Genomic DNA, 55,310 nt, shown 5'->3' on the forward strand with positions numbered 1-55,310 from the left:
AGAAGTTGCCGTTCTCTGCACTAATAAAGGGCGTTATCATTATCCTGCTAAGGCGGCTCTCCATCGCTACATTCTGAATTCAGCAAAAAAATTAAAAATCCATTATAATTGTTTTACATGTTCCTAGTTGCATAAGGAAATCGTTGACTCGCTTTTTGCTTTTACACACACAACATACTCTCCAAAGCAATTGCACAATCAGAAAAGGCTACCTATCCTTTCATACAGACTACACTCTAGATGCAATGTATATTCTTGCTTTTTCTTTTTCAGATTTCTCAGATGTTCTGAATTTACAGTAACACCAAATTTCACATACAGCTCTCTCGCCCGTAGGAGTGCCAAGAGCTTCGACTCTCGCAAGAGTCAGTAAAAATTGTCCCTCCAAGGCCCTACACTCTTAAAAGAAACGGTTCTATATAGAACCAAAAATGGTTCTATCAAGCGCTTCATATATGGAACCCCAAAAAGGTTCTAAATAGAACCATTTTAAGGGTTCATTAAATAGAACCCCAAATGGTTCTTTCACTCTTAAAATAAACGGTTCTATATAGAACCAAAAATGGTTCTTTCAAGCGCTTCATATATGGAACCCCAAAAAGGTTCTAAATAGAACCATTTTAAGGGTTCATTAAATAGAACCCCAAATGGTTCTTTGAATTCAAGTTAATTGGTTCTATTTAGAACCATTTGAAGGTTCTTTATTTATTATTGAATTAATGTTATTTATTATTGAATACAAAATAAAACCAATGAAGAAATTTCAAATTGTTTAAATTTATTCAATTTACTTCACAAAATAAGTTTTAAATAATATTTAAAATTGCACCTCTGCGTACTTTGTATAAGATCTACCTCTAAACATTATACATTTTTACTATTTAATTAGTAAACATAATTAACAGCTTAATGGCATTCAACAATCTAAATCTAATGATTTCACTTATTAATAAACATTTGTAAGCTTGCTTACTGATTGAACAAATACAAAACTTAACTTTAAAACATCTCTAAAATGACGAAAAATGTATTACAATGCAGATAGAAACAATACAAAAACATCTATTAAATAACAATACAATTTTAACAAGTTGACGGTACATGTATGTATTGGTCATGGCAACATCCATTTTTATACATAATTTTCAATAAAGGTTATTGAACAAAGTATTTAATCGCACACAAAACTTTGCAAAATGATTAGACAAAACACTGAGAACAGCCATTCCACAACCTGTAGCATGTCCATGTTTGCCGGCCTCTCTTATAACGTAAATAGTTTTGTCCATGGGTGGCACAGTGGCTCACTTGTTAGAACTGTAACATCACAGCAAGAAGGTCACTGGTTCGAGTCCTGACTGGGTCAGTTGGTGTTTCTGTGTGAAGTTTGCAAGTTCTCCCAGTGTTTGTGTGGGTTTCCTCTGGGTGCTCCAGTTGCCCCCACAGTCCAAAGGCATGCGTACGGTATTGGTGAATTGGCCACAGTGAGTGAATGTGTGCAGGTGTATGAGAGAGTGTATGGGTGTTTCCCAGTGCTGGGTTGCGGCTATAAAGTGAAGAGTAATTGCTAATTCAGTCTACTGTGGTGCCTCTGATAAATGAGGGAGCAGAAGGATAGTGAGTGAGAGTTGGTCATCGTAATGCTGACACTTCAAGCCTTGACGGAATCAGGAGAGCTGTTAGGACCTTTGGATTTCTGTAAAACAATATTTCAACGCTGAGTACTTCCTTCTTTCCTTCCCTTCTTTTGGGCCATTTCTTTTAAAGATGTTTCTGTGTTCTTCACGGAGTCCTTATATGCAGCATCCTAAATTAAAACATTTTGTTTACTTTGTGTAAGTTTCCAAGTGACACATTTTCAGCAATACAAGTACTTTAAAGTCATCAAAAATACAGAAATACAGTGTAGACAGCTGTAATATATTTTCTATTTAATCTGCACTTCATTTGTTACAGAATTTAATGAAATTGACATTTCTGAGTGACCTCAATTCAGTATGTACATTAAATAAAACAATAAAATTAGAATAAGAACAAAACAAAATAACTGTATATCATATTTGGCAGATACTTTTATCCAAAGAGACTTAGATTGTGTTTAATCTATACATTTATTAACATGTGAGACCTGGAACACATTTGGCATTGCTAATGCATTGCTTTACCAAATGAGCTTTAAAATGTCATATACACAGATTTTTCATATCTATTTGGCACACAATGTAACAGTGTTTAGTTACTCACAAGCTGTGGCATTCCAATAAGAAGAAACTGCTCTATTAGTTTTGCAGACCCCTCCATAATCTGTACTCTGGAAAATAGTGCGTTTCATTTGGTTCTTGACTTATTCGTAAACGGTGTCACATTCCATGTCCATCACAATTTGAGGTAGAAAGACAGCATTTGTAGAGTGTGTAAATATGAATTTAAATCACAGAATTAATCTTGACATAAAATGTATTGAAATGAACTTACCTTCTGTTAAGTCCCTCAGAGTCCAGTTCACTTCCTTTTGATCCCATCATTATGAGCTCACCACTGAAATCCTTTCATTTTTACATTTGTTTTGAAGACATTGCAACAAGGAATCCTGTAGGCAAATTTACACCTTTCAATACATATTTCTTCTCTGCAGGACTTTTTATTAAGCAACGACCTTAATATTCTCATTGTATTAAAACAGCAGTAGTAAGTACTAGAATATTTTTTGTGATAAATATATTTTTTCAGTGCACAACAACCAAAAAGTGTGAATTATGCATGTTATAAAATACAATACTTTACCAGGTGTGCTTGAAGATGATGTCAAACATTTATGGATGTGACACATGTTTTTCTTTAAGCTGGGATCCTTCTTCTTCAAAGCTACTTGTGTCCAGCAGATCAAATTTGGAAACTTAATATGGGTCCCATGAAACTTTTCTGTAATGAAAAATACAATCTTGAAGTCTTTTATAATATTTATTTCATTTTACTGACCACAATACATTTTGTTTGGATTTTAAAACAATGATACATACCAAGCACAAGTTTTATGGTGCAGTTCAGTTTCCAGGCTGTTTGAAGAAAAATAAAATATACATTAAAATATTTATTTTAAACTTATTTTGCACTATATATATATATATATATATATATATATATATATATATATATATATATATATATATATATATATATATTTTATATATATATATATATATATATTATTTTATTTCACAATACATTTATTCTGCATTTTTGTGTCTTTTATAAATAAGACATGATCTTTCGTCTATGGATTGTTAAAATATGTTTGGCTTTTTAAAGGTTTCAATAATATTCAGGGGCGGACTGGCCATAGGGAGAACTTGCCACCATGACTGGCCTCCCGCGTGTGCACAGACTCGGGGGCAAGAATCTGCCTGTGCGGGCACGAGCGGTGCACTGCTATCTTGCGGTTTTATGCAGACTAGCCGGAACGTCTCAAAAGCGGGCAGTAATGTCCACTACTTTGCAGAGTTTAGCTCAATCACTGATAAAACACTTACGAACCAAGCTAAATGTGAGCGTTTGTTCAAGGTTGGAGGTAAAAACAACACAAAAAACACAATGAAATCAGCTCATATCAAGTTACTTTTAAAATAACGTGCACATGCTTCATTCAAGCTCTCTCGAAGCTCGCCTTCAAATAACACAGCTGTATTGTTATCGGTAATTTATTTAGTAGTACTGACAAACAAGTATAGCGATATTTTAACTTATTTAGAATAAAAAGCAGAAAAAAATTCAACTTAACAGATTTCTGAACCGAAGGGTGACGACCTAGGTCATCACAAGCACAGTGTTTATCCATATTAACGCTAAAGTTACCCCCATTCAATCTGTATCACCATATAACACGAGGGATTTTCTATCAAATAGAAACCTTACTTCATAATACAAAATATTTCACTATATATATTAAATGTACTAACATACCTGAATTATGAAGCTGAAATAGTGGACTTCTCTTTTCAAAAAATTTACCTTCACTCTCGAGGCTCTTCACCACCGGTCCATGACGATGTCCTTGTCAATGACTGACGTCACCAGAGGGCTTTTTCATGATTATTAGTTTCAAATAAATTAATAAACCATAACAACATGTTACTGCACAGTCTAAATAAATTGGTCATTTTATTTATTTCACAAAATAATTTGTCAAAAATGTTAAACATAAACTAGGCCTATAAGTTATATGCTATTGTACAAACCTGCAAAAAAAAATCCCATCATAATGTACACTGATTAAGTTTTTGACCACAGCATTCATTTTATTAGGTTTTGACTCAAAAAGCTTTGTCTCTCTGTGTTATAGCTTATAATTATTTTATAATCTTTACTACATAATTATGTTATGATTCAAAAATTATAGAACCGTTTTAATCAAAAAGGTTCTTTGCAGTCAAAGGGTTCTAAATGGAACCATTTTTGGGGTAAAAGGTTCTACTGGCCAAGTATAGAACCCCAAGGTTCTATATAGAACCTCAAGGAACCTTTTTTTAAGAGTGTAGATTATCCCATTATATATTTATATATCTATATGTTTCATATAAATATATAATTATATATAGTGCTGCCACCTCCCAGCTCTATCTCCGCAAGGAGTGTTCCTCGAGCAAATTACTCCTTCAGAGTCCCCGCCCCCCCTGCCCCCCTTCACCCCCCTCTCCAGCCGGAGTCCTTCCTTCCCCTTCCCTTATAATGACTCCAGCAGGATTCCCGTCCACCCCATGGCTCTGACCACCGCAGGGGTCTCCCCGAGTCTCTACCCCCGCAGGAGTATTCACAGCCCACGCCAACTCTGCTCGGGTTCCTGCAGAAACCTGTTTCACCCTTTGCTCCATAGGAGCCCCTTTACCTTTTGTTTTTCAAATAACTATATCCAGCAGCCGGATATAGCATTTCAAGCCTTTTGGGGAGTTTCTTCGAATACACGGCTGCTGTTCCGAGCTTCATGCATTTGGGGAGCTCTCGAGAACCACCTGATCTCGTACTCCCCTCACATGCTCTATGGACCTGGCGGGAGCCCTGGGCTCAACTGTCTCCGAGCTCAGGGTTCTCTCCCGGGACAGCATGCCAAACCTGCTTACAGTTGTCAAGCAATATCTAAGTGTGAACTCTTGAAGTGAAGTTTTTCAAACTAATTTCGAATTTAAAACTAATTTAAGCACGTGATATAGCTTAGCCAATCAGATCTATCCAAACTCACTATAAGAAGCCATCTCCATTCTGAGTTCTCTATTCCAAGGGCACCAGTTGGATTTTATTCAAAGATACGAACATATATAGCACCACCCAGCCCCATCATCCCTTATTCTTATTTCAATCTCAAAAAACACTGATGCTTGCTGTCAAAGGCTACATTTATTCATTGTCATGAGAGACACAGAGAAAATAAAAGCACATCATTGTATTTTAATCATTTGATGATTAATTACAATGATTTATCTTTAATATAATAATATAATATAGTAATAATAATTAGGCTAATTTTAATATATTTTTTGTTGGTCAGATATCTACAAAATGAACAAGAATAACATCTGAGGTGCTTCAAAACCAGTCTGCTATATGCTTCAGCGCCAAAACACAAATTTTTGTTGTTAAATAAAAAATAATCTAGCCTAAATAAAATTAAGTGAAATATTCACAGTTTCAGAGAAGCCTATATTAAACTGTTTGTCACTGTTAGTGACAAAACCATCTGTTGCGCCGGTCAATTACAATTTAATTTGTTTAATCAAGTAAATATATATATATATATATATATATATATATATATATATAATTTTTTTTCTTTACATCTCCCACCATGCAAGTACATACACACTTTAAATCCCACCTTTATTTATTCTCATTCTTTCTTGCTTTGTCAGTATATTGTAGTGTATACTGTTTAAAATTTACATTATTTAATAAATAAATAAATAAATAAATATGCGGCATTAATTCTCACCCTCTCATGGTACATGGTACGCACAATGTACAGCCCTACGGCTGCAGGCGCCACTACTCTCATCTTTCCAACAAAGTTTGTTCTATTTAAAGCCTGAAACTGTGAATATTTGACTTAAATTTTATTGAGGTGAGATTATTTTTTTACCAAACCAACACAATCTCACAGCAACTCGTGCTTTGTCGCTGAAACATAGGCCTATAGTGGACTTGTTTTGAAGAACTTCACTTCAAAGGTTGTTCGTTATTCTTTTTATTTAGTAGTTAACTGGCCAACGAAAAATACATAACAATTAAGATACAAATTATAGCTGACGAAATTCCTTTCCAAAAGATTTTTTTTTTTTCCCAAGAAACATATATGAATTATATTTTTATTTGTGCCCGTCCAACAGTGCGGTGATGACTTGTTCCGCTCCGTGGAAAATAAGGATTTAATTAATTCTTCACTGCTTCACAGCTGCTGATGTTCTTTCATTTCATGTTCAGGCAAGGGAGTGTTTAATAGCAACATTGGCAGAGAAATATACAATTTTAAAGAATATATATTAATATTAAAAAGAAAACATAAAAAAATCAATCCTATCAGTGTCATAACAAATGCCTTTAAATAGTTATTAGGCCTAGTTGTCAGCCAACATCAGTGTTTATTGAGAATAAAGTTAATTAAATTGAGATTAGAAATATGACCTGAAACTTGCCTATAGCACTTATTCATTGTTGCTCTTAGTTGTGTAAATTGCTTCCTTGTCCTCATTTGTAAGTCGCTTTGGATAAAAGCGTCTGCTAAATGACTAAATGTAAATGTAAAATATTGCCATAGCAACACTCCAATACAAAACTCATTTTATCTCATTTTTAATTGCGACTTGTAAAAAGCATTTACGTTCTCGTCCTTTTTTATGAACCATTTTCCAAAGCTTTAAAGACACCTGACTCTTTGTTTATTAAACACTTTATTCGCGACACACACTCTGCCAATTTTAAGTTTTTAAGTCATTTAATTCAAGTCATTTTAAGTCATAAGTTTACATACAGCTTGCAGAGAAAAGAGAAAAAATATATTTCACATTGCATGTTGCATTTAGTTGGCCTACTGGCCTAAACAAGCTTTTGCTTCAACAAATTTATAATAATTTTTGTTGCCAGTGCAAGTTTTATGCACGCGCTTGAGTGCGGAATAGGCAATAAGAATAGATATATAATTCTGCATCATATCGAAGGAATTACAAGTTTGATCCTATCCTAAGGAATGCCCTTAAATAAAGTAATTAGTTGTCTGCAAGCATCAGTGTTTATTGAAATTTAAATAAGATAAAAAAATATTTAAATTGAAATTGAGATTAAAAAACTATTGTTATAATAACATCTGTGACTGCTCTGAAATAACGCTCGTCGTAGACGTCACGGGATGACTGATCGTAAAGGAACGTGTAGTCTGGCACATTTGCTACCCACGACAATTCAAGATTTTCTCAAGAAAAAAAAAAAAAAAAACGCATGATCTGACATAGTGACTTTCGTAACCGACAATCAAAATCGTGTGATCTGACCTGACTTTAGAGATAGCTGGAATACTCTCCTCTCAGAGGCATCCTTGGTTGCCAATCAGATGGGGGTGCCACCTAAATTTAAAGAGGAGGAAGAGAGAAAGATTCTCTGATGAGAACCCTGACCCTGAATTCAGAAGCACAGAAGCACAGAAGTCAGAAGCACAGTGCTGACAAAGTGTTTTACATCACTGTTTTTTTTTTAACTGCCATGGACCACATTATCTGTGATCTGGACACTGCACCAGGTCTGAATGCAGACCTGGTGCAGTGAAATCTGAGCTGCATCCAATGCTTTTTAATATGCACAATTAAGCCCACTATTAACCCTCAGTAGCCAGTTTCCACTATCGCGCCTAAAGCGAGCGAGCCAGGGCGAGCCAAGGTCAGGATTACTTCCAGGGCCTAATCGGGCCAAAGTGGGGCTTTCTTGGGGCCAGCGGCCGGCCTTTTTCGGCACGCCGAATACCTTGGGCCAAGGAGGGCCAGCTGGGGCTTCGGGGCGGAGTGAAAGAAGAGGCGGGCAGTTTTCTAATCGCACATGAGTACATGCGCCAAACAAATAAATAAATAAGGGAAAGAAAACATCTAGCCCTAAAGTCTGGGGTCTTTTTGAGTATGATCACCCTTATGTTTCTCTTTTAAATGTAAGACTGCTGCATAAAATAATAAAGTAGTTTTAATTTATAGTGATGTTCTTTGCTGCGTCCTCCTTTATGTTTCAATAACGCCTAATAATCTTTACACCATAAAAACACAGCAGTCAATAAAGGTTTTCGAGAGTTTTTGTTCAATTTAAAAAATGTGTTTGTGCGCGTTTAGATGCCTGTATGTTTGTGTGAGACCGTGCAAGAGCGCTCCCTTCACAGCTCTGTTGATTCCGCGAGCGGCTTTTTTCTTTATTTATTTTGGAGATAATACACAATATAAATACAACAGAAAGACATAAAACTTAACAAATTACGTGCCCACTTTCGTAGACTTTAAACAATATAGTGTCATATCTTGATATAATAGCCTAACGATATTGAAATATAATTTAAAGAATTACGAATTACAAATATCGGATATATATATATATATATATATATATATATATATATATATATATATATATATATATATATATATATATATATATAAAATCGCATTAAATTAACCAATATAAAATTTAAAAAAGCTGGCTATAACAATGTAGGTAGCCTATATACAATACATAAATCAAACCGTTTTAAGCCACATATAGCCTAACTTTCATTTTACAAAGACCTATCTGAAAAAAAAAGATTTTAGATAATTTCTAAAAACAATAAACACCGGAGAAGGTTTGAAATATTATTTATAAAGTATTTGGATGCGATGATATTAATCAAATCACGCAAACAGAGCATTATTTGGGTGAGTGAAAGCAGAATCTAGCTTACCTTTTTTTCTGTCACCCAGTTCTGTGTAGCACAGCTTTAAACGCATTGGGGGAAAGTCCAAACACAAAATGTGTTCTACACACTCAAACAAGTTTGTTTTTATATGATGTGGTTAAATTTATAAATGAAACTTTAAATGAAGAGCTTTAGTGAATAGCTGCTGAGCGCAACAAATATGGCTATATTTTATTAGGCTACTCGCTCTTGTGCTGAAACACTAATCACGACGTCTATCAAAACGAGGATGTAATAAAATACATGCCATATCGAGTTATAAAGGAGAATTTCAGTGGCTTTATATTATGGATGTGTGCGCTCACTCTGATGGGTCCCTGCGTTAGTGGCGAGAGCACTCGATGCACAATGCCAACAGTCGGTCGGCCAGTAAACAAATGTAATGAATGGAAATACACAGGTCTGTGAGTATAAACATTTCTTGTACTGCTGTACAGTAACGTGTCATTTGTTTGTTTCGGTTGTCTTCATTTTAATGGTTTCGTTTCGTGATGATTCTATGGTGTGCTTCATCTGCCTAAATCTCGCTGAAGTGGGCGGGTTGTGTGACGTTTGATTCGAGGGATGTTCTGTGGGCGGTGTTTGCGTGACGTGCTGTGAGCTACTAGCTGTCATAGAGATTGTATGATTGATATTAGAATTAACCAATAGGATAAGAGGGGGGCGGGAAGGGGAATGTTCACGAACCATAGGATATAGAAAAAGATCAGAACTTGTGAATGTTAATAAATAAGTGCTTAACCATAGAATTGGACTGAGAAGACTTATTTGACATGGTGTCAGAAGTTGTGGAAAGATAGGAGATGGCGAAATTTATTGCACTCCAGAACTTCACCTTCGACAGGCCTCAAGAGTGGGCCGCATGGCGACAACGCTTCACAAGGTACAGGATAGCCACGAAGCTAACGGAGGAATCTGGTGAGGTGCAAGTGAGTACCCTCATCTATGCCATGGGACCAGAGGCAGAAAATGTCTTTAACTCGTTCACGTTTGTAAGAGACGAACAGAAAAATTACTTTGACATAGTTCTGGATAAGTACAACGAATACTTCATCCCGAAAAAGAATATAATCCACGAAAGGGCATGTTTTTACAAAGGCCGGGGGAAAAGGCGGAAATGTTCATACGTGCACTCTATGAGTTAGCAGAGAGTTGTGACTTTGGCACACAGAAAACGGAAAACATCAGAGATAAGCTCGTTGTTGGCATCAGAGATAAGGAGCTGTCAAGGAGGTTACAGTTAATGATCGACCTTACCTTAGATACAGCTGTACTGACGGTGAGACAGGCGGAAGACATAGCTCAGCAGGTGAGCCAGCAGGAGGAAGGTGCATCGAGCAGTGTTCAAGAGGTTTTACATAGACGACCTGAAAAACAGAGGTACTGGGATGAAAAGAGACCCGTAAGAGGAAGGAACAACAAAAAAGTTCAGCAGCAATAAATGCGGAAAGTGTGGGAAAATAAAACACAGAGACAGAGTGAAATGTCCCGCAGCAGAATCGGAGTGTAGAAAGTGTAAAAAGAAGGGACACTGGGAACGCATGTGTTATGCAAGAGCTGTAAACTAGATTAGAAATGAGACACATGTACAGCCGAATGATGAGGATGATACATATTTCCTGGGTACATTAAATAAAACTGGGATGGAGGATATGGAGAACTGGATAGTGAAGTTGAACATGAAAGGCTCAGGAAATAAATTTAAGATCGATACAGGAGCCGACGTAACAGTCATTAATGAAGAGACCTTCAACTCACTTGAGGAGAAAGTGAGATTAAGAAAAACGCTGGCGAGATATGACAATCCAGGAGGAAGGATTACGTGCTTGGGGCAATTTGAAACAACAACAGAATACAAAGATAGAAAGTTTAACCTCGTAATCCATGTCATGAAAGGCGAAACAGTAAATAACTTTCTGAGCAGAAAACAAGCTGTAGAAATGGGTCTGGTGAAGAGGATAGAAAATATCAGCGCCGTATTTGGGGAACAAGGAACAATGAAAACGGAGCCAGTCAAAATAAACCTAAAAGAACATGCAGAGCCTTATGCAGTTTACACTGCAAGAAGGGTGCCTCTACCATTGCTTCCGAAAGTTAAAGCAGAACTTCAACGAATGGAGGAGAATGGAGTGATTGAGAAAATAACATATCTAGCGGACTTGTGTGCTCCGATGGTGCCAGTAATGAAACCTAACGGAAAAGTGTGCATCTGCGTAGATTTGAAAAAACTAAATGAAAACATTAAAAGGGAAAGATATATATTACCCACGACAGATGAAGTCCTGGCCAAGCTCGCGGGGTCCAAAGTGTTCTCATCACTGGATGCCGAAAGTGGGTTTTGGCAGATACCCCTGCATACTGAAAGCAGCCTCCTCACAACTTTTATAACACCATTCGCGAGATACGTTTGAGTTTCAAACGTCTCCCGTTTGGCATAAGTATAGCACCAGAAATATTCCAGCGGAAGATAAACGAGCTCTTAGGAGATGCAGAAGGAGTAGCGGTGTATATGGACGATCTAATCACAGGAAAAATTCAAGAAGTCAAGAAGAGTACGATGAACGTCTGTCGCTAATTCTGGAGCTGATACAATGAGCAGGACTCAAACTCAACAAGGAGAATTGTGTCTTCCGACAAAAAGAGATGCATTTCTTGGGACACATAATAGACGACAGAGGAGTCAGGCCTGACCCTGGGAAACTAAGGGCTATAGCAGTGCTATCAGCACCACGGAACGTGAACGAGTTAAAACGCATCCTCAGAATGATAAACTATATGGGACGCTTTATCCCTGATTTGGCAACAGTAGGTAATCCGTTGTTTGAATTATTAAAAGGGAATGCAGTCTGGACATGGGACCACCCTCAGCAAAAAGCGTTTCAAAAACTGAAAGAAAGTCTGATGACGTCACCGGTTCTAGCATACTATGATCCGAGGAAAGCCACAGCAGTATCAGCGGATGCCAGTAGCTACGGACTGGGAGGAGTGCTGTTACAGTTGCATGAGGACAACTGGAAGCCTGTGGCATACTGTTCGAGAAGGTTAAACGATGCTGAAACCAGGAACGCACAAATTGAAAAAGAGTGCCTGGCTGGGGTCGGGGCTTGTGAGAGATTCGAGAAATATCTCATAGGCCTGTTAGAATTTCGTATTATAACGGATCACAAACCCCTCGTGCCTTTGATTAATAAGAAGGATCTGGACACGGTGCCTATACGTTGTCAAAGACTTTTAATGAGACTGAAGAGGTTCACAATAACTGCTGAATACGCACCTGGGAAGACGTTGGTAGTGGCAGACGCGCTGTCATGAAGCCCCATAAACAGTGATGTGCGGAGCAGCACAGCGGAGGAGGTGACCTGTAACGTAGAAGCGATTTTAGCCAGCCTCCCTGCATCCCAGTCAAAGTTAAGTTGCATCGAAGCTGCGACTAAAAGAGATGAACAATTACTGTTAGTAAGTAAGTTCATAAAGCAGGGATGGCCAGAACACGTGAGAAATGTGCCAGAATGTGTCAGAGACTTTTATGCAGTAAAAGATGCGCTATCTATAAGCCAAGGGCTAATAACACTGGGCAAATGGATCTGCATTCCACGAGAACTGACAAGGGACATGCTGGAACGTATTCACGAAGGACATCAAGGGCTAACCAAGTCCAGGGAAAGTGCAAATGTGGCCAGGCATATCGGCGGAAATAAAGAACAGGGTTGAAATGTGCACATTCTGCAGAGAAAACAGAAAAACGCAAAAGAAAGAGCCGTTAAAGTCGACCCCGTTACCTGACAGACCGTGGCAGCGGATAGCTACAGACATTTGTGAGAAGAAAGGCCAAATGTATCTGATTGTTTCAGATTATTATTCACGCATTATTGAGATTCTCCATTTGCCAATGACGACCACGGCTCAGGTGATAAACAGACTGAAAGCAACTTTCGCTAGATTTGGCATTCCCGAACAGATCGTTAGCGATAATGGTCCACAATTTACTAGTGAGTTATGGACAGAGTTTAGGGATAGGTATGACTTTGAACACGTCACATCCAGCCCGTATAACCCACAATCAAACGGGCATCCTTGCTTAAGATGACCCGCTCCTCGCTTTGATGAGTTACCGCTCAACCCCTCATTCGAGTACGGGAGTAAGCCCTGCAGAATTGTTAATGGGTAGAAAAATCCGCACCACATTGCCTACTCTTAACAAAAATCTGCTGCCAAGATGGCCTAACAGGATGCAGGTAAGAGAGAAAGACGCGTCTGCTAAAGCGCAACAAACCTTTTACTTCAATCGGAGAAATGGCGTGCGTGAATTGCCACCCTTAAAACCGGGTGACCCGGTTCTGATGAGGTTGAATAGTGAAAAGCTTTGGAAAGGAACCGTACAAATCAAATCAAAAGAAATCACTCCACGATCTTACCTGGTAAAAACTCCAAAAGGAGAGGGCGTGAAAAGGCGGAAGCGTAAACACCTATCCAAGTGCTGAAATAACGGTGCAGACACAACAACTAAATGAGGAAGAGCGCACACAGGAGGCTGGCCAACAAGAGCCGCAAAAGACAATTCAAAAACAGGGAGAAACTGTGACTAGATCAGGAAGAGTTATAAAACCAGTTGTTAAACTAGACTTATAGTATAAGAAGAAAACTAGGGTCTTGATGTTAATGTTGTGTTGTTGAATGTTTGATTTTTAGTTAAGAGAAATAGTTAAAAGAGGTACAAATGTTTTATGCTAAATGGTAGTTAATTCTTTGAAAAAAAAAGTGTTTCATTAATAGAAAGTAAAAGGGGGAGGTGTCATAGAGATTATATGATTGATATTAGAATAAACCAATAGGATAAGAGGGGGCGGTGAGGAGAATGTTCACGAACCATAGGATATAGAAAAAGACCAGAACTTGTGAATGTTAATAAATAAGTGCTTAACCATAGAATTAGACTGAGAAGACTTATTTGACACTAGCCCGGCAGTGGAAACGCGACATGATTTCGGCCTCATTTCTCAACCTCCCGGGCAGAGGTGGGTAGTAACGAGTTACATTTACTTCATTACATTTACTTGAGTAAAATTATTGGGTAACGTGTACTTTTTGAGTACATTTAAATATGTGTACTTTTACTCTTACTCAAGTAAATTATTAGAGAAAAATCAGTACTCTTACTTCGCTACATTTCGCAGCATTCCTCTGTTACTATCAAATGATAATAATAAAAAAGATCCATATGTTTTGTTAGCAAATATCGCGAGACGCCGCATTGGAGCGGTTTTTGTCGCGAGAGGTTGCTATAGACGCGTTTCCCGCTTTCCCGCTTTCCTGTGTGTTGACGAGGGAGACGTGCGAGTTATACTGCGCTCATGCCATAGCCATTTGCGGTTCCGAAAAGGGCGATCATGCTGTCTGTGTAGTGTTTTTATCGGACCAGGTCACCCGTCTTCAAGTTCAGTCTGTTTTCACTCCAAGGTGTCAACAATAATAGTCTGACAATGCAATGCACGCTGTACAATGAACTGACATCACAGCAGCATATACATAAATTCCAGCTCCAACCTGAAAAAAAGTGGTGGTAAGTGTCAAAATTATCCCAATTTGAACCTTATTCATGGTAACTATGCAGGCCCATAGCCAGAGGGGTTCGGGTGGTTGGAAAAACTCACCCCTCAATGACAAAGATCCAGAATTTTTCCCATACATGAGCTCATTTGCCTTATTTTGACTGCTATGTCATCATAAATAGTGAAATTAATACTCTGAAAAAGGCTTTAAGACCAAGCAAAATGCTATATTAAAATTAATTTGAAAACTAATTTGACTATTTTTGTTATTTATGAATTTTCAATCAAATCAAATGTACTTTTTTACAATTGAGGCTAGAAAAAATTGTGAAGCTCTTTTATTATTGTTATGTTTTATTTTTTATTATTTAAATAGCCAAATTCTGACTGAGGACAGTTAAATGTTCTGGCCAGTTTGTAAGCTAAAGCTACAATAGGCTACAGTTTTAATTTAAAACTTCAACAGATTCCTATTTTGGTAACACTTTATAATAACTACACACTATAAATCATTTATTAAGCATTATCAAATGGTGAAATCATTATCTGTTAAGCATTAACTCTACATTAGTAAGCCTTAGTAAGCAGTTTATAACTTCAGCTACATATGTTCTATTCTTGACTTACAAACATATTTATAATGTGCTTAATAATTGTACTTTCATGCTTTGCTAATGATTTATTTTTCATTACTAAATTAAGTATTGCATTATTTACAAACCATTTGTATTTAAGAGTAGTTGAGGGTTTTTAGAATAATTCAGAATAAGTTTAATAAACTATTGAAATCAACGTTTATATTTCTTTTTTATTCAGGCATATATTAATGGTTACTATGTATGTTAATAAATGTTTTATTAACTCAACTTCATCTAGTTTTGTGACCTAATCTAAAGTGAGGACTATGTATGCTATATAAATCCCTTATAAATGACAAATAAAGGCTCAGTTAAATTCTAAACAGGAAAAATGGCATTTTTCATTCCTATTCATTTAAAGATATACAAATGAAACTGTACTTTAAAAGAAAAATAAATCTTTGCAACCTAATCTAAAATAAAATAACTGTAGAGTTTAAACCTTGCATCTTATTATATTATTAAATTATTATATTGTTGTTGTTTTATCCAGTTTTATGTCATATTTTGACACTCCTGTAATTTGGCAATGTTTAAACTTTACAGTAATTTTACTTTTTAAAAAAGATTGCAAAGATTATTGTTCATTTGATTCTGAGCCTTTAATTGTCATTTATAAGGGATTTATAAAGCATAAATAGTCCTCACTTTAGATTAGGTCACAAAACTGCACTAAAAAACTGCACTAAAAAACTGCACTATTCACACTCCCTGTAAAATTTGATCTAATCATGTCCTGAAACACAGCTCCTCTCCTGCTTTCACTTCTCATACTGACGGAGGAAGCGATTCGTTTGTGAATGAATCCCCCAAACGACTCTTTCACTAGCCGACAATAATACAAGTTTCTGGCAGCGCAGCATCTCGTTTTCATATTTCTTTTGCATTGTTTGCTGATTTTATTCAACAAAACTAGCATAAGATGAGTGTTTAGTGCGAGTTAATGCTGCTTTGCCATAAGGTGAATGCAGTAAGTGACTGTTATCATCAATAACGTTACCCGATTAGCACAAAAGTTCAGAACATACAAAAACAGAAAAAAACTTAATATTACCTATGAAATGTTCTGGCTTTGTGCTTTGTTTTCTTTGTTTACTCGTTACTACACCTGTAGACAGCGCTAAATTCCCGCATCTTCACGTAATAACACTGTCTTTACTAGAGCAGTTGAATGACATTTGTCCTGGGAGCACTGTACCAATGTGGCGGCGCTATTGACGCATGCTCAGGGTCCCTATGCGATATCTAGTGTATATATCTATGAGTCTGAACCAAGTGTGCTGCAAGCCTGCTATTGAATAAAGGTCTCGGCCGTTAGATCGCTCCCTGGGGGCTGGCTGCAGTACAAGTCATAAAGCCCGCCTCCTCCGAGTAATGAATGAGACTTTAGCCCAAATTAAAAAAATAATTACAATTGCAATAAAATGTCCCGAAAGATGGTTCTGCTCAATTAAGGCACTGGTTATCATGCTGAAATAGGTGCAGATCTTCCTTTTTGTAAACATTTTGTTTTTAGCAGTAATTTAATGCTGGGCGTGTCATCGTGATTGACAGTTTCTCAAAGCAGACCGTCTGAGATTCGGCAGGAGACTGAAGTGTTATTATTCGATTTTTGTATTATTTTACCATGACTAAATGAGTTCAGCAGAAAACTATACCTTTTGACATACAGGATCTGGTGGAACACAGTTTATTTGATAAGGTCAGGGCTTTTTTCGGGCTTTATTAGTTTGCTGATACACGCCTAGCCACCCAAATAGCAATATACACTAGGGCCAGTTCCGGTTGGATTCTCGCCTGCCAGAGACTTACCTCTTGGCCCGGCTTCGTCTGCTAGACCTACTCGGGCCGGATTGCTATGGACACACTGCCCGATTCCGCCCCAAACAAACGGGCCAAATGCGGCGGCCGATAACCGAAACAGCCGCAGCATCTGAGCCGCAGTCGGCCCGCGAGTATATGCGCTGCGGCCGGGGAGCTGGCGCGATTGAATCTTCATTATGTAAAACCTCACCTTTGTTTACGGTATTACAACCATTTGTGTTGATATAACAGCAAACGCAGGCTACTATGCAAACGCAAAGTGTAAGCACTAAGTTTACCCTTTAAATAAAACGCAAACATAACCAAAAAATTATAAACAATACAAGCGATGTTGCAGCAGCTGACATCAGTTATGCATTAATACTGCCAAGGTTTTTTTTGTACAAATTGATGAATTGGAGGGTTGTGATGTGTAAATATCCTGTTGATATTTAGAAATCTTGCTGTATTTATCTTAAGAGCTAGCCGGCAGCTATCTCTCTGCAACTCTCACATGGTCGCCCACTGAAGCTAAGCAGGGCTGTGCCCGGTCAGTACCTGGATGGGAGACCACATGGGAAAGCTAGGTTGCTGCCGGAAGAGGTGTTAGTGAGGCCAGCAGGGGGCGCCCAACCTGCGGTCTGTGTGGGTCCTAATGCCCCAGTATAGTAACGGGGACGCTACACTGCTCAGTGAGCGCCGTCTTTCGGATGCGACATTAAACTGTGGTCTTTAAAAATCCCAGGATGTCCTTCGAAAAGAGTAGGGGTTTAACCCAGGCATCCTGGCCAAATCTTCCCACTGGCCTCTGTCCATCATGGCCTCCTAACCATCCCCATATTCAATTGGCTTCATCACTGTCTCCTCTCCACCAAGTCAAGTGCTTATTACATCTTTTGCTTATGTGTCCAAAAGAAAGACGGCCAAAACAAACACCTTTTTCCTTTAGAAAGTTCAATTTGTCTTTATGCAGCTTGTTTTGCATTTGTGTACACTGCTCCTATAAGTGATCACGTTTGCAGCACAAACATACAACTTGAGCCTTTGATCTTAATTCAGTCTCACAGCATTGAATTGATTTATTGTTGGTGACAACCGTTGTTGCAAAACTGTTTCTAATTTTAGTCTTAGGTTGGGATTTCTGTTGCACAGGCTGGGTACTCTGGATATCACCAAACAAGGGATCGGATGACATTTTGACTTGACGTTCAACAAATATCACAATATCTTTAAACCGTGCTCTCTGCTTGCGTCTTTCCATTAACTCACATGCAACAGTTCTCCAATTTTCCCTTAATTTGTAAGGCAACTTCATGATGATGGTTTTCAAATTGCTTGGCATCTCTAGCTGCTCCCTATAGTCAATTTCTTCCATTACATTACAGCATCCACGCAAAAAAAGAGCATAACTCTGCAATGAATTTACATCCTCAGATTTTATTGAAGGCCATGCCAAAACCTTTTCTACATATGCAGAAGCTATTTTGAATTCATTGCCGTAATGTTCCTTTAACAATGCTTTAGCTTTCACATACCCTCTTTGTGCATCCATATGCTGACAACTTCACACAATCTCCCTTGGCTGACCTTGTGTATATTGTTCCAGAAAGTATAAACAATCTCTAAAATTTTTGGTTTTGTCTTCTATTCCATGCTCAAATGCTCTCATAAAAGTTTTATATTGCAGAGGATTGCCATCAAACACAGGTATAATATCTCTTTGAGGCAGTGTATTGGATTGTTGTTGTTGTACAAGCAGAGTGGTAATCTCATTTTGTTTTTGCAAGATACTACAAAGGTTCGAAGTTATTATTCCATCACTGTTCTGCATTACACTTGAGGATTGCATTTGTGACGTGAAATGAGGATCAATTTGTGGCACACTGTGAATTTGCTGAATCACGTTCCTTGAGCTTTCTTGCAGGGAGACTTCTATTGGCACATATGCCTCTGCATGAGGGTTGAGAGTAACAGTTCCTTTATCACAATATGCATTCATATCATCAGTGCAGGTTTTGGGAGACTGATTATTTAAAACAGCAATTTTTGCAGTAGCGGCTGCAATCTCTGCATCAATATCCAGCTGTTCTTGTCTATGTCCTAGCTTTTCTTGTTGTACCTCCAAAGCATGCTTTTCCTTTAAAGCAGCTGCACGAGCCATTAATGCAGCTTTCTCTGCCTCTGCCATGATTCATGCTGAAGCAGCAGCAGATCTCCCACTACGTACACTGCTTGAACTTTTCTTGCTGAACGATTTACTGGATTTACATGAGAAGATGTTGGAAATGCTATCATCTGGATTAACATCCTCTTGACATACCCTTTCATCAACACCAGAACATGAAACTTGACTTTCAGTGCTCAACCATTTCTCAACATCATCTACAAACTCACCGCAAATCAACATCTTTCCGTTGAACCATGTTTGTTGTTTTTCCTTTTCTTCACTGGGCAAAAGAACCATCACGGAATTGTGCATTTCCTTTGTTTCGTCTCTCAATTTGATGAATTTCTCAAAGGAACACTGCACCTCCTTTTCATATTCTCGGTTGGACATAAAATCCTTAATAATAGCCATTAAGTTCTTTGCCTTGCTTAGTTTACACTTTCTTGTCTTTTGCAGAGTTTCCAATTTTTCCAATAAAACCTTAGGAGTAAGCTTAATGAGCCGCTTTTCCCTCAAATGCTCTGTTTCAACCTTCTCAAATGGCACAATAGTCTCTGTCTGTTCACAGGTAGCCGCACCATCATCATCACAATTCATTAAACTCATATTCACAGTTGAAATCGTTTGCCTCCTTAGCAACTTTAAAACTTAAGCAACCAATGCATTGGATTTACGCTATTGTGTGCACACAAAGTCATTCATTAAGTAGCGCTACACATACTGTACCTTTGTTTCATTCATTCAGTTCATCACGGCTGCTCCTCAAGAAAGTCCAAAAATGATGCATGATGATCCACCCAGTGGTCAAAAACAGCATTATAACAAATATAATGGCTCTTACAATAGTATTATTAAACTAAAATACAATAGTAATTTTTAGTAAAAAGGTTTTGAACCATACTAAAGTGTAATAGCGTATTTTTTTACAACTATCTTTAAAGAAAACAACTGCATATCGTAGTATTGTGTTTAACATAGATGATCTGGGGCCTCATGTATCAACGCTGCGTACTCACAAAAACTTTGCGTACGCCAGGTTTCACGCTCAGAATCGCTCACGTTTGGATTTACTAACAATGAACTGAACGTGGGAATGTGCGCAGCTTCACGGCAGCTTTCTGGCAGGCGTACGCACATTTTTTGTGCGTGTCTGTTTTATTTCCATTGGCGACTCCTAGATGCAGTTGTGTTAAATTCCTCTCTACAAAGTGTCTGAGCTTTGCAATGGCAGCTGTATGAGACGGGTTCATCTAGTAGGTATGTAAAGTTTCCATACCATACAGTTGACCAGCTAAACATTAAAGCACAATTTGCAGCAGTCGCCTGTTTTCCCAATGTAATCTGAGCTATCTACTGCACACACATTGCTATAAAGACACTATCTGAAGATGAATTTGCATACGTGAATCAGAAACATTTCCATTCAATAAATGTGCAAATAAAATATGATGCACAAACTTATTGATGATTCCTACTTGTCTTTCTCGTGATAAATAGTGGGCAAAATCTGATATGTAGCGGGGAAAAAAAAGAAGAAAGAGTTCATCAGATGCTGGATTCAAGCCGAGTTTATGCTCGAACGTGTCAATCATGATCACATGCGTCTTACGAGGTGCGCCACAGAGACTGTTAAGGATACTGCAACATTTTACAGATATAAACCACATTATTTATTTTTTTAATGCACTCAGTGCGATGTTCAGACCCAACTGTGTTAACCGCATCAGCTAAACTCTCCCACTCTATTTTTTTCTTTTGTTGTTAATTCCGGAGAACAAACAAGCAAATAACACCGCTTTTCTCCGGTCTACCTCCGAAAGCAGCACCTCCAATTCACATTCTGTTCAAAGTTTCTCTTTTTGCTTGCTTTTGCCATTGCTTTTTCGTTGGGTTTTGCCATTAGCATAGTCATTAGCATATTCATACGGGGGAGGAGGCAGGGAGGGGTTTTGTGCTCGTGCATGTTGCGCTCAGTTTCACGTTCATTCGGATGTACAAAAGAATATGCGTGAGATTCGGCGTACGCAGTGTTTCATACATCTGAATTTTTTTCTGCGTACGCACATTTACAGCTTTGTGCGTACGCAATGTTTTAGTAAGATTTTCACGCAAGTCTTCATACATGAGGCCCCTGGTGAGTACATCTCTGGAGCATCATTCACATAGCCTCCTCCTAGAGCACTCGCTTCCAATGCAGGAATCGCTGGTTTGATCCCTGCTTGTAGCTGGACAAATTGTATTATGATAAACTTTTGAATACCTTGGATTTTACCACAGTCATCAGTTGTGTAATGTAATATCTTGTGTAAAAACTACAGTAATTGAGTAATTTGTTTATATTGCTGTTGTTGTATTACTACATGAATGAGTTGGTCAGTTGTGAACATTTGACATTATGGCAACACAGTGCTTTACCACACTTTAACCAGAAGAGGTCCTCATCGAGCTCTGATTTAGAAAGCTTCGAGTAACGAACCTTTTTCTGATACAATTGAGTCGAGCGCTTCACTGGTTCAGAAAGCTTCATTTCAGTGTTTCACGAAGACTTTTGCCCACCACTACAGAATTTCACACGCACAAACGCTATTGTGACCGTAGCTTTAAACTGTTTAAAAACCTGTATCCGCTGGTCACTCCTCCTCCTGTTGTCCTCTGTGGGACTGCAGACCGGTGTGGCGCACAGGTGTCGCTCATTACCATTCACACCAGTGGCCTATAAGTATGCATCAGTAAAATCTGCATGCATAGTGGAAGACAACAGCAGAACCATGGGCTTTCTCAGTTTTTGTCTTACCAGTGAGTTTCTTGTTGGGTTTAACAAGCAGTTTGCTTAGTATAACTTTTGTGCTGCTAATAATGCGATTAGCAGTGCTGGGTGTCTTGATCAGTTCTTCTTTGTTTGTTTTTCAGTGATTCTTCTGAACTCCAGCCTGCTGATCTCAGCAAATGGTGGTCACGGTCATGATCACGATGATTATGAGCACTGCCGGAGGTCTACTAGTAAGTGTTTCAGTATTTGTTTATCACTTTTTTTTTTTTTTTTTTTTTTCATTGAAAAATGTTTAAATCTTTGTTTATTTTGCTCCAGTTATAAGCCAGTATAATCTACCAGTTTAAGTGACTATTTATTTCTCAGACTCTGTAACTGCATGTGAGGGCTCTGTTCTGCGTCTGTCCTGTCCTGGTAAGATGAAGTGTCAACATCCATGAAATCAGTGTCTGTAAAATATGGATTTTAAGGTTTGTGGGTGGGTTTATTTTTTTTTTTTTTTAATTTTTCTCCCTCTGTCACCTCCGTGTAGGACATACTAAGATCAAGATCCTTGCTGCAAACTATGGACGTACAGATAAAAAAACCTGCAATATAAATCTTTCACCTCGTCAAGTCCGAAACACCAACTGCCGTTCATCAAACTCTCTGCCCCGTGTGTCAGCAAGGTATAGATTTAACAGTTATTTGTGATGTGCATTAACTAAGATCTGGTTGTCAAGGAGTCATTTTGAGCATGATTTGGCCACAGCTAGAATGAACCAACTTTATTCAAATCGGTGTCATGAATGAACTCTTGTGTAGGTGTGATGGATGTGAGAGCTGCTATGTACCAGCCACCAATGGTGTATTCTCTGATCCGTGTCCTCGCACATACAAGTACTTGACAGTCAAATACTGCTGCAGGCGTAAGTTGTTAAACTGGGCAAAAATGCATAACTGGTGTTTTGCTTGACCTCATTTAAGCTTTGGTCTAATTTCTCTTGCAGGTCGATGGAGCTGATCTTGTGGATTTGGGCTGATTTCTCTGCCAGTGTCTCCTCAGCATTTACTTTTAATAAATGCCTAAATGGAAATTGTGTGTGGGTTTTTTATTTATTTTTTTTAAATTTATATAAATAAACCAAAGATCCGTTTCAATAAGCCAAATGTTTGTGGTGAAATTTCACCAGACTGGTTTGAGCTGACAAAGGCAACAGTATCTTAGTTCAAAATTTGAACCCCTTGTCAAGCATTGATAGATGAGTTGCTGCAAGTGAGTCTGTTCTGTCTGCTAAGGTTTACATGTTAAGCTCCAAATTAGGACAATAGAATATTGGTCTGAATAATGATTAAAGTTCTCAAACAAAAATAGCTTATTTTATTTTTTTTTTTTCAAAAATCCAGACTAAGCTCCATACGGTTTGTGGAAACTGCTCTGTGATATACCTATTGTACTGTTATTCTCTGAAAGTAAGCACCTTTTCTTTAAAGCTACTGTAAATGAAAAACTTTTTCCTGATTTATGTATGCTGAGCTCTCTGAGCCTCGCTTACATGAGCTGAAAATATTTTTGCTGGTACAAGATCATTTAATCTTAATAACTGGTCTCTGGCTAATTTAATCCAAGTTAATAAATTAAAATGTCTGGATGAATGAATTGATTGCTGTCTGTGTTGTGCAGGACTCTTCTTTGGCTCTTGGCGAAGGCGGTCGCTCTTCTTCCCGCTCCGTCCCATATCTCTCCTTGCTAGCACCTCTTGTCTCGTCTTATTCTATCTCTGAGGCTCTCCTTGTCCTGCTTTCCAAACGAAAAAGGAATTATGGATTTGATCAACTGGTCTCTGAATGCAATTTACACCATCTTCTCAACTAGATCGCTGGGCTCCGGGGAACCTAGCTGTCCTGCGGGGATGCTCGCAGCTGGATATGTGATGGACGGGTGGGAGAAGTGGAGAGTCCTCTGTCTAGCTGCTCTGTCTCTGGAGGATATTGAAGATATCTACCTATTCGGAACTTTGATAACAGGGTTTCTGCTGATGGGCTTATGCGGGGCCCTGGGATATCGGAAACTGATAAAAGCGGTCAGCGCAGCTCAAAACCCCACTAGGCTGGCCGGCTTGATTGAAACACTGATGGGTAGGGTCGCGAATCAGACTATGGTCCTTGACCGCAAACTGGAAACCATCGAGGTGAAGCTAGCGGCTCTGCAACAAATTTTGGCCAGATCGGGAGATGAGTGATGGACAATAAATATCTGTGAAATTGGCAGATATTGACCTAAAGTTGAAGTATCTTACTGTCTTTTTTTCGGCTCTCCTCTTACTCCTGCCAGACGGCCTCGGCTGGAAGTAAACAACTCCCTGGGATAAGCAAGATAAGCGGACGCTCTGAATTCCTGCCACTGTCAAGGACACCTGCGGGACTCTGGACTATGCAGGCTCACACACACACACACAAACATATCTACAGATAAGCATTCACCACCGATCCCCATCCAAACGCCTTCTATGCTTTTACCCACGTGGGGCGTGGGCGGGGCTGTGACTTGCGCCGGAAATGGCTGCTGGGCCAGTTGGCTGCCCGCACTCAACGGATTGTTTTCCATTACCCCTGTTCCCATCCCTTCTGTCTATGTTGTGTCTTGCCGGTGTGCTTATGCTAAGATAGGGCTGTTTTTCTCCCTTTTCTCACTTTGTCCTAATCAAGGGCAAGCTGAGGGGGTGTTTTTTAGCCTAACTGTCCAAATGTATCTTTCTTCGTTTGTAAATGCTACCTCCTAAGATCTGTCTCCCCTGAAAAGTTGTTTGTGATGTTTTGTCTATGGTCTGGGGGGTCCAATTTCGCTATACGAAAGTGTAGTGACAAATAAAGGCTTGATTGATTGATTGAATGATTGATTGACGGAACTGATTTTACGAATGGTGTGAAAAAATTTTCAATATTGAATAATTTACAGTCTGTACAAGAGAAAGCAGCGCAATCGAAAAAGAGTTTGATATAACATTCTGCTGATAACATATTCTCTGTATTTTAATATCTGTTCTCTGTCACACAAAGTCACAGGTGTTATAAAGCTGGGTGGTCTGGTTAAGCAGACTAACATGAGTTTATATTTTTGATCAAAAAATGATTAAATTGATGCATGAAACCAAGTTACAAAACATATATATATATACGTGTGTGTGTGTGTGTGTGATTGGGAGAGGGGTTGTGTTGCTTGTGTTTGGAGCATTGTTATGTGGATTTGTTATTTACATTTTTATAAATAAACCTACATTCCCGTTTGTTTCTGTCTCTTTATTTACAAAAGGTAAACATTATTTTCCAACAAAATCTTCTCTAATCTTCTTATATCTAGGTTTATCTAGTTCCTTAAGCATCCACTTCTAACTTTAGCCTGCCAACATCACTATCCTCCAAGGTTATTGACTTCTTTTACCTATCACTGCTTTGCGCTCTGCAACAGTTATTGTTTCGCTCGTTATAATGTTGGTTGTGGGTCTACTTTTGTGTGCAGAAGGTTCTGGAGGAAGTGGAAGCAGAGCTCCGAGACCTCCAGATGAAACGCAAACAGCTGTAGGCAAAAGTATTTAGATGCAGCTTTGATAATGTAAGCTGAGACTGCATATCTCAGTGATGCAATGTCAGACCCAATGCACTCAATTGAGCTAGTGATGTCACTGAGGGTTAATGGTGGGCTTAGTTGTGCATATTAAAAAGCATTAGATGCAGCTTAGATTTCACTGCACCAGGTCTGCATTCAGATCCCTCTCGCTGCAGGAGCAGAAAGCTAAAGTAGTTCATGTTTTTATGACCTCTAGACTGGATGTAAAGCATCTGCTATTAATAAGCTTCAATTAGTGCAAAATGCAGCTGCCAGAGTTCTTTCTAGGTCTTGAAAATATGATCCTATCACCCAAATTTTAACTTCAATACTCTGTTAATTTTTGTATTGAATATAAAACAGCAACGTGGTGGCACAGTAGGTAGTCCTGTCACTTCACAGCAAGAAAGTCGCTGGTTTAAGTCTCATCTTTGTCAGTTGGTGTTTCTGTGTGGAGTTTGCATGTTCTCCCCGCATTTGTGTGGGTTTCCTCTGGGTACTCCAGTTTCTCTCGCACAGGGGTGCTGCAAGCAATTTTGGGCGCCATGAAAAAAATAGGGGGATGGGCCCTCTACTACCAAGCTAACTATCCAAACTCTTTTTCTGCAATGTAGTTATAGTACTGACCTACACTATGCATTTTATTATTGATTTTGTCCACTACAGTATTTAGTAAGAGAACGACCATGGCTGTAGTTAGCAGATGATTTATAGTTCAAATGTAAATGTTGTACAAAAAAAGGAACAGTAATCAAATATTCACTGAAAATTGTACATTTATTAAACACACAAAGTGTAACTATTTAAATGACTGTACTGCAATGGTGTCTCATACAATGTGCAATACACTAGAACATGAAAAAAATCTATAAGACACATGTAGGGTCCAGCCAGTTGGTCCAATGACGGTATCCAATGGTGGATGAAGGTTCACTGCATGTTCGGTCTTTCCAGTGCACAATGTTGATTTATATTAAACTTAACTCATATCTGACTCCAATTTTAGTATGAGATGGTTTAGAATATTAATATATTTATCCTCGTTTTATCTGACTCCAATTATAAAACATTGATAAGATTATTTTGTTTTCTTTCACATTATTTTAGATTATGATTGAATATTCTTTTATTTTGTTATTATACCTTATTCTCATTTACTCAGATTCCGATAGCATCTCGAGTCTTGCACCGGCCGGGTATACAATCTCTTAATACAAGCTTGTCAGTCTTGGTCATTAAACAGAGGCGATTAACCACTCTCCTAAAAAGGCAGAACCCTACTTACTCAATTTAGGAGATTTTTATGTGGTCCCCATAGATCTGTTATCTACTTAATCAAGACAAAGTATTTTAATAATAATCGCGCAGGATTATACTATTGTAGATGAAGGCCTAAATATCCACATTTAAAGTAGTTTCAACAATATTTTGTTGTTCTAAATAGTTGGCCTTTTACAGTCCAAGTATACATGAATAAATGCCAATTTGTTAGTCGGATCTCTAACAACATTGAATAGCGTGTAAAACATGTTTTAGTCCATTACTAACCTGTACAGTGGCTTGTAGTGCTATGGACAACAACATTTATCAGTGATAATAACACGAACTCTGTTTGAATCATTCAAAACATAACAATTTATTAGTCAGGTAAATGTATTATGCCAATTCAATCAGTCAATTCATAAACGATCAATACAAAACATCAAATTATCAAAGATAACTCCAAGATGAAAAAGATGCATTCCTGACTTTGAAATATACATAACATGGAGCTAGCCATGTTATGGGCTGATCTGGTTAGGCAGAATCGCCCTGAGTTTTTCTCAAACCTTGCCTTAAATAATCCAAGAATTCCCTCAAGGAAGGGGGTGTGTGTAAAAAGTCACACCCTTCAAGGTGGTTCAAAAGATGCCTGAAGTTATATATTTATTGTGTTGATTATATCTATTTCTGAGAGAATGAGACCATTGTACCAATCGCACTGAGACATTTCAGATGATATCAAACATGATAATTAAAGTCAGTTTGGTTAATCTAAAACATTCAAACATTGAAATGACCATATGTGTGAGTTGGGGGGATGAAGCTGAGTCTCAGCATAGTCAGATGCAAATGCAGCAGGAACTGGTTTTTTACGCATTCCCCCCTGGTGGGTTGTCGAGTCCATTGGCCCTGTCTTCAGCTCATGTTTTGAATTGTCAAAGATATCAGAATATTTGTAATATTTCAATTCTTACAACACAAAATTATATTACAATGAGACCCATAAATAAGTGTTCTTTTGTTTAAACTGACCGTTACTTAAATGGCAAAACCCTGACCTTCTTGCTGGCAAAATCTTCAATCAAATAAAAGAAAATAACAAACAAATTAATATTAAAAGAGTGCAAAATCCAGCACACTGCAAACCAAATAAACACAACATCAAGAAATTTGAAACAGTCTGTTGATTAACCTGACAGTGACTTAAATTCCAAGTGCCAAATGCCTGGCCTTCTTGCTTGCAAAATCCTCAATCAAATCCTTGAAATCCAGACTTAAAGCCAACTGGCTTTCAATGGACAGCAAGGTTGTTTAACCTGTCCTGAGACATGGTTGATGCTTTGGAGTTGCTTTTTATGATTTGCAATTAAGAGAGCAAGAGGAGAAAATCAGATTGGAAGGTGACGATGTATTGCATTCAGATGCCCGATTTCATCCTCAAACCGAGGTGTGAGGTCCCTGGTATACTTCCTTATGAGTGCCTGGCACACAGTTGCAATTTTAGAGTCGCTCATCTGCCCCACTTTTATTATGGCAGCAAAATCCTCTACCGTGCTTGCAGTTGTTTGGAAGCATGTGCAAATTACAAATAATGTGGTCCAAGGCAGTTAAAAAAAAAAACAGTGTTGTAAAACACTTTGTCAGCACTGTGCTTCTGACTTTCTTCAGGGTCAGGGTTCTCATCAGAGAATCTTTCTCTCTTCCTCCTCATTAAATTTAGGTGGCACCCCCATCTGATTGGCAACCAAGGATGCCTCTGAGAGGAGAGTATCCCAGCTATCTGGTCAGGTCAGATCACACGATTTTTATTGTCGGTTACGAAAGTCACTATGTCAGATCATGCGTTTTTTTTTTTTTTTTCCTTGATAAAATCTCGACTTGTCGTGGGTAGCAAATGTGCCAGACTAAACGTTCCTTTTTGATCAGTCATCCTGTGACGTTTACGACGAGCGTTATTTCAGAGCAGTCACAAATGTTGCTATAACAATAGTTTTTTTTAATCTCAATTTCAATTTTTTTGTCTTATTACAATTTCAATAAACACTGATGCTTGCAGACAACTAACTACATTATTTTAGGGCACTCCTTAGGATAGGATGCAGAATTATATGACTTAAAATGACTTGAATAAAATGACGTAAAAACGTAAAATTGGCAGAGAGTGTGTCGCGAATAAAGTGTTCATTAAATAAAGAGTCAGGTGTCTTTAAAGCTTTGGAAAATGGCTTATAAAAAAGGACGAGAACGTAAATGCTTTTTACAAGTCGCAATTAAAAAGTGATAATGGGAAGAATTCAAAGCAGCAGAGCAGGGCTGGGATGGGGAGAGCCAACACAGTTTTGGTCCAAAGCCACAAGGGAGCAGAGAAAAGTTGTGGTGGAGGAGATTTCCCCGAGTGGAGCAGGACTGCTACTTTATAAAGGCTGTTGCACAGGGCAAGCAAGGAGCATGGACCTGCTGGGAGGATATCGTGAAAAGGGCCATATCCTGGGCAGATATTTGGCGAACTACGCAGTCATGGCTGAGTTTTCTCGTAAGAGCAGCATACGATACCCTCCCCTGCCCACGTAACCTTTCCCAATGGTTTGGATCTGAAGACAAATGCTCCCAATGTGATAAAGCTAATGCAGGTCTGCAACTTATCCTGTCGGGATGCAACGTTGCACTGGCGCAGGGCCGTTTTAGATGGCGGCACAACCAGCTGCTAAGAAAGCTGGCAGAGCATCTTGAAAAATGCAGAGTACAAGCAAACGCAACATCAGCATGTCCTCTGCCAAATAGTAGGTTCCTCAGACCAGGAGAAGGGGGACATATCACAGGTACAGAGAGAGTGCCTGCTCGTGCCTGGAAAGAGGTGGGAGATGCGCGTTGACTTGGACTCTCAACTTATCTTTCCATCGGAGATCACACAAACATCTTTAAGACCAGATGCAGTGATTTGGTCAGCAGCGGCTAAGAAAGTTCTGGTGATTGAGCTGACTGTGCCATGGGAGGAGGGAAAGGCAGTGGCGCAGGTACTCAGACTTAGCAGCAGAATGCAGAGTCAAGGGTTGGACGGCGACAGTACATCCCATAGAAGTTGGGTGCAGTGGATTCGTTGGGAAGTAGGTAATTCATCTTCTCCACGCTGCCGAGGCATCTGGGATGAGTCTGAGGAGAGCTGTTAAGGAGTTGGCAGAGAAGGCAAGTTACTGGATGTGGCTACGGAGGAGGGACAAAAATTGGGGTGTGGTACCACATTAAGGGCAGCTGCAGGGGGTGGCGGGGACGTCCCCACAAGCCACTGCCCCCCCACCTGGAGGTGTACTGGGTAGGGGTGGAAACATTAGTGAACAGTGGTATCAGCTGACGACCCTGCAGCTGACCCAAAAGTGCACTGGAGAAGGTGCAGCTGGCAGTAATGTCAAGCAGGTATTTAATACTTTTATTTGAAAATCGGTGGTGTATTGGAGTGTTGCTATAGCAATATTTCTTATCTCAATTTAATTAACTTCAATCTCAATAAACACTGATGCTGGCTGACAACAAGACATAATAACTATTTAAAGGCATTCGTTATGACACTGATAGTATTGAACTTTTATTAATATATATTCTTTAAAATTGTATATTTTTCTGCCAATGTTGCTATTAAATACTCCCTTGCCTGAACATGAAATGAAAGAACAGCAGGTGTGAAGCAGTGAAGAATTAATTAAATCCTTATTTTCCACGGAGTGGAACAAGTCATCACCGCACTGTTGGACGGGCACAAATAAAAATATAATTCATATATGTTTCTTGGAAAATAAAAATCTTTTTAAAAGGAATTTCGTCAGCTATAATTTGTATCTTAATTGTTATCTATTTTTCGTTGGCCAGTTAACTACTAAATAAAAAGAATAACGAACAACCTTTGAAGTGAAGTTCTTCAAAACAAGTCCACTATAGGCCTATGCTTCAGTGCCAAAGCACGAGTGGCCGTGAGATTGTGTTGGTTTGGTAAAAAAATAATCTTGCCTAAATAAAATTTATGTTAAATATTCACAGTTTCAAAGAAGCCTATATTGAACTGTTAATATTATGACACATTTGAATAAGCAGGACAGGCTTTTAATAGAACAAACTCTGTTGGAAAGATGAGAGCAGTGGCGCCTGCAGCCGTACGGGTGTATATTGTGCGTACCAACCATGAGAGGGTGCAAATTAATGACGCCTATTTATTTATTAAATAATGTAAATTGGTTATTAAACAGTATACACTACAATATATTGAAAAAGCAAGAAAGAATAAGAATAAATAAAGGTGGGTTTCAAAGTGTGTATGCATAGTGGGAGATGTAAAAAAATATATATATACATACAGTGAGAGTAAAAAGTATTTGATCCCTTGCTGCATTTGTTGGTTTACCCACTAATAAAAACCTGATCATTCTGTACTCTTAATAGTAGATGTATTCTAACATGGAGAGACAGCATATCAAAAAGTAAATCCAGAAAATAACTTTTTAAGAATATATATTAATTGATTTGTATTTCATTGAGGGAAATAAGTATTTGATCCCCTAGTATGCATTAGAAGTTCTGGCTTTCACAGACCAGTTAGACACTCCCAATCAACTTGTTACCTGAATTGAAGACACCTGTTCTAACTAATCACCTGTGTGAAAGACACCAGTTCACAGAATCAGACAATAAGACAGATTCCAAACTCTCCAACATGCGTAAGACCAAAGAACTCTCTCAGGACCTCAGAGACAGGATTGTTGACCTGCACAAACCTGGAATGGGCTACAAAAACATTAGCAAGATGCTGGTATTAAAGTAACAACCACTGGTGCAATTGTGAGAAAATTTAAGAAGTATAACCTGACCATCAATAGACCTCAGTCGTGTGCTCCACAGAAGATTTCACCTCGTGGGGTGGTAATGATCATGAGAACTGTGAGAAATCGGCCTGCAACCACACAGCAGGAGTTAGTGAATGACCTCAAGGCAGCTGGGACCACAGTTATCAGGAAAACAATTGGCAACACTTTGCGCCCGAAAGTTTGCAGTGCCCGAAAGGTACCCCTGCTTAAGAAGGCACATGTGAAGGCCCGCCTAAAGTATGCCAATGATCACCTCAAAGAGGTGAACTACTCGTCATGTGTGGAGGAAGAAAAATGCTGCCTATGACCCCAGGAACAGTGTACCCACCGTCAAGCATGGAGGTGGAAGCATTATGTTTTGGGGGTGTTTCTCTGCCAAGGGCACAGGGCTACTTCACCGCATCAGTGGGAAGATGGATGGAGCCATGTACTGTGCAGTCCTGAGGGACAACCTCCTCCCCTCTGCCAGGAAGTTGAAAATGGGCTGTGGTTGGGTTTTCCAGCTTGACAACGACCGAAGCATACAGCAAAGGCAACAGAGGACTGGCTCAAGAAGAATCACATTAAGGTCATGGAGTGGCCCGGCCAGTCTCCAGACTTCAATCCAATCGAAAATCTATAGAGGGAGCTGAAGGTCCGAGTTGCCAAGCGTCAGCCCACCAACCTTAATGATTTAGAGAGGATCTGCAAATAAGAATGGGCCAAAATTCCCCCTGATATGTGAGCTAACCTTGTAGTTAAGTACAACAAACGTCTGTCCGCTGTGCTTGCAAACAAAGGCTGTGCCACCAAGTATTAGGTGCTTTTGGCTAGAGGGATCAAATACTTATTTCCCTCAATGAAATACAAATCAATTCAAATTTATTCTTTAAAGTTATTTTCTGGATTTTCTTTTTGATATTCTGTCTCTCCATGTTAGAATACATCTACCATTAAAAGTACAGAATGATCATGTCTTTATTAGTGGGCAAACCAACAAAATCAGCAAGGGATCAAATACTTTTTACTCTCACTGTATATCTGTTTGTAGGTGCCGCTGCAATTTCAGACTGATAAACCTTACCTCGTTTACTCAAGTATATTGAACACAAGTGAAGATATTTTGAAGAATGCTGCTAGCTGGCACTCATCGACTTCTAGTAGCAAAGACAACACTATAGATGTCAATGAGTGCAGCATTCTTCAACATATCTTCACTTGAGTAAAGGATGACAGATCTTTCATTGGTGGGAGAACTGGGAACACTAGCTAGTTCACTTCACTTATTAGCTAATATTTGAGTGTACTGTGCTGTGTGAATGTATCTCTAGCACAAACTGAAGCATAAGTGTGTTTCCATTACAGTTTTCCACAAAACTTTCACAATATTTTCTGAGTGTTGTTAAAAACTGTTGTGAAATGAAGACATTTCCATTCTAACCATTGTTCTGTGGCTAAAGCTCATCATTTGCTGGTCAGACATTGGGAAATCCCTGGCGCTATTTCAGTGGATATTACAGTAGGATTACTCAAATCACAGTCAACACGCTCTTATATTTCACATTATAGTCACACAAATGGCAGGGCAATGTGCTTTAAACATAACAGGATGCATCAATATTGTTCTATAAAGGCTAAATTGAGTCTGCAGTCTGTAAAACAGATCTTCTCTGTGTTGTTTTGTGTTGTGTTCACACTTATTGTCAGATCAACACACAGATGAAGTAGTTCAGGCATGTTTTGAGTGCATTACAGTCCCGTATCACTACGCTGAATGATTTGACTTCTGTTAATGCAAGGAGCCGGTGTGATGAACAAAGAGCAGGAGTCAGAGATACAATTTATTGAAGACAATAGTTTACAGTTTGATCAGAAAACAGCTTCAACACACTCCATGGGGTTCGCAGGCCGCTCTGCGTACAGTCTCAATTTCACAGAAATGATAGTAAGAGCAGCACACATGTGGTCAGTGACCAAATCAGATCATCAGGAATTCATACTTCCATTGTTTTCTGACATGATGCTGTTTTCTGCTTCTGCTTCCCACATTGTGCACTTCCTCCTGCGAGTGTCGCTGTCAGAGCTGCATGCAAATGAGGGTCGGCTGAAGCCTCCCTATTGGCCTATTAGCTCTAGATTGACAGCTTCCTTCTCCAGCCAATCAGGCGAGGAGAAAAGCTGACGTCACTCAAATGACGACCAATGCACACAGGCGAGGACAGAGAAGTGTATAATAATTAACAATAGCTCTTAAATAACAATCTGCAGTGATCACACAACAGTGACAGAGAAGAAGAAAGAGAAGAAACTAAATAAACCAAACACAAAGCAAAAAAAAAAACCTTACTTAACCCATAACCCAACCATAACCAAACCATAACCTAACCCTAACCCAACCATAACCCTAACAAACACCCTAACCATATCCTAAGCCTAACCTAACTCTAAAAACAAAAAATCAAGTGTTTAGGAAAGAAAGAAAGAAAGAAAGAAAGAAAGAAAGAAAGAAAGAAAGAAAGAAAGAAAGAAAGAAAGAAAGAAAGAGGTGAGGTTTGTCCTCATTAGTAAAGATGATTACTCCTCTATGTTGTGCATGTCTAACTCTAAACCCTAACCCTGACTGATTATACTTAATTAACGAACACGTTTAACTATCAAACCTTTAACTATCACTAACTTACTCCAATATTTACTGATGGTTCATCAATAAGGACCAAAGATTTTCTCCAAACAAGCACGCACATTATCTAAAGAACACAAGCAAAAATAAGCTAAACATCATCAATAATAAGCTTATTAATATCAATAAACATCTATTAAAGTCATACTCTAAACTACACTTGTGTCCATAACCAATATCTAAATATCCCAGTCTTGACTAAACCGCTGTTATTTAGCAAACGCTGCTATCAAAATGTCTCCATTAAACTCCTTCAGCTACTGATTTAAGTTAAAGCTCATTTGCAGAAATCCAGCGCTCGCTTGGAGAACAAGTGAGAAGAAGAAGAAAGCAGAAAGGTGTGAGCAGCAGCACTAGAAATAATCCTCATCAGATCTGAGAAATCCACCGCTGGGCTAAAATATGTCTGTGGCAGGAGGCTCTTATATCTAGCGTATTCGCCCATATAATCCTGCCCCGTCAGCGCCATCTACACCACCCCATCCTATCTCTGTTAAAGAGAAAACGCCTTCAAAACCGGCCCACGACACCCCTGTTATATGCGCTTATCTCACTTACACCTGCCTAAAGTCCCGTTAGAGCTACGACCACTGTCTAAACTAGGCTTTCTGTCTTTATAAAGTATTGACGCACTACAGTAATGATATGCAGACTTTATCTTTTACTATTACTCCTACAGCTAGAGAAATAAAGCACACCAGTATGCTAATAAATCCAGCAGTTTGATTGATTAATCTGTGACTATTTCCCTTAATATGACTATTTACTCTACAGTCAGTGCTAACCCAGTTCAAATAAAACACTACGTCCTGTCTAAACGTCAATCAACCTGCTTTCCTTATTTCAAACTATTAATGCTGTCCTGCCGCAGACACATTCTACCCCAGCTGAGGATTAGCGCTAACACTCAATCTCCGGCGTCGCCTGTGCGCATCGGCCGCCATTAGAGTGACATCAGCTTCCTTCCTCACCAGATTGGCTGGAGGAGGAGCTGTCAGTCTAGAGCTTATGGACGAATGGAGACGCTTCAACCGGCCCTCATTTACATGCAGCTCTGACTGCATCCCTCGCAGGAGGAAGTGCAGAATTTGGGAAGCAGAAGCGGAAAACAACAAATGACAAACGTCAAACATGGAAGAATGAAACCGTTTCCTGCTGCTGATGGCCTCTACGTCATGCTGAACCACTCGTGCTCTAAAATCTCCTCTAAAACAGGTCCTGTTTCAGGGTGGAAACTGTATAACCGCCTCAACAGATCCTGGCACTCTGTGGAAATATTAAAGAGAGAACATGTTAGTCATGGATGCTCTCGATGATGATACAACACAGAGATTTATTCAGTGGTCTGGTGAAATTCTTGATTCTGATTTGCTGGAATGAAATCATTAAATCCAGTTTCAGTCAGTTATAATCAGTTCTAGATGAATGCGCCACATGCAAACATTAGCCATAACCATTTCATTGGATGTGTGCTTTATCTGGAGGCAATGGGGATCAACCAAGTCGCAAATACGGTCAGAAATGGATGAGGTAGCTAACACACGTTACTATGAGCTATAATATCAAACACACGACCAAATCGTAACAGACGGAGATTCAGTCAAATCTCCTGCAAAAGTACTTTAACTTGTCTATGAAAATGACCATGGAATAAGTGGGATTATCAATGGATTACTGTTTGCTTTTGCTTCTGCATTTAAAATCCATGCGGCAATCTACTGACTATACATTACTTGTTTAAAAAAAGATTTTAAATTTAAAGTGAGAGCTTTTATTTAGAGCCATGATGACATATGGAGGCAGTAATGTCCAGCTGTTTCCTGTCCAACTGTTATACATATTATCCTAATAACACATGTTAAGTTTGACGTATACGGCAGGGTTGTACACTAAAGCTGTATTCCATTGTATTTCATAGACAGACATAGAGTTCTGAATGAGTGAAATCAGCTCAACACACCTGTTTACTGTGGTACAAACCACTTTTCTAAAAGTACATTATTTCATGTATTAAATAAATAAAACGCCACTTTTCTCATTCAAAATATGAACATATTAAAGCCGTAGAGGCTAATTTACATATTTCACAATCATATTATAAGTGGAAATAAGAAATGCAACACATAATGTTTACTCTGATGTCACTCGATATTAAAGTGAGTGCGCACACTGAGTGCTTCTGTCACTGTTTAACTCTGCATGACGGTACGCTTTAGTTAATGACATATGCACTGTGATGAGCTTTATATTTAGAGTTAATTGTGAAATAAATAGTAAAATGTTTGTTAAGAGTTACATGTTCACTGGAGAAAACAGCTATGATGATGAGAGGAGCGTTGAGGAAACTGTAGATACATGGGAAACCGACTGCTCCTCCATGACCCATTGGGGTACAAGTGATACAAGTGTTTCTACAGCAAAGAACTGCAAATATGCAGATATTATACCAATCTATTGATAAACACAGCTTCTGCTCTCACTCCACACAGCTGTGCTTTACTGATTAAATGACTAATTAGTTGAAAACAGAAGAGCTGAAGTTTGCTGCCGCTTTCTTATCAAATTTAAAGGGGACTGAGCTGATAATATAGTAGTAAACCATTTAGTGGGGCTGAGTGAAAATAAGTGGCCCAGCGGCACCCATGAGCTGCACCATGTGTAGTGTTGTTTTCTCACCTGCTGACAAACTGGGGTTAAATTGTGGACTTCCATCTCTGGAGAAACAGCCATATCCGTTGACCATGTATGACAGCATTCGTCTAACAGCCCAGACATGCGCTTTAACAGCAGAAAAAATATAGCTGAAGGGTTCCCCCTCCTTTTTACGGTATCTCGTTACTCCTGCAAGTGAGAGATTTTCATGTTAGTAATTCACAATATCTTTGCCTTCCTGACATCAGCATACATGCACAGGAGGTTACAGATGAAGGGTCAGTTCACCCAAAAATGTCATTCTGTTATTAATAACTCAGCCTAGACCCCTGAGACCTTCATTCAGCTTCTGAACACAAATGAAGATGTTTTAGAAGAAACGCGAGAGCTCTCTGACCATATATGCCTTCAGTGGTTCAACTGGAAATCATGACTTTATTGAACAGTTTCTTGTCCTCAGTGTCAGTATATTGCGCACTCTCAGAAGAGCTCTGTGCAGTGACGTACACCGCTGATGTCCTCCTCTGATTGGAAGAAAGCACAGGCGCATCCGAGATGATACATCAGCAGTGCAACTGAGAGCAACATGCGTGAAGGCCTCAGAGCTCTCCTGAACGTGCGCAATATACTGACACTGAGGATGAGAACCTGTTCAATAAAGTCGTTATTTTGGCTTTATGTGGAAATAAAAGTATTATCAGAGTCTGATAATGCTCTGATTGATCCACTGAAGTCATATGGTCTGTTTTGAGGATGTTTTGGGTCCATTTATAGACCCTTGCTGTCTATGGAGACTCAAAGAGCTCTCAGATTTCATCTAAAATGTCTTAATTTGTGTTCAGGGGTTCAGGACGACATGAGAATTTTTCATTACTAAAGCTATCTTCATATGTGTGAACTTTCCCTTTAATAAGCAGCACTAAAAAGCCAACTCACCCAGAGTGGGGCATCTCCAGCAGCCTTTTGAAACATAAAAACTGTAGCCAAAATCAATCAGCTTGAGCTCCAGGGTCTTTGGATTGACCAGGATGTTTTCTAGATTCATGGACCCATGGAATATGCCATGCTCAATGCAGTGCTGTGCAGCAATAATGAGCTGCACGATCAGCTGCCGGGCAACACTCTCACTCAGGCAGCCATTGTTCTCCGTGATGAACTTCCCCAAGGTTATGTACGAGGACGCGTACTCCATGACCAGGTAGTTATTCCTTCCCTCCATGGCGTACTCGTACAGCTCTATGATGTACGGGCAGAGCGGAGGTTTCTTGAGGATCATCATATGACGTGCTTCTGGGATCACATATGTAGAATATCCATCCTAGAGAAAAATCAAGTCAGGAAAAGGTTAGATGTGAGTGTCTCATATATTTATGGCATTGTAATGTGTCAATAGCTGTGTTTCCATCCAAAGATGCTGATTAAACTCATGTGCAAAACTGGCAGATCATATAAAAGAATCAAGCAGCGTTTCCATCAATGAGTCCAAGAGAATTAAATCATCACTGAATTATAAACTGGCGGCAAATATCAGTCAGAGAAATGAGTTTCGCCACAGAAGACCAAGACCAAACACAATGAGCGCGGTAAATGCGGTGACTTTTAGAGACGGGAGCGCAGACAGATGCTCAAGACAGTTCTGGAGGGAATAATAACAGAAGAAGAAGAATACTGAAGCACTGTGATGACAGACTGACGGAGGACTGAGGCTAGAGATGGGTACCGAAACTCTGTACTTTATCAGTATTGCAGCTAAATTATAAAGATCGAAGTATAGGAAAGCTCTGACGTTAACGGTTCTGCTATCGGTTCTGGAGAATTATTGCTGAGTAAACATTACTAACAGTAGAATAATTAACTGACCAACCTTTTCTAATTTGTGATATTCGTCTGCACAGTGGGAAATCTCACATGAGGAATGCTCATGTTTCTGCCCAATAGTACAATGGCGAGTGCGTCAAGTATAAAAGCCTTCACAGTTCTCGGCTGTGCATTCTTTTACAGGAAAATCTGTATTTATTTGTTTTACATTTATTGGTTTTGCTTTATTTTGCATAAATGTAATAATAAAATTAAGTGTTGTTAATTCTGTTCAATTGTTTTTTTTTCCTAAAAATAATAAGATTTATAAGAGAACAGTTAAAGTACTAAACTAATAAGTGTTATCGATAAAAGTAGTAATACCAATAAAACCTTAACGATACCATCCCTAGCAGAGGCCATCTACAATCAACATTTCAAATCTGACAGACACGAGAGCTGCAGACCAACATTAATGACACAAAGACCCTGAACACACATTGATATCATCACATGACCTCTTCTGACACAATCACATGACTTGTTTAATCTCCATGCTAGTGTTTATCAGGTAAAAATGCTCCTGATGCAGTTGATGTACTTTTTTTCTTCTGGAATAAAGTTTATCCTAGTAAGTTATGCGCATGACAACATGTTTGTGCATCTTGGTGTTTTCAGCATTGTTATTGTGAGAATCATAAATGTGCATGAAACAGGTGGATGGAAACAGAGCTATGTTCACATATTAACTCAAACTCAACACTACATGTGACCCTGGACCACTACACCAGTCTTTTGTCATGCGGGTTTATTTTTAGGAAAACTCTAAATTCTGACTTTAATTAAAGATTTAGTTTCAGTATATATTTGTGCATTTCCTATCAGTGTAGTATTATTATCATATGTAGTTTACATGGAAATGTGCAGGACTTAGTTTAAGTTATTAACTTTAAAGCTGATTTTCTCATTATTCAGATGTTTTTCACCTTCCAGATGGTCAAACAGCCGCATCTCCATCAAATATTGTTCTAACAAAGCAAACATTATTGAAAAGCTTCTTTACTGATCTTTCAGATGATCCACAAATCAGTTTCAGACATTATGACTGATTTTGTGCTCCGCAGTTCATCTGCAAAAGCTGATAACCCCCATTATTAGAAATGTCCAGAAACTCTTTAATATTCAGTCAAAACAGGATTTCTGGAAATGACTAAACACGTCCAGTTTCAGTCTTTTCCATAAAGCGTGTTGTTTACACTTGCACCCTTCAATACACAACATAAAAACATGACTAAACATGGAGTTCATCACTTCTCTTCAGATATTTGAATGCAAACTTACCACGTGGTACAACTCTCCATAATAATCCTTAATCACAATTTTTATGGCAACCTGCAAAGAAAGCATAAAGTCAAAACTTTTTCAACCAGAGATGTCTGATCACACACACGCACACACACACATACATACACACACGCACACACACACACACAAACACACAAATGAAGTGAATGTTACCTTCTGGCCGTCAGATTTCCGTGTAGCCAGATAGACAGTGCCATGGCGTCCCTCTCCCAGCTTCTCTCCAAGCACATATCTGTCAAGTAAAGATCCTGGAGAGAAATACATCACATTTATGACATTGCTCACTCCTGTGACTCTTCTGCTCTAATCTAATAGTGAGAAAATTCTGTAAAACTCTGAAAAATAATACAAAACCCTGCAGATTAGACAGAAAACATTATGACAGAAGACGAACCTGAGCTGCTGTCTTTAACTGATCTGCTGTCTTCAACTGATCTGCTGTCTTCAGCTGACCTGCTGTCTTCAGCTGACCTGCTGTCTTCAACTGATCTGCTGTCTTCAACTGATCTGCTGTCTTCAGCTGATCTGCTGTCTTCAATTGATCTGCTGTCTTCAACTGATCTGCTGTCTTTAGCTGATCTGCTGTCTTCAACTGATCTGCTGCCTATAACTGATCTGCTGTCTTCAACTGATCTGCTGTCTTCAACTGATCTGCTGTCTTCAACTGATCTGCTGTCTTCAATTGATCTGCTGTCTTCAACTGATCTGCTGTCTTCAGCTGAGCTGCTGTCTTCAGCTGAGCTGCTGTCTTCAGCTGATCTGCTGTCTTCAACTGATCTGCTGTCTTTAGCTGATCTGCTGTCTTCAACTGATCTGCTGTCTTCAGCTGAGCTGCTGTCTTCAGCTGAGCTGCTGTCTTCAGCTGAGCTGCTGTTTTCTGCTGCAGTTTTCCCACTGCTGCTGCCGCCATGTTGGATCTGTGCTGTTTTCATTCGTTTTGCAGCAACTGTGTCTTGATTTCTGCTGTCCTGATCCAGAAATCCAGCCTTTCTCTTCTGTCCTCTTGGAACTTCTGTGGATTACAGTCAATAATGAATTATTAATAATCGGTTATTTCAATATTGGCATTTATTTTACTCTGGGATTTAACAAATGGCAGCAGTGCTCCAGTTTTCCAGTATTTCTCCAGTCATAAAGAGTGGACTGACCTGAGCTGGACGCCTCTGTGTCGGCGTCTACACTTGTGTCCTCCAGCTCTGCAACTCTGATGCGTTTCCGGTGGGCAGATGGTTTGCCTCCACCAGAAACACTCTGAAAAGCATCATCTGCTTTCCGCTTCTCTCCTCTTCCTCCTAATGTGGATGACAACACAATGAACAATACACTCTTCAATTAATCAATCATGTTTTATTATTTCATGGCAGATTTCTGTTGTGCTATCTGAGGATTCAAATATCTAAATATGGAGAAAATCACATTTAAGAGATTAAAAGATCATTGAAACAATAAAATAAGCTGAATTAATTCACTGCATTAGCGGATTAGAGCGCACATTCATAGTTTTCTTAGTTTAGTTTATTTTTCATAGTTTAGTTCCTGTGACTAAAATAACTCAAAACAAATGTTCAGATAATATGACCGCTTGAAAAATTAAAATAAAACCAACATCACAGAAGAGTTTTGATCAAATCGTGAATCAGGATATCCCTTAAAATATTGTGATATCATCATATATGTCCATATGGCGCCCCTACAGCCTCCTAAAGCACACTGACCTGAGCTGCTGTCTTCTGCTGCAGTTTTCCCGCCACTGCTGCTGCCGCCATGTTGGATCTGTGCTGTTTTCACTCGTTTTGCAGCAGCTGTGTTCTGATCCAGACATCTAGCCTTCCTCTTCTGTGCTCTTGGAGCTTCTGTGGATTACAGTAAACAATGCATTATTAATGCTCAGTTCTTTCATTGATAGGCATTTATTGTATTTGGGGATCTGTTCAAATGGCAGCAGTGCTACTAGTTTCCAGATGTTTTGTCATGAAGCACTACTGAGAAATACTTTGCACAATACTGCATCGTTCACAGTTTTAAAGGCACAATATATGCATTATGGGATAGAGTAGCGTCCACTGGATGCCCACTTCCGAATCTCTCCAGTAGTAGTAGGTCATCCGGGTACTTCTCACATGCTGTTTGTCAAATACTGTGAATTTAGACATACTACTCGGCTCACGTACTGTCTTAATGTATTGTTTAGTATGGAAGTGTGTGATTTTAGACACAGCCAGTGTGTGTGTTCATGCTAATGACGTCACACATCCTCTATTTCTGCTCTGTTTGTCTAGCGAGGTTTTAATATGTTTGTGTTTTATTTGACTGCACAGAGCAGCATTATAACAGAAGCCTGAAATGTAAAACAGCACACCTGATCACGAGCTGAAGAACCAGACGCGGTGGACTGTGGCATAATAAAAGCTCTGCTGCTTTGTGTCGTCGTGCACTGTGCCTTTAAGCTGACAAATATATGCTCATACAACTGTAGAAGAGTGTGACGGGAGACTGACCTGAGCTGCTGTTCTCATCGCTGGACGTCTCTGCAGCTTTGATGCGTTTCCGCAGAGCGTATGGTTTGACTCCATCAGAATCACTCTGCAAACCATCATCCGCTTTCCTCTTCACTCCTCTTCCTCCTGATGTGGATTACAGTCAATAATGAATTATTAATGATCGATTATTTCATTAATTGCCATTTATTTTACTCTGGGATTTAACAAATGGCAGCAGTGCTCCAGTTTTCCAGTATTTCTCCAGTCAGAAAGAGTGGACTGACCTGAGCTGGACGCCTCTGTGTCGGCGTCTACACTTGTGTTCTCCAGCTCTGCAACTTTGATGCGTTTCTGGTGGGCAGATGGTTTGCCTCCACCAGAAACACTCTGAAAAGCATCATCTGCTTTCCGCTTCTCTCCTCTTCCTCCTAATGTGGATGACAACACAATGAACAATACACTCTTAATCTAAACAATCATTTATTTTTTTATGCCAGTAATGAAGCTTTTCAACTCGGAAAACTGGACTGACACAGTTTCAATTTACTACAACTTCTATGTTAAGCTGCTTTGACACAATCTACATTGTAGAAAATAGTTTGGACTGTGGGGGAACCCGGAGCACCCGGAGGAAACCCACGCCAATCAGGGGAGAACATGCAAACTCCACACAGAAACACCAACTGACTCAGCTGAGGTTCGAACCACAGACCTTCTATCTGTGAGGCGAACATGCTACCCACTGCAACACCGCGTGGCCCTATTTGAATGATTTTTTGGCACAAATAAAAGTGGATAATTTTCACACATACAGTGTATTTCTGCCATTGCTTTAGCAGCTAACTGATTATGTATTATGAATTTTAAGTGATGAAACTGTAGAAAAGTGTGATTCTGTAACGGGAAACTGACCTGAGCTGCTGTTCTCATCGCTGGACGTCTCTGCAGCTCTGATGCGTTTCCGCGGAGCATATGGTTTGACTCCATCAGAAACACCCTGCAAATCATCATCCGCTTTCCTCTTCACTCCTCTTCCTCCTGATGTGGATTACAGTCAATAATGAATTATTAATAATCAGTTATTTCAATAATTGCCGTTTATTTTACTCTGGGATGTAACAAATGGCAGCAGTGCTCCAGTTTTCCAGTATTTCTCCAGTCATAAAGAGTGGACTGACCTGAGCTGGACGCCTCTGTGTCGGCGCCCACTCTTATGTTCTTCCGATCTGCAACTTTGATGCGTATCCGTAGAGAATATGGTTTACCTTCACCTAAAATACTGTGAAAAGCATCATCCTCTTTCCACTTCTCTCCTTCACCTTTAACTGTGGATTAAAACACAACAAACATTAAACTCTTAATCTAAATCATGATTTTTATTGTCATTAATTCATAAAAAATACAAACATTGACAAAATCACTTTTTAAATTGTCAAATTAAGTTCTTAGCGGTGCAGATTATAAACATCAAACACTGAGTTTTTATACATTTACAGCGGCAGGTCTGTAAAAAATCTTCATGAAACATGATCATAATATTCTCCTGCTTTTGTCATATTTCAGGCCCGTAGCCAGAGTGGGGGGTTTGGCTGGTTTGAAAGACCCACATCTCAATGGAAAAGGTGCAGGATTTGTCCAATACATGAGCTCATTTGTCCTATTTTGGCTGCTACATCACCATAAATTGTGAAAATAACCTGTTGAAAAATGCTTTAAGACTGCAAAAATGTCCACATTTTGAGAAAAAAAGAGCCGCCCCTTTCACCAGGCTGGCTACGGGCCTGCATTTGTAATGTAGTTTGGCTATTGCAAACATAAGACCTGGGTCCTGAGTAACATTTTTGTACAATTGAATAGTCATTTATTATTAGTATAGCTGTTAGTGTATTAAAATGAACATTTTCACTATTATACATTATAAATCAGGCCCGTAGCCAGGGGGCGTTAAAGTGGTTTGAAAGACCCCCTCGTCGCTGACATATGATCCAGAATTGTCCCAAGCATGAGCTCTTAGTCCTATTTTGACTGCTATGTCATCATAAAGTGTGAAAATAACCCATCAAAGAAGGCTTACAATAAATCTAAACAATTATTAAGTTTAATAATAATAACAATTATAAGCAGCCCAACGTTTATTCAGAATCTTGGACGTTTTTGAAAAAATACCAATAATAAGGTTTGAAGCCAAAAGCAGTCCATGTTAAAGTTAAATTTAATACTTATTAGGCTATTTTTTGTTGAACTTTCAAAAAGTTAAGCTCTACATTAATATTATGCTTTAGAAGGCCGAATTCTGGCTGAGGAAAGTTGCATGTGCTGATCAGTTTATAATTCTCCCAAAAATTACAGACGACCATTTCTCATTTAACTCTTTTTAAAAATTACATATAATATCCTCTTAAGGCTCAAGGTGTTTTTACATGCATTTTTTTATTTCTCTTTGCTTTTTGGGCTTAATGGAACCTAATTAGAATAAACATCTAAGTATCATCTTTTGATATGATGTACTTTTAGAGAAACCTGATGTCCATATATGTGGACTCGTGGTCTAAATTTACATAAACACTTTCTCCTGACTGTTTTTAATGCATATATAACATAGAAAAATGACTCTCAGAGAGTAAAAACAACATTTTTTCCCATTTTGGACAGTTCAAAAATAGGGTTTGGGACATTTCATATGCTGCAAAACAGTTGCAGGATGACACTGTATGTCTGAAACAAAATATAAAACATTCAAAGTATTTTAAACAGCCACCTAAGAGCTAAAATGTGCTGTCTATGAATGTGGCCACTCAAGCCCCAAAAGGTTATAATAAATTTGTATTTTTAAAATAATATTTTTATCATACTTCTTCATTCGATTTATTTAGCAAATGCTTTTGGTACCTCAAAAAGTGCTATTATGATGACCATCCATCAAGCTGATCCAGCTCAAAATAGTGCTTGAAATGTCACTAAAGTGCAGTATTATAATCTCATTATTAAGAGAAACATAAGGCTAATAACTGTAAAAAGGTCTACATTTAGAGAAAAGAAAGCCCCATTTCCCCCAGGCTGGCTAAAGGCCTGTATATCATTATATATTCATTAGGAAGAGTTTGACTCTGACTCAAGAAAGACTTAGTAGGTTATCTGCATTTTACTCTGGTGTTTTATAGTATTAGACTGATGTTGTTCTCTAAAACACCGCATCTGCATTTATATTCACTACCGTACCGTCAGGTTATCGACTTATGATCGCCATATTTTGGCTAAACAGCAGCACCTGAATGTACACACAAACGGGTGAAAGCGACCGCCCGATGGGCTCACGGCAGTGTAATATTGCATGGTTGTATTTATTAATCCAAAATAAGTACACAAGTTATTTTAGAGTTTTAGTGTCAAAAATCTGACATATAAAACAGGCAAATACAAAACACATGTGTTCTTAGTGTCTGGACTTACCCATCACGGTCTTAAAACTTTCCATTTCCGCTAGAATCTTGAAAGGTCTTGTAGACATCGTCTGAAATCGTTCAACTGTTTTGCTCGATGTGTTTATCGACCAAGAGCAACTTTCACAATCAACCTTCATTTCTGGTTCCAGCAGATTACTGAAGCTGAGTTTGTGCTTGTCTGCAGACTCTCTACAACCGTTAGAACGCGTTCTGCTGTTGCTAAGCAACGAGTCATCTTTCCTCAGGGTCTGTGACCTTTACCCTATAAAGCAGCGCTATTATCTTTAATACACAAGTTTCTAAGATCTGTATATTATAAACCTGATCACTCTTTTGATTGAAAGCCTGTTGTATATAGTCTGATACGTGTATTTTGCCCTCTTGTGGATTTTCATGACACTGCAGGCAGTGGAAGAGCTTTTTTGACCTTTTCAAAATGGCGGCGCTCATTGAATTGCTCGCAGGCGTTTTGTCAATCAATCAATATATGTGTATTTTAGGTGTCAAAAAGAAAAGAGGGAGAAAATAGAAAAATAAAGTGTTTTGAAAACATCATCAACATAATAATCGATAGAATTAAAGTGGTTAAGGGAAGATGAGGATAGGGTTGCCACCTGTCCCTTAAAATACGGAATCGTCCCGTTTTGAATCAATACAGGACGGGTTCTGTCCATATCTGTGAACCCTCCCGTTTTTCCCGGGATTCTCCCGTATTTTACAGTTCTTGCTCTAAAACGCGAGTCTTTTGTGCTTTCACTTTGTTTAGGAATGAAAACACTTATAAATAAATATTAAAAACGGCGCGATTCCATTTCCTTTTGATTACAGGTGCCGTCGCTCATCCTATACAATCCTCAAAACAGTCATATAACTTAATGGTCCATGACTGTCAGCTGACGTGCTCCATAGTGATAAACAGATGATCTGGCTTTTATGTGCATGTTTAAACAGACATACACACATAATTAATGATTATAACATATAAAGATGTCGATCTTGGTGGGGGTGGGGGGGTTCCAAACACAACTAATTTCGTCTTAAATGAGCATAAAAAGTTAGGAAAACAGTCGAATGCTTTCATTATAAGATTAGATGTGAGCATTTTTAAAGTGACACCTCTTATTTAATCTAATAAAAAAATCTTAAATAAATGAGAGATTCATTCGTTGCTCTTTAATCAGAATGTGTAAGTTATACAGTGGAGAAACGGCTAATGAGATTGATAGCTTGATTCTGTTTCATTATAATAGCTATTCATTTTAATAAGCTGAACTGTTTGCTAATGTATTTGTTGCTAATGTATATATTTATTTTTCTTTTGTTAATAATCATTTTCAAACATATTACTGACCATTTAACTGTTTATTTACAATGAAACAGCTCCAAATGAACATATTTAGTAATTTGGGGATATTTTTAGGGGGGAGGGGGGGTGTTGGGGGAATCCCATATTATGGTGGCCAAATCCTTTATTTTCACATCCCAATGTTGACAGGTATGGTTCTGTCCCGTATTTTTTATCATTTTTAAATGTATATTTTTAATCCAAATCATCCCACACGCGTTTTATGAAGATGCCTCATTTCCTACTCTTGATTGGGTAATACTTTATACGTCATCGTTAGTTTGATTGGTTTTTGTTTCGTGAGGTGGGCGGGTCTGTTGTGCAGAGTCTGTCAAGTCTTGACAGAGAGTAATGGCAGATGCTTCCGCTAACCCTCCGCGTCTTAAAATTTCAGAGTTTAAACGCAAGCGACTGAAAAAATACTGCAGCGAGTGGGAGAAAATAGATACCTGGCTGCAAAGTGCTGGAAATTGTTATTAAGCCAACTGCACGATTTGTCGGAGAGCGTTCTCTGTGGCTCATGGTGGTCTGTGGGACAACATGCCTCTGGAGAGCAGCATTCCCGCAATGACAGAGCTCGCAAAAATCAAAGCAGTCAGACAGTTCTTTACCCCAAGTCTCTCCCGAAGCCGGCATTGAAATGGCAGTGTAATTATTATCAACAATATTTAGGTTAATTGATAAATAATGTTAAAAATGTGACCCAGTCTGTGAAAGCTGGAGCTGGAGTCATTTTTTTTTTTTTTGTAATTTACTGTTTCATACATGAAATAAAAAACAGGCTGTGAAAATACTAATAATATATGTATTTAATATTAACTGAGTAAAACAATGTCAACAACTGAAATCACAGGGAAATGAATGGCTACAATCAAACTTTATCTCAGAATAAGTTGTGGCCTGGTTTTCACACACTGGGTCACAAATTGTAATTAGTGCAAATTCTGTAAACACAACGTAAGTGGATCATAATCCAATGCAATATTATGATTTGTTTGTTAAGGTTAAGTCAGGCACATAAGCATTAATTTATAACTTTAAACATTTTATTTAATACACTAATAAACAACATAATGCTGCAAAGAAAATGAAGTAGTAAATTACAACTTTTCATGTATTAAAATTAGAAATAGGCTCTATGAAAACTTTACTACACTGTAAACAATCCTGGTTGCCTCAATCTTTTAAGCTTAATCTTAAGCTTAAAATCTTTTTAATCTTTTAAGCTGAATCAAATTAATCATAAGTTCTGACAGTTCTGACTATTGTCTTCAATAAATTGTATCTCTGACTCTTGCTCTTTGTTCTTCACACCGGCTCCTTGCATTAACAGAAGTCAAATCCTTCAGCGTAGTGATACGGCATATTCATTGTACATATCACTGTCAATTTTACATTGTCCTGTTTTTTTTTTTTTGTTTATTGTTTTTGCACTGTCTGTATTTTGTCTGTCATTTTATTTGCATCTGTATTTTGTACAGTGTGGAGCCAGCACCTAAGCTTTACACTCATCATAGCACACGTGCTGCTAATGATGTAACAATAAAAGTGATTTGATTTGATTTGGACTGTAATGCTCTCAAAACATGCCTGAACTACTTTATCTGTGTGTTAATCTGACAATAAGTGTGAACACAACACAAAACAACACAGAGAAGATCTGTTTTACAGACTGCAGACTCAATTTAGCCTTTACAGAACAAAATTGATGCATCCTGTAATGTTTAACCTATCAAAGGCTTTAAGACCATGCGGAATCTGACATAAGTGAAGTCATCTTTCACCACTGACCTGTACTGTTGTTAAATAGAGAAAACATTCCACAAGTAACTTTTAGAAGTCTTGGACCTTATTCTTGAAAGAAAAAAAATGACCAATAGAAAAAAGTGTGAAGCACCAAAAGTGGCCCATATTAAAGTTAATTAATAATTTGGCTGTTGTTGTTATCCATGAATTTTCAAATGTACAATTTTTTACAAAAGAGGCTAGAAAAATTATCAAGTTCTACATACGCGGTGTCCAAGCTCGGGCCTGGAGGGCCGGTGTCATGGAGAGTTTATCTCCAACTTGCTTCAACTAACTTGCCAGGAAGTTTCTAGTATATCCAGTAAGAGCTTAATTAGCTGTTCAGGTGTGTCTGATTAGGGTTGGAGCTAAACTCTTCTGGACACTGGCCCTCCAGGGCTGAGTTTGGACACCCCTGCTCTACTTTATTCATTCATTTAGTTTATTTTCGGCTTAGTCCCTTTGTTGATCTGGGTCGCCACAGTGGAATGAACCCCCAACTTATCAAGCACATGTTTTATGCGGCAGATGCCCTTCCAGCTGCAACCCATCACTGGAAGGCACCCATATACTCTCATTCACACTCATACACTATGGACACTTTTAGCTTACCCAATTCACCTGTACCACATGTCTTGCCTCAAGACGGTCGCCGGTTTGAGCCTCGGCTGAGTCAGTTGGCGTTTCTGTGTGGAGTTTGCATGTTCTCCCTGTGTTCGAGTGGGTTTCCTCCAAGTGCTCTGGTTTCCCCCACAAGTCCAAACACATGCGGTACAGGTACATTTGGTAAGCTAAATTGGCCGTAGTGTATTAGTGTGATGGGTGTTTCCCAGTGATGGGCTGCAGCTGAAAGGTTAATAAAGGGACTAAGCTGAAAAGAAAATTAATAAATGATGCTTTATTTATTCAATATTCAAATTTCCAAATTATGCAATGGTATCTGGATGCAGCCTTTATGATGCAAGCTGAGATTGCATCAATCAGCAATGCAATGTCAGACACAGTGCACTCAATGGAGTGAGGGACGTCACAGTGACGGGTGGGGTTAGGTGAGCGCATTAAATAGCATTGGATGCAGCTCAGATTGCACTGCACCAGGTCTGCATCCAGACCCCTCTCAAATTCTGACTGAGGAAAGTTGAATGTGCTGCTCAGTATATTTGCCTAATAAATGACATTAGGCCGATAATTTAAAACTTTAACAGATCTTTTTTTTCTAATGATATAGGATGTATTAAATTTGTGTTTCTTTTTTCTTTGTGTTTTTTTTTTTCTTATTCTAAATTTTTTGGAAATATTTTTACACATCAAATAGTGTGGTATGATGACCATCCGACAAGCTAATCCAGCAAAAAAACAGTGCTGAAAATGTCTTAAAAGGCAGTATTTAAGCCTAATAAATAAATAAAAAATGAGGCGAATAACTGCAAAAAGTTTCACTTTTTTTGGGAAAAACAACCACCCCTTTCACCAGGCTGGCTACGGGCCTGACTAAAGTAACTTACTACAACATATATGAAATATTCTCTAACTTGCCTATAATTATATAGATTCAACAATTGATCATATAAAATTTACTTTAAAAGGCAAAACACTGTTTTCAGAGCTCAAATATGCTTGCCTCATGCTATGTGTCTCTCTTCTTTGGATAAAAATATTAAATACTAATTTTAAAAAGAGGAAAAATCAAGAGAATATTTGCATTTTTTTGCAATAGTTTGTTTGAATTTAATTGTATTATCTTTCCATTGTCTAAATATGTTCAGTGACTAAAATATTATTATAACATATAACTGTTTAATAAATCTATTTTCTTAAAATGCACCTAAACACACTGCCCATATTCACTGAGAAATGGAGGAACATACTCATTTTCAGATGGATGGGTAAAATGGAGGGCTCTTCAAAAGTATGTGGTGACATAACCAATTTCTAATATGGGTTTCTAGAAACAAGTGATGTAACAACTTCCCTCTTGACATAAATCATCACTCCCCGATATGCCAAAGAGCATAGAATCTAATATAACATATATAACGTTAACCATATATTGATTCTAGGCTCTTTACCTGTGTTTAATTAAAAAGTGCTTATCTGTTGTCGAGATGGAGATTGGTGACCGGAAGTTCCAAAGGTGGAAGAAAGATGTGCATCTTTGAGTAAGCAGACATTTCACTGTCAGCTGTAGACAAGAGAAGTGTGTCAATTATCGCAGAAATGTCCTCTAGAAGTATCAAATAACTACTTTGTTCGCTAGATTTATCCAATATTCCGTTATTGGTCGCCGTTGAGACTCTTGCCAGTACGCGGCTCTGAACAGCTACCGTCACCGAGGATCATCGTCATTATTCTGGCTGTTAAGAGGTGAGAAAAAGACACGTCCTAGATAAGGTAAGACCTATCGTTATTATACGACATCCTTAGAGTATGACCTTGTTAAAGTACTGGCACTCTTGCTCATTGTATTAATATAATCACTGAAGGGTTCATAATTATGTTTCAGTGTATTATGGTACTGTAGCGATGACGTCATGTTGTTTACGTGCTTTACGTCACCACGTTGTACTGTTGTTGTACGGAAGTTTTACCGTCTCGTGTTCATGCTGTACAGAGAGAGCATGTAAAAGTGAGTAATAAACGACGCTGATAAAAACGAGTCGTTCTGTTTAGTGCTTAAGCTACGCACTCCAAGCTCAACAGGTTATGGGCCCAGGCAGCGAGACAAACGATCGTTTTTGAGAAAGTAAGGTTAACGCGACGTATTACGCGTGCAAAGATGGTAAGCCGAGCGGGAGGATACCTAGCGCCGCAGTTTCTATTCGATGGATCAGAAGAAAAATTCGATCTATGGGAGACAAGATTCCTGGGACACTTACACACTCTAAAGTTAAAAGAAACTATATTACATCAGCCTACGGATGCTGAAGCCGAACAAGTAGCCGAGGACAGACGGAAGAACGCTGATTGCTATGCCGAACTGATCAGACTGATCGATGATAAAAGCCTATCACTGGTAAGACACGATGCTGCCGATGATGGGAGAAAAGCCCTTAAAATACTGAAAGAACATTATTCAGGCAAAAGTAAACCACGCATAATTAACATGTACACAGCATTGACTCAACTTCACATGAGTGACAACGAGAGCGTCACAGACTATTTAATACGAGCAGAAAACAACATTACAGCTCTAAGGGAGGCTGGAGAATTAATGAGTGATGGACTGACGATAGCGATGGTTCTCCGAGGGCTACCGGATTCATTCAAGCCACTAGCCGTCCACATAACACAAAATGAAGACGATGTCACATTTACAGATTTTAAAAGGAGACTCCGAGTTTATGAGGAGACAGAGAAAATGAAAGTTGCAACTACAGACAATGTAATGAAGACCTGCACGAGACAAGGGCAAGGCTTTAACAAACCACACACAAGAGACAGAAAAGATGAAGATATAAATATAATATGCTACAAATGTGGAATAAAAGGGCACAGGGCCCGGAAATGCTACAAAAGAGTGTGGTGTAATCACTGTAAAAATAGCACACATGCTGAATTCTTGTGCAAGAAAAAGACTGACCGAGATGGTGTCCGAAAATTTAAAGATGAATGTGACAGTGACCAGGATCATCTATTTAAAGTTAAAAACTCAGAATATGAGAATATGTCACCCAACATAAATGAGAAAGGCATTATGGTAGATGCAGGAGCAACATCACACATTGTGAATGACATAAGAAAGTTTAAAGATTTTGACAGCTCTTTCCGACCACAGACTCACTCAGTAGAGCTAGCTGACGGAACAAGGTGCAACGGGATAGCACAGCAGAGGGGAACGGCTGTAATTCACTTTTTAGATGAAAGCGGACACCAACACAGAGCACAACTAAGGGATGCACTATATATTCCTTCCTATCCACATGATATTTTCTCTGTAGCAAGAGCAACAAATGGCGGAGCAACAGTCATCTTTAAAAGAGGAAACAGCCGTATGATCACCAAAGATGGTAACAAATTTAATATTCATGAGACTGGAAATTTGTACTATTTGCCGACTGTAGAAGAAAATGCTGACCAGTGCAAAGTGTGCCATGATCTACAAACTTGGCATGAAATTTTGGGTCATTGCAACTACGAGGATGTTTGGAAATTACAAGATGTAGTAAGAGGCATGAATGTAAAAGGAGATACAGCTAAGAAAAACTGGCTATGTGAAATATGCACAAAAGGGAAATTCACACAGACAAGGAGCAGAGAGCCGGACAGAAGGGCAGAGAAACCTTTAGAGTTGATTCACACAGATTTGACTGGTCCTATGCCGACACAGAGCAGAGAAGGACACAAATATGCACAATCTTTCATAGATGACTACTCTGGGACTATATTAGTCTACTTTCTGAAATCTAAATCAGATACAGTACAAGCCACAGAAAAGTTTTTGGCAGACATCGCACCTTATGGAGAAGTCAAGTGCATTCGTTCTGATAATGGCACTGAATTTACGTGTCGTGATTTTCAGACACTTCTGATGAAGAATAAGATCAGACATGAAACGTCCGCACCGTATTCACCTCACCAGAACGGTACAGCAGAGAGAGGTTGGAGAACACTCTCTGACATGACCAGATGTTTATTAATTGAAAGCAAACTGCCAGAGGAGTTATGGAACTATGCGATGCAGACATCAGCTTACGTGAGGAACAGGTGCTACTGTAGTCGTACAAAGAAGACGCCATATGAGTTATTCACAGGCAGAAAGCCAGATGTTTCCAAGCTGCAGAAGTTTGGATCAACATGTTTTGCTTACAAACAAGAAAAAGGCAAACTTGACTCGAGATGTGAAGAGGGAGTTTTCATTGGGTATGACAAAAACAGTCCAGCGTATCTAGTGTACTACCCCAACACAGGAAAGATCCAAAAACAAAGGTTAGTGAAATTCAAAATCAGACTAATGAGAGAAAAAGAAACACAAACATCTGAGACAAGTACAGAATTTGAGATTATAAGTCCTAAGATCAGCAGTGAGGGAAAAGATGAAGGAGATCTTCAGGATAAACCAGCTCAGGAGATTCAGAGCGACACTTCAGAGACTTTATCTGAACAGACTGAACATACACAGCCAGATAAAACTACTGAGACTGCAATGAGAAAGAACCCTACACGAGTGCAGAGAAAGCCAGCTCATTTACAGGACTTTGAGACTGACAATCAAGAGGACAAGTTGCAAACATGCATCGACTCCTGTTATAGAGTAATATGTGACGTACCACAAAACTATCAAGAGGCTATAACATCCACAAACTCAATGCATTGGAGGAATGCAATGGACAAAGAGATGAAATCTCTTAAAGAGAACCAGACTTTTACACTCACTCAGTTGCCACAAGGAAAACAACCAGTTGGAGGCAGATGGGTTTACACACTGAAAAGAGACACTGATGGATCAGAAAAGTACAAGGCAAGATTCGTTGCAAAAGGATACAATCAGAAACCAGGGACTGATTATGATGAGACATTCTCTCCTACAGCCGATATGACAAGTGTGCGAGTGGTAATGCAAAAATCAGCGCAAGAAAACCTGATCTTGCACCAGATGGACGTTGAAACTGCTTATTTGCATGCACCAATCGACCATGAAGTTTATGTAGAACAGCCAGAAGGTTATGAACAAGAATCTGAAACAGGTGAAAAGATTGTATGTAAGCTAGAAAAATCTCTCTATGGTCTGAAACAATCTGGTAGAAACTGGAATGCTGTATTACATGAATGTTTGACTGAGAATGGGTTTATGCAAAATCCAGCTGATAACTGTGTATATACACGAGAAAAGCCCAATGAGAAAGTAATCCTAATTGTATGGGTGGATGACCTAATAATAGCAGCTAGCAGTGAAAGCATTCTAGAGAGTGTGAAAGGGATGCTCACTGAGAGGTTCAAAATGAAAGACATGGGAAGATTGAAACATTTCCTGGGTATAGATTTTGAACAAACTGAAGGTCTAGTCAAAATGTCACAGGAGAAATATGTAAACAAAATTCTAGAACGTTTTGACATGCAAAACTGCAAATCTAGGGAAACCCCATGCAAACTAAAACTTGATTTTTCAGAAGATGCTGAAAAGATGAAAGACAAAAGAAAATTTAGAGAGGCAGTGGGAAGTTTAATTTACTTATCCACATGCACACGACCT

At 38.8% G+C, this 55,310-nt stretch overlaps 2 protein-coding genes across 2 annotated transcripts; one reads left to right on the forward strand and one right to left on the reverse strand.

Annotated features, from left to right (window-relative positions):
• The first annotated feature begins 21,850 nt into the window (after positions 1-21,850).
• si:ch211-12h2.6 lies at positions 21,851-22,971 on the forward strand. The gene is made up of 6 exons (NM_001089400.2): positions 21,851-21,921; positions 22,036-22,125; positions 22,262-22,309; positions 22,428-22,563; positions 22,700-22,803; positions 22,885-22,971. The coding sequence occupies exons 1-6, from the start codon at positions 21,894-21,896 to the stop codon at positions 22,896-22,898; spliced, it is 420 nt and encodes a 139-aa protein (NP_001082869.2). The 5' UTR covers positions 21,851-21,893; the 3' UTR covers positions 22,899-22,971.
• Positions 22,972-33,404: 10,433 nt separating this feature from the next.
• LOC110438303 (uncharacterized) lies at positions 33,405-46,099 on the reverse strand. Its single transcript, XM_068216496.2, has 13 exons — positions 45,998-46,099; positions 43,726-43,872; positions 43,460-43,585; positions 42,832-42,975; positions 42,566-42,691; positions 41,783-41,920; positions 41,216-41,359; positions 40,462-41,079; positions 40,221-40,315; positions 40,044-40,094; positions 37,842-38,223; positions 36,930-37,094; positions 33,405-35,519 (listed from the first exon to the last, which is right to left on the reverse strand). Exons 1-13 carry the CDS (start codon positions 46,053-46,055, stop codon positions 35,422-35,424), a joined length of 2,292 nt encoding a protein of 763 aa, XP_068072597.2. The 5' UTR covers positions 46,056-46,099; the 3' UTR covers positions 33,405-35,421.
• Positions 46,100-55,310: the final 9,211 nt, after the last annotated feature.

The sequence above is a fragment of the Danio rerio genome, chromosome 22, assembly GCF_049306965.1.
Source record: "Danio rerio strain Tuebingen ecotype United States chromosome 22, GRCz12tu, whole genome shotgun sequence".
NCBI lineage: Eukaryota > Metazoa > Chordata > Actinopteri > Cypriniformes > Danionidae > Danio > Danio rerio.

Coding starts and splice junctions, on each gene's coding strand:
- si:ch211-12h2.6 (NM_001089400.2), top strand. CDS start 21,894: ATGGGCTTTCTCAGTTTTTGTCTTACCA. Junction 21,922..22,035: donor TCTCAGTTTTTGTCTTACCA/GTGAGTTTCTTG, acceptor TTTGTTTTTCAG/TGATTCTTCTGAACTCCAGC. Junction 22,564..22,699: donor CTGCCCCGTGTGTCAGCAAG/GTATAGATTTAA, acceptor ACTCTTGTGTAG/GTGTGATGGATGTGAGAGCT.
- LOC110438303 (XM_068216496.2), bottom strand. CDS start 46,055: ATGTCTACAAGACCTTTCAAGATTCTAGCGGAAATGGAAAGTTTTAAG. Junction 43,873..45,997: donor AAGTTTTAAGACCGTGATGG/GTAAGTCCAGAC, acceptor TTTAATCCACAG/TTAAAGGTGAAGGAGAGAAG. Junction 35,520..36,929: donor TAACCCCAGTTTGTCAGCAG/GTGAGAAAACAA, acceptor ATATTTCCACAG/AGTGCCAGGATCTGTTGAGG.